General features: G+C 41.3%; 1 protein-coding gene across 1 annotated transcript; it reads right to left on the reverse strand.

Annotated features, from left to right (window-relative positions):
- Positions 1 to 14,731: 14,731 nt before the first annotated feature.
- Golga5 (golgin A5) lies at positions 14,732 to 49,237 on the reverse strand. The gene is made up of 13 exons (XM_076848007.2): positions 48,968 to 49,237; positions 46,090 to 46,663; positions 38,989 to 39,216; positions 37,188 to 37,407; positions 36,606 to 36,729; positions 33,877 to 34,080; positions 31,026 to 31,196; positions 28,664 to 28,792; positions 24,699 to 24,797; positions 20,746 to 20,956; positions 18,720 to 18,825; positions 17,011 to 17,074; positions 14,732 to 15,181 (listed from the first exon to the last, which is right to left on the reverse strand). The coding sequence occupies exons 2-13, from the start codon at positions 46,631 to 46,633 to the stop codon at positions 15,101 to 15,103; spliced, it is 2,181 nt and encodes a 726-aa protein (XP_076704122.1). The 5' UTR covers positions 46,634 to 46,663; positions 48,968 to 49,237; the 3' UTR covers positions 14,732 to 15,100.
- Positions 49,238 to 65,182: the final 15,945 nt, after the last annotated feature.

Consider the following 65,182-nt stretch of genomic DNA (forward strand, 5'->3'; position numbering starts at 1 on the left):
CTGGCACATTCCCAGAACAGGACACTATGTAACCCTTAGATGAGATTGTGAAGCAATGTTTCCTCACATGGGAAAGGGTTGGGAATACATTAAGTCGGAAAAAAACGGTTTCCAAGACATTATGTTCTGTACCAGTCAAGAAACCAGACTCTAAGAGGGAGACGGGAAGACAGAGGGAACACAGGTGCGCATGCGTGTGCCTTGGAGCCAGTGAGCCTGCGACCGTGAATCCAGTTTTAAGCTTCTTGAGGTCAGGAACTCAGACTTAGTATCATTATGTTCCCAGTGCCTAGAACAGTGCCTGACACACAGTGAGCACTGGTAAAGCTTTGTTTCACAAACACATGAAAAGATACAGAAAAAAGAACCAGTGTTCAAGTTCAAAATGCCCACATCTGTATTTTTGACTGGTGTGAATGCATGTATCTTAATTTTCTTATATATATATATATTATTTCTTTTGGTCTAAATGTTCTACATGCAACATTGATTAACTTTGCAGTAACATATATAAAACAATGGAGGTGATTATTTAAATGATGGTAAGTTAAAAGTAATATGTGGGGGTGGGGTGGGGCTGGGGGTGGTGGCTCAGTGGGAGAGGGCTTGCCTTGTTCAATCCTCAACACCACATAAAAATAAATAAATAGATAAAGGTATTGTGTCCATCTACAACTAAAAGTTTTTTTAAAAAGTAAAATGTGCAATTGCTTAAAACCACGGTAAATTATTTAAGACAATAAATACAAAGCAGTAAAAGAAAAAACAAACAAGCAAGCTCAATCTTAGGGCCCTTTGGTACAGGATCTTTCTGGAATAGAGGTCAAGGTTACCTTAAGCCATCTGGAAATTTCTCCAGCCAATCTTTGAATTGCATCAGACTCAAGAAGGTGGGAGGGGCCATGACCTTGAGCAAGTCACCGGCGCTTTCCCTGGCCTCTGCTTTCCCAATGGATGCAGATAGCATCCTGGACAGAGCCTGTGCTTGTCCACCCTCCCCTCCAAGCATGCCCTGGACGCAGGAGGATGTGGCAGGGGTGGGAAAGAAAGGATTAGTGTCTCCAATTGACAGACAGCTGAGGTCAGGGGGTTGGAGCTAGTGGGCTGCCAATGGGTGGGAGTGGGGGCTGTGGAAGCCTTCCTTGATTCTGTGCCCACCTGGTCTGATACCCAGGAGCCTGCCCCCAGCCCTGGCACCGCTGCCTCCAACCAGCTGGGACCTTATGGCCCAGAGAGGTGACACTCACGGCGTGCGCACTCCTGGGAGCCTAGAGAGCTCTGCTTTCAGCCAGGATGATAAACGCCTGCTCTCCAGTTCTGGCAGGGACCTGTCACTTCTGTGACCCAGGGGATGATTCATATTGACCCCTCTCACAGCACAAGAGCCTGCCCAGGTCCCTCGGGAAGACACGCAGCCTGCGGTTTGCTCATCACAAGATGGTTTTTGACACAACCCAGGCTTTGGGAAACTAAAAGACTTTATTTTTTGGGAACGATTTTGCGTTGACACAAAAATTGAGCAGAAAGTACAGAGAGTTCCAGATGCACACTGCCCACCCCCCGCCCATGATTCCCCGCGAACACCTTGCCCTGGTCTTGCCCCTAGGTCACACTCGACGGGCCAGTGTCCTTACGTGACCAGGGCCTGAAGTCTATGGTTTACAGAGTTCTCTCTTTCTCTCTCTCTCTCTCTCTCTCCTCTCTCTCTCTCTTAAACATATTTTTTTAGGGTATTTTTAAAATCTTTATTTTGTTTATTTATTTTTATGTGGTTCTGAAGCTTGAACCCAGTGCCTCGCACGTGCTAGGCGAGTGCTCTACCGCTGAGCCCCAGCTCCAGCCCCTCTCTCTTTTCTAAATTGTAAATAGGCGCCACATAAATTCTACTGTGTCACTGTTCTTAGTGAGCATCCCTGTGGCATTGAGGACACTCATGCTCTGCACCCATCGCCACCATCCACCTTCCACACTGGAACTCCCAGACCTTTGACAGCAACAGCCCATGGGGTTCACTCCTGGGATCTGGACAAAGTGGAATGACACGTGTCCATCATGTAACGACAGAGCAGCTTCACCAACCTGAAACCCCCTGCACCCCACCACCATCTCTTCCCGAACCTCTGGCAACCGCTGATCCTTCCACCATCTCCGTAGCTTTGCCTGTTCCAGCACGTCATATAGAATGGTCCATTGGGATCATTGGACCTACAAGGACCTACAGTCAATGGACTCACAAGGGCACCACTGTCACCCCCAGGGTGCACCCTTGCTGTGTGCGCTCTGTGGGCCTGGACAGATGTACATGATACCCACCACCAGCGTAGTATCACATAGAGCAGTCACCTGCCCTAGAGGAAACTTTTTGTGATAAATAAATAAATAAACAATGTATTTAATAACATTTGTGTTTTTTAGAAAAGTGGGGGAGAGGCTGGGTGTGGGGTGCAGGCCTATAATCCCAGCGGCTTAGGAGGCTGAGGCAGGAGGATCGCAGGTTCAGAGGCAGACTCTGCAACTTAGTGAGGTCCTAGGCAACCCAGAGAGAACTTGTCTCTAAATAAAACACAAAAATGGCTGAGGTTGTGGCTTAGTCATTAAGCACTCCTAAGTTCAATCAAAAAAAAAAAAAAAAAAGTGGGGTAGAGAACATACATTGGATTTGCTCCAATAACAATGGGGGTCAGCGTGGAAGGGAAGATTTTCACAATTTCAATGTTAGAACCAAGGGAATGTATTACCTATTCAGAAGGTAAATAAATGAATGCAATGTAAAGTTTAAATAATTCATTTTTCCATTTTCTTTTAACTCAGACTTCAAATATCCCCCTCTAGGACGCTGATGTTGATAGCAGAGTTGTCCCCGTGGCCTCCGTGCACAGCGGGTGGCTGGGCCACCACCTCCTCCCAGAACTCCTGTCCTGTCTGGCCTGAGTCTTCCTGGATGCCCAGGAAGGCCCAGCCCTCCATCTGCCGCCCCAGACCTGCAAGCTGCTCACTCCCCTCCTGCCAACTGAGCATCGTAATTACACGATAAAGACTAATTGCCCATGACTAGGCTCTTGCACCGTCACAGACATTAACCAAAGTCACGCCTAACAAGCCTCACCATTAATTATCTGTGCTCGCTGCTCTCAGATTAATTATGCTCCGGCAGGAAGGAGCAATCCATGTATGATGACTAAGGAGACGGAGCTTGCCCCCTTCTTATCAGGTGGCTGGAAAGCTCGGGGAGGGAGCCTGCATTTATCCTGCACCTATGTGTGTGGCTGGACCCTAATCCTTGCAAATGATGGGTCCCCCATTTTGCAGATGGGAAAACAAAGACTCAGAGAGATCAGCCATTTGCCAAGCAACTGGCAGAGCCAGTTCTGGGTGAGTTTCAGGCTCACACTTATTCACTAGTCGGTATGGGGGGAGGGTCTTTCTCCAAAGCATTAACAAACATGATTTACCTTAGGCCCACATTTGTTCATTAGTACCTGAAGCCCAGAGGGGTTTGATGTCACATGGCACACGCCCAGGTAACTGTCCCAGGGGGGCCGAGAAGGCAATGGAGTGGGCAGGTGAGAGGCTGGCTCTCACGTCCATGGCCTCTTGACTGTGCAACCTTGGTCAAGTCACTTTCTCTCCCTACCAGTGGCATAAAACTGGGTAGATGAAATATGTACGTGAAAGATCCTTAGCCTAAGGCATGGCATTCCTCTGGAAGGAAGAAGGCTTGTTCCTTCTTCCACAGTAGCTTGTGCTTTTCTTTCAGTCACTTTGATAGACTGATGAGAAAAACTGGCCCCAACGATGCATGATTTCCCTCTCTGCCTTGTAATTGTGATTCTTAGCTTCTCCACGAGGGGGTGGAGTCTATTTCCCTAGCTCTGGGGGCTTGGGCTAGGGAGTGACACTGTGCCATTTCTGTGCCTGGTCTTGCATGCTGCTGCTCTTCCCGTGGATCCCTGCCCCTTCCTGTGACCAGCTCAGGCTAGCCTTTTGGATGGTGAAAGACAGAGCCCAGGCACCCCCATCACACCAGCTGATAGCCAGCCAACTCAGGCATAGGGCAGAGCCATGTAGACCAGCAGGCAGGCAGCCGACTTGCTAGCTAACTGCAGACCAGGAGCAAGCCCCGATGAGATCAGCTGACCCTGATGCAGGTCAGCAGGTCAGCCGGCTGACTCATGAGCAATGATATTGTTTCAAGGAACTGAGTTTTTAGTAAGATTCTTGTTACCTGGCGATAGCTAACAGTTACACTCATTTGTGTAACTTATTCTCAGGTAGGAACAGTGTTTGGACCCATTAAGGTCCCCATTTCCCATTTCCTGTTGCTTGGGCTTGAGCAAAAGTAGATAGCTCAGAGCAGCCTGGGACCAACCCATCAGCAGGTCCTAGGATTTATCCTTCTTCAACTTTTCCCAGAAACTGTTACAACTCAATTCAACAGTCCAATTTTCTTTTGTCTGAAAATGTCTTTATTTTATCCTTATTCTGAACAGATGCTTTTGCTGAATGTAGAATTCAAGGATGACAGTTATGTTTTCTAGAATATGAAAAGTAAACATGCCCTGCCTTCTGGATCCTGTTATTGCTTATGAGAAGTCAGCTATCAATCTTCCTGTTGCTGCTTGGAAAGCAGTCTCTGTTCTTCCTCTTCTGCTCTGAAGATGTTCTCATTGTCTTTGTGTTTAAGCAATGTTTTTATGATTTGTCTATGTGAAGTAAATTTATTGGGTTTTTTTTAAAATCCTTCTGCAGTTTGTTGGACTTCTTGAATCCAAGGCTTGATTTCTGCATTAGTTAGAATAAGTGATGCTAGTTGGGTGCCCTGTTTTTGGATGATGCATGGATGAATGAACCAAGGAAAGAAGAGCGGCTGGCTCTTGAGCCAGAGTGGTGAGGGCGGAGGTGGGCGGAGGTGGGTGCAGTGGGTGCTGTGTAGTCAGGAAGGGCTCAGGGGTGGCCATGGTGGTGACTGGACCAGGACAGGGGACAAAACAGAGTAAGGAGGGAGTTGGTGGGTGCGAAATGCTGAGTGGAGATGCCGTGAGCACCTGGTGCCCCTTTCTCTGTGTAGCACACCTTCATCTGCATTGCGACCCATCTGATTGAAATCTTTCTCTTTAACCCCCAGACCCAGGGCTGCTGCTCCTGAGAGCCATCCTCACCTTCAGGATGAAGTGCTCAGCTTGGGGTGGGCTCCAATGGGGTCCCACCAGCTGTGGCTGATGCTGTGTGTCCTGAGGGCTGAGTGTGACCTGGTCCAGCTCTCTGCAGGGCTGTCTTTCCCCTGGTGAGTGGCTGTGCATGTCATGGTGAGGGCTACGTGTTCCCCTGGGAGTCCTCTGGTCCATGGGAAGGGGCTGCAGTGGGCAGTGACTACAGGCTTGGGGGATTAGGGCCTCGGAGCCTCACCTGCAGGTGACACACCAGCAGTGTCGGCCTTGGGAGGGCCCACGCTGGGGGAGACCTGTCTCAATCCCCTTCCCGCTCATTATCCATCTTGAGGACACAGCTGTCATTCAGCTCCTCTTTTGCTGAGTCTTCTGGTTAAAATGACCTGATTTTATAAAACATGTTCGAAGAATAAACATAAAAAAATTCTGCCTGACTGGTTATCAAAGACTCGAATGTTGACCCCAGGAATGCCGCGAGGCTGCTGGATTTGCTAAGCTGTCCTTTTTCAAATTCCTGTAGAGCTCATTAAGAATCGGCTCCTGGAGGGTGGGTAGGGTCACACACTCTTTCTGGAGGGCAATTAGGTGGTTTGGAAACAGTCTGGAAAGCATCTCTACCTTTTAACCCAGAGACCCTGCTCCAGGACGCATCCTGGAGCAATTCAAAACAAAGACTTTCACTCACAGCTTTTCATCCGAGTATTGTTTTGAATAGTGAAAGATTCTCTCCAAAGTGCCCAGTACTACAGGCCTGCGACATAGCTCAATGGTGGAGCTCTTGCCTAGCGTGGGCCAGGCCCTGGGTTCCTTCCGCAGAGCCACGAAACTCAGCACTAATGGTAGAGTGAAATTGCAGTGTCCCACTACTTAATGGGAATATCCTGAAACGATTAAAATGGTGGTTAGCAACTTTAAAAATTGTATGGAAGGTCCCGGGGTTGAGCTCTTGGATTCTAAACATCATTTTCCACTAAAAGGAACCAGGTGGATTGTTGTAGATATGGCTGGTTTCAGGTCCAGGGCAAGAAAGTATCAGATTAGACTGAACATTTCAGTGTTCCAGGAAGCAAAGAAATGCTCAAAACTCATGAAGGCGAAATCAAACCAGCTGAATCTGGGACAATTTAAGTATCAATAATAGTAATGAGGGGGCTGGGGTGGTGGCTCAGTGGTAGAGTGCTCGCCTAGCATGTGTGAGGCACTGGGTTCTATTTTCAGCACCACATAGAAATAAATTAATTAATTTAAGGCCCATTGACAACTAAAAAAATATTTTAAGATTTTTTTTCAAAAAAAAAATAATGAGGTTGATGCATCTCAACAAATTGAATTTTAAAAGAATCTGTAAGTACTCAGAGATAGTGCTTTGAAGAGGGGGAGTAGAGGGAAAGAAAAAGACTAGCCAACAAGACAGAAGGAAGATGGCAGAGTTAGAAAATCACCATTTCAGCTACCAGTGTAATAATTTCCCTAAGGATCATCAAAGCGCTCCCCAAACCACGAACGTTCATCGGAGAATAGGAAGTTTGCAAGTTTTCAAGGTGTCACCCTGCCTGCGAGGACATTCACTCACAGCCAAGGGAAGAAGACACTGTTGGGAGGGGGAGTGATCTAATCCTCTGAACCAAGAGGCCTGCGCCTCTTGCATTGATGGAGTGATCCGGGGTCACCTCTGTAACATTCTTCCCCCAAATGTCAAATCCACACCATGGTCCTTCTAAGGGCATGAGATAATCAGCTCACGCTCTTCAGGATGCCAACCTGAAGGACCAAAAGAAGGTGGGCAGGGTGGGGGAAGACCGAGACTCCAGACGGGGCAAATGTTAACAATGAAGGAGTCTCAGCGAAGGGCTTGTGGGTGTTCATTGTATTATTTTTTCAACTCTGTGCATTTTTCCTGTCTATATCTTTAACTGTAGTGGAGAGCCTATGGGAGGTGCTTACTATAATACTGGCCCCCGTTATGTCAACAGAATACTCATGGAGTTGTTTCTGCAGTTGGACGAGCATTCACAGCAGATGGCTGTGGTTTTTATCCTTTGGCTTCCATTCCTGTTTTGGGGTTGGGGGTTGAGGACGGAACCCAGGGCCTCAAGCATTCTAGGCAGGCGCTGTCCTGCTGGGCGGACCTCAGCCCCCACCCCCCTCTCCCACGGCAGCCTGTCATTTCCTTTGGGCCCCCATCTGTCCCTCTTTCCGTTCACAACTCGTGGCTCAAGTTCTAAGTCAGTGCATCCTGAGCCGATGGACTCCGGCCCCAGGGTGCGTGCTGGGCTGCTGGGAGAGAGCTGGGATGTGACAGGAGCAGTGTGGTCACCTCTGGGGAGCTGCCACCTGTGAATCAAGCTGGCACAGAAGGAAGGGGAGCTGAGAAGGAAGGAGAGCAGTGCCGGGGCTGGTTCAGACACAACAGAAGCAGGTGAACCCACAGGTTTCCTTTCTGCCCACACTGGTCAGAGCTGGTGTCCGTGGCCTGGGCCCAGGAGTCCCCCACAGTGTGGGAATGCGCAGACCAGTGTGCTCACTGCCTACACAGGCCTCAGTCCAGCAGTGGACTTGGGACACCTCACGTGTCCTTGGGGTCAGGAGTCTGGCAGTGTGGCCGGGGCCTCTGTACGGGTTCTCTCGGGTTCCAGCCCAGAGGTCAGCCGGGCCTGTGGTATCAGCTGGTGGCTCGACGGGGGCAGGCTCTGCTTCCAGCTCCTCTGTTGTTGGCAGCATTTGTCTCTTTGCAAGTGGCTTGCAGGGGACCCCGGCTCTGACTGGAGGCCACCAGCCCACAGTCGCTTGCCACATGGGTTCTCTCATCACGGCCACTCCCTTCCAGCCAGCCGGCAAGACACACTCCTACATAACGTAACACAATCACCAGTCTGATGTCCCCTCACCTTTGCCATGTGAGGTGACCAAAACATTGGAGTGACCTTGCCTCCCTTTGTCACATTCAGTTGGTTGGAAGCAGGTCACAGGCTCCACCTACCTCAGAAAGACCAAATGGCACCAAGGCCTGGCACCAAGGCCTGGCACCCGGAGACAGGAGCTCCTGGAGGCTGGCTTGGGCCTGTTCCTCACAGAGGCATGGGAAGAATCTGTCAAGAACCACCATGGCTCCCCCCACACCACTGAACACTTCATTTACAACTGAGCACTAAAGCCGTGCTTGGCTGCATCCGGTGGCTTCCTAATTCAACCCGAGTCACCACTGGGAAGTGGGGAGGGGGGCTGGTGTCGAGGGCACCAGGGCTTTCTGCTCTGCACTTGGTGTTGCTTGGAATTTTTATGATGAGCATGTATTGGTGTCGTGTGTGATTTAAAAACACAATCAAAAATGAAAATGGTGGGCTGTGGACAGTAGTAAAGCATGTGTGAGGCCCTGGGTTCCATCCCTAGCACTGGAGAAAGAATGGAAGGAAGGAAGGAAGGAAGGGAGGGAGGGAGGGGGAAAGAGAGAGAAGAAGAAAAAAAGAATCCTAATTAGAATAAGTTATACTTCATTATGCATGTCAAAACACGCTCTACTGTCATGCATACCTAAAATAAATTAATTAATTAATTAAAAGACAAAAGAAAAAAGGAAAAAAAGAGGGAGGAAGGAAGGAAAGGAAACGGTATGCAGTATGACTTCAGCCAAGGCCGCTCGCTGCTCGCCTGGACCCTCCTATACACATATACACATACAATTGGGAAGAAAAGGCAGGACTTTATTTTCCATGATTAGGGACTCTTGCTCTAATAATCAGAGAAACTAAAGTGATGTGAAATGTTATGGCTAAAATTAAAGCGAACACTCTTGTTCACCTCCTGCAGAAAGGCGAGTTTCTGCCTGGGTGGCTGGTGGAGCGTCGGCTCCCAGGGCCCAGACCTCAGGCAGATGTAAGCGGGGACACACACCTGTGTCCTCTCCGGCTGGCGGAGAGCAATTGCCTCCCATCAGCACATCTGGCCTCGCCCCAGGACTGGGCGTTATTTGAAAAAAACATAGCAGGTTTTCTCCAGCGACTAAAAGCTCCGGGGAGGGTTAGCCAAGATGTGAAATTGGAGACCACAGGCGTCAGACAGGTTTGAGAAACTGCCTTGTTTTGAAACCAAAGAGTCCAAACCCATGGCGACGTGCAAACAAACAAAAGATACGTGTGATCCCACTGGTAAGTCGTTGAAGGACCCGGGGTGCATCGCAGAACCTGTTTGCAAAATTATCAAATTGACCAGGTGGCGCCTCGATGAGTCAGCTGGCCAAGGAGCGGCCTTGACCTGTGGTCACAACAAACAGTAAACAGAACACAGGCTCCCGAGGTCAGGTGTGCGGAGCTGGAGGCAGCGCTCAGAGACGGGCCTCCGGGGCTGTGTCTGGTGATGGTGAAGGAAAAGGAGCCAGCCTGGGTGGACACTGTCCAACAGGGGCAGTGAGTTACTGAGGACCTCCATAATGTTACTTAGGAAGAGGGTAAATGGGGGTAATTCTCTTCCTGGGGGAGCAGCAGTTACCCAGAAAGGAGCCTGGGCCTGGAGGGGTGATTAGTGGTTTCTGTGCCTAGAGAGTGGCCTTGTCAATGTCGTGTTCTGTCTGAGTACTGCTTATGTTCTGCAGGGAACAGGGCCGACGGGTTGTCAGGGGGGCTGTCTTCACTTTCTCAGTCTCATTCCACTTTAAAATAAGACCAACATGGGGGGCTGGGGATGTGGCTCAAGCGGTAGCGCACTCGCCTGACATGCGTGCAGCCCGGGTTCAATCCTCAGCACCACGTACAAAGATGTTGGGTCCAACGATAACTAAAGAATAAATATTAAAAAATTCTCTCTCTTAAAAAAAAAAAAAAAAAGACCAGCACGGAGTGCACTTTGCAGCTTAGAAAAATGCCCTTTTCCCGATGGTGGCCTTTTCTCCAACTTTACAGAGGAAGCGAGGGTGGGAGATGTCAGGTCTCCTGCCTCGCACCACAGCTAAAAAACCAGCCGGCCAGAGGACAGCAGCAGCCAGCTTCAAGGTTCTTTTTGATATCACATTGCTGTTTCTTATTTGTCCTGGTTTTGTAAAGTGATGGTTCATTCCACAAATCCGCCTTGAGTTTTTACTAAGTGCCTTCTACCTATACGTTCTAGATAGAATTGTAGTAATAATAATAACACTACAAGCCTAGAGTCCAGCAAGAGTGACAGAGACTGAAGAGGCAACTCACGAAGCCCAGGTTTTATGATTGGGGGCTCCTGTGTGCTGAGGGCACTTAGACCTGAGAGGGACAGTATTAGTATCCTACTGCTGCTGTAACAAGTTACCACCCATTGTGGCTTGAAAAACACAGAGTTCTGGAGGTCAGTTCTGAAGCCTCACTGGGCTAAGATCAAGGTTTGGGCGAGCTGCATTTCTTCTGGAGGCTCTGGGAGAACCCCTTTCCTTGGCTTTCCAGCTTCTAGAGTCTGCTTGCATTCTTTGGCTCCTGGCTCCTGCTTCCCTGTTATAGTTTGGGTATGAGGTGTCCCCCAAAGCTCCTGGATTAATGCAGGAATGTTCTGGGTGAGATGATGGGCTTGTGAGAGCTGTCAGCTTGACCATCCTACTGGAATGGACTGTAGGTGGTGTGGGGAGTCTGGCTGGAGGAGGCCCCTGGGGTCGGGCCCTCGCAGGGTGCCTCCTCCACGAGGACCCTTCCCTACTCTCCCTGCTTCCCAGCCTCCATGAGCAGATTCCCTTGGCCACACCCTTCTGTCCCAATGTGCTGGCTCAACTGGGTCCAGAGCCATGGACTTGGCTGACCATGGACTGAGCCTCTGAAATGGGAGCCAAAATGAACTTTCCCTTGTCTAAGTTGTGTCAGGGTTTGGTCACGGGGTGAAATCTGCCTGACACACTCCGCCTCTAGGCCAGCTACATGGCTCTGACCTCCACTTCCCCAGCCACGTCTTCTCTGGCTCTTCTGCTGCCCTCTTCGACGTGTTCCCAAGACGCAGGGGACAGCACTTCTGCTAGGGAAGGACACACGTGGCTGGCTTATGCCATGGCAACATGGTCCTCCAGGCTCAGGGGTCACCACGGGTGAAGACTTACTTTTCATCAAGCTGTCTGTCCACTGTAGACATGCCTCAGGACTTCCTCACTCAGGATCTGGGCAGAGGAAACGGCCCCTCTCTGGGACATGCTGGACTCATGGAGAAGGGACAAGTTGGGTGGTAAGACCTGAGAGGACCAAGCCTCGGCTTAGGAACAGCACCCGTCCCCTCTGCTGGCATTACGCTGGTGACAGCAACTCACTTCTTGGAGTGTAGATCAAAACCTGGTGAATGGCCTACACCAAGCTGCACTCGGTAAGGCCAGAAACCAGGTCTCTGCCTTATCATTCCAGCTTTTCTTTCTTTCTTTTTTTATTTTTCAGTTATAGGTGGATGTAATGTCTTTGTTTATTCATTTTTATGTGGTGCTGAGGATGGAACCCAGTGCCTCATATGTGGAAGGCAAGCGCTGTACCACTGAGCCCCAGCACAGCCCCAGCCTGTGTTTCTTGACCATTTTTCCATCACTATTCTCCATAAAACCTTAAACCACAGGTGTACTATACCTCTGCACGCTTCCTGCACTTTACATACCATAGCAATAAGATATTTTTGCCCTCCTAAAAACCAATGTTCCTCCACGCGGGGTGGGCCCTGTTCTAGACCTGATCATATTTAAAGTTTTAATTATGTCTTGGAGTCCATTGACTTAAACCATGTTTGTGAATTAAAGAAAATTCTACCAGTTGCTAAGTTTGTATGCATAAATGTCACCACAGAGTCAAACTCAGTGTGACTAGTGCTACAAGGCAAAAAGTAAAGACGGGAACATTGCAGTGGGGTCCAGAGGGAACGTAATGTCACGTTAGGAAATAACTGCTTTGTATCCATGTGTTGCTTAGCTTCTCCCTGTTTCAAGGCAGTGGTTCAGAGGCAGAGGGGGTTACCACGCAGAAATGAGAAGGGAAGAGTCCAGAGTCCTTACACTGGTGGACAGGTCCTCATAAGACCAGCTACACACCCCCTCCCCGCTCAGTCATTCCCTTCTGACCACACTGGCCTTGCTGTCCCAGGCCCCGAGCATAGCAAGCACACTCCCATCGAGAGGACTGTGTCTCTTACTAGAAAGCCCATCCCTTTACTCAGGCCCTGCCCAAGTGCCACCTCCACAGACAGGACCTTCCTTGTCACCCTGCTATCTCACTCCACATCCTTGCACATTTTATTTTTCTTCATAGGATTTTACACTGAGTGATAGGCTGTGTGCATTAGCCTGCCCTTCCTACCTAATTGCAAGCTCCACAAGGAAAGGGACTTCTGTCCACCACTAGCAGTGGCCAGTGCTCAGGGCCCTCAGAATTTAGCTCACTTTGTAGTTTTACTGTGGCTTAAAATCATTTTACCACACATTCTTTTTCCTTTCAGTATCTTCATAAATATGGCTCCTCTATGACACAGTTGATGTTCAAGTGCTCTTACGTAAGTTCTGCTCATTTGGAGGGATAATTTGAGTCTGTCAGGGAAGCCCATCATGGATCAGAAGTGTGGAAGTTCAGGATCATTTAATCCACATTCTCTCTCAGGAACCAACAGGAATAGTATTCTCAACGTGTGCTGACGAGCGACTGGAGCAGCATCTCAGCTCTTCCTTCTGGCCAATCATAGCTCAAAGTCCTTTAGTCCTTGACTAGCTCTCTCCTCCTTCCATCCAGACCAAGAGGCTGACCCTGGTCAGCCCCAGCACTCAGCAGGCCTCTTGCAATAGGGAGCTGGAGCCTGTTGAGGCCCAGTTAAGCAGTTTCCCTGCCCAGCCCACAGCAAGAGCTGAATGTCAGGCTTCTTAAAATACAGCTGGACTCCTGGCCCCACATTCTCCTTCCTCATCTGCCCAACTAACAGGGTGAGCCTGGTCCCACCACACTTTAACAAAATCCTTGCTTTTCCTGAGGTTTTTGTCCTGTGGTAATAGAAATTGTGGTTTTCACAAAGCATAATTTCAAGAGAAAGGAAATTTTATTTGGTTCGCTAGGCAAGCGCTCTACTACTGAGCTACATTCCCAGCCCACGAAAGGAAAATTTAAAATAATCTCACTTTCCAACTGACACCTGAATATACAGAGCTGTGCAGGAACTCTGCTACCACGTGTGTGTGCATATACACACATCTATTTATTTTACATACCTTTAAATGAATACACCGGATTGAGAAGAATACCTATTTGATTCTTGTACAAGCCCTTTAATTAGGTCAAGGTTTCATGTGCTCTGAGGATAAGTGAATGGTAACACTTGAAAATTCTCCAGTTTGTTAGTGGTCAAGAATAATGAAACCAAAATTCATTTAGATATAAGTAACTACAGAAAAATAATCCTGGAAACAGTTAGTCCAACTATTTCCAGTGTCAAGAATGTGTAAAGACTGAACAAGATTCACAGACACCCCACAAAAGCCAGGAGGACACACACAGAGATGGACCACATGGCAGTGCACAGTGCTGAGGCATGGTCTGTGTTCCATTTTAAGTACATCACATTCCATTTTTAAGGAATGTTTCCAAATTAGAAGAGATAGCAAGAGAGAAACCCTTCAAAATATCAGCAGGACTAAACTCTTATTTTAGTGTTTGAGATCACACCTGACTTCACAGACTGCTGTCATTCCCAACCAAGAACCCTGCACAAATTCTATGGAGATTTAGGAATGTTCTACACCAACCCCTAGTATTTATTTTACATGATGTGGAACCTTTTCATTCATGACAAGTTGAAGAAAAAGCCCCCACACACCTACCCTGACCTTTAAAACTTGGACTTATAGGCTTCCGTGGGGATTAGTGTCATGGTCGTGATATGGTTAGGAATAAAACTGGTCAGGTTGTCAGGTTGTCAGTTAGGTACCCTGGGACTGCATCAAAGACGTTTCCCTGATAGGGAGGAATACTCCTTGACAGCCAAGAGCCGCATGTATTAGTCACATGTGAAGAGGCCACCAAACCTCAACTGACAAAATAACTTAAGAAAAGCAAAGTCAAACAGGTATTATAGCAGACTTAAGGAAAATGACTCTCCTCAGAGGACAACTCTGGTTATCTCTGCACTGAAATGAAAGTGCATAGTTGCTAGAACAGATCTGTTCCTGCATTCGACAAGCAGGGGCTGTGGATGCCATAAATTAACCCAAGGTATAGGCTGGAGAAACGGAAAAGAGGAGGAAGTCAATGGAGTGTAGACAAGAGTTTAAGGAGGACGGCATGGGATGGAGGGGCCTCCTGCTCCGGATGGAAGAAGGGAGAGCAAGGTCCTCAGGCAAGAGCTTCCTCTGGGGAGCAGCAGCAATTCTCTAAGGTCACTTAGGAGTGATTTCAGCTGTGATTTCAGGCTCCACTCAACTGAAATCCATCTGCAAAGGTCTTATTTATTTAATGGGGATGAAAAACCATTATTTAAAAAAGAAAAAATGCACAGTAAATTTTATTTATATATTTACAAAAAGATTTACACCAGTCAGGTCGTTAACATGTAAAAAGTAAATCTCTATCTGCAAAGTTAAATATATGAAAATACAAAGGCAGACTGAATTACCAAAAAGAAAACTTTTTATTTTTATCACTAAATACAATTTCCCTGATTATAACCCATAATCAGTGTCACCTAAAATACAGGGAGGTCTGTACAAAGGTGAGCAACCCCAGTATCTACATATATTAAGACCATTGGACTCAAAAAGCAGAGCTGAGCTTGTTGAATTATGTCTGTTTTAGAAATTCTTACCATTTGAAGGAAACAAGAGGGAGATTTAGGTAGCAGAGTAGTTATATAATAACTTAAAAAGTTAAAAGCTGTAGTGATAAAACCATCTTGTGCATCCTCCTCAGCAGTTTAGGCAACTGGCCTTCCTGCAAACTCCAGGTTTAGTCAAAGACAATCAGCAAAACAACTGGACTCTTTCATTTGCCATACGGTTGGTCATGGTGCATTTCTGGTGTGTAAGTCAACAGGACAATCATGACCCAGAGGTGAAGCAAAGCCTAAAAATGGGGGAAAAAACAACAAACAATGTATAAATAAGTCAAGTCTTTCCCTCAGGCCCGCTGAGTAGTGCACTGAGGGAAGGGCAGTGCCTCCTGTCTCAGCACCCTTGTGGAGGCACCAGATCTCAAACAGCAGGGCTCTATACATGTTTACTGGATGAATAATGAAGGAACAAATGAACAACTACAGGAGCTCAGTGCAGGAGGGTCATCAAGACCTAGTTACTGTACTAGTAACAGTGTACTAGTAACTACGCCCACAGACTTCTCAGCGGAGAGCAGTCAAGCCCTGAGCTTCAACACCTTCCCAACACGCACACACCGGAGCGCAGACAGCCAATCAGGGGATCATGCAGAGTAGAAGGCAGGATTAAAATCATTAGATATACAGGGAGTTGACTGAAAGACTTAGTGAAGAGGAGATGGGGAAATATTCTTTTATTTTTGGTACCAGGGATTAAACCCAGGGTCGCTTAACTACTGAGCCACATCCCCAGCCCTTTTTGTATTTGATTCTGAAACATGGTCTCACTGAGTTGCTTAGGGCCCAAGTTGCTGAGGCTGGCTGGCTTTGAACTAGCGATCCTCCTGCCTCAGCCTCCCAAACTGTTGGGATTACAGACATGCACCACTGTGCCTGGCTGGGAAAATGTTTTTTTTTTTTTTTTTGTAGATGGACATAAAACTTTATTTGTTTATGGGTGCTGGTGAACCCAGTGCCTCACATGTTAGGCAAGTGCTCTACCACTTTCCCCAGCCTTGGGAAAATATTCTTGACAGGAGTAATGTGTCAGTGTCACAGGCTGATTTAGGGCATATATGCAATCCAGTGACAAATCTCTTCTAATTCCCCCAGGGTAATGCTGAAATGATGTGAGAGGCTTCCTTAATGCCTCATCACCTTGGAGTGTTTGACATGCGGCATCACATGCTGGCAGATGGTATCTGTGTCTCTGAAAAACTCTAACACGTGGGAACTGGTCCCAGTGGGGTGTGTTCTGAATCCTTTCTGATGCCATTCTTTTTTTTGGTTCTCCCCATCCTCCCTCCTTAAAAACTTTTTATTTAGAGGAAGAATTCTTCCCTCTAGTGGTTCACATGGAAATTTCTTTTTAAGTAGATTTTTATTTCTTTTCAAGAAATCAGCCCATCTTAATTCAACCCAATCATTATGAGACACACCCAGCCAGCATTGTGAGCGGGCTTTTGAGGCACACAAGACATATGCAATGGCATTCTGACCCACTTGACCATCTTATTAAAGCTTAGAAATTTGGCTCAGTGTGGAGTGCTTGCCAAGTATGTGTGGGACCTCACGTTCCATCCCTAGCACCACAAATAAGTAAATGAATAAACAAACTTAAAAAAAAAAAAAAAGAAAAAGAAAAATCTGGAAGGAAATATATGAGCTTTGACATCTGTTTAGAAAACAAAGCAAAACACATGAAAATAATTTAAGCAACTTTATAACATCAAGATAAAAAGGCATCTAATAATTTTTACTGTACTTTTATCAGTATAGGGGCTTAAAATGGAGGTAACTATTAAACTGCACTTAAATTTTATTTGTTGGAAAAGCCTTTGAACAATTTATGTTCTAGACATAATGAACTGTTTATTTAAGAAATAAAGTATTTTTTCTTTTCTTTCTTTTTTTTTTTGGTATAGTGCTGGAGCAGAACCCAGGGCCTCAGGGATGCTAGGCAAGTGCTCTACCAGAGCTACACTACAGCCCTAAGGAAAGAAAACTTATTACCAAAAATAAGAGTTATTCTCTTTCAAAAGTGACTGCTAAAATATCAACAAGACCGGCAGCTGTTACTTACCATATAGATGATTACAAACACTCGAGCTATGGGGTATCTTCGGAGAAAAATTCCCAGACGAATACTGTGCAAACAGGGGAGAGAGAGAAGAGAATTACATATAAAGACAAATCTTTCTGTGTTATTATTATTTAATTTGGCAAATCAAAACTATTTATATAGTCATCACAGAACAATGATTTTTACAGTAGATTGTTAAATGGTTACTTCAGATAACCACACAGAAATGTCATAGTTATTATTTGGGTTTTGGCTGTTAAACTTTAGCATAAGGTATTTCTATTAATTCTATAACCACAAATACAGAAGGTAAACTTGGTCCCTCTCTAAATAATTTTTCTATTAGGAACAAAAGAAGTTACAAAAGATGAGGCAAGCCACACGGAAAAGGAGAGTCTGGTTGGTATTAACTGGTAAACAGCTAATCTGGAAGCTTTTGCGTGGATATGTGCTTTCAAAGGATGAGGCTGTAGACACTCAGCGAACACCTCAGTAGAGAAGCCTGTGACGTCCTGACCATGTTACCCACACCCTGCTCTGTTCAACATTCTTCCATATTAAGATGGATGCATGTATAAACAACTTTCTCCTTTTTTTATTGGCACCAGCATAACACATTGCACTACATATGCTAAATAGAGAGTTGAAATTCATGCACTTAGTTTGGAGAGAATTACTATGGCATCCTACTCTAAGAATCTTAGTATATCATTATTGTTATTTTTAATAATATAGCTCTAGTCTGACAAGAAAGGTCAGAAAAGACTACTATATTATATAAAATTTATTAACTTATTATTTTTAATAATATAGCTCTATTCTGGCATTCTGAACCACTTGACCATCTTATTAAAGCTTAGAAATCTGGAGGGAAGGACTGAGATTTGGCTCAGTGTGGAGTGCTTGCCAAGTATGTGTGGGACCTCACGTTCCATCCCTAGCACCACAAATAAGTAAATGAATAAACAAACTTAAAATTATTATATTATATAATAATTTATAAACATCAAGAAGCAAAAGTACATAGGTTATTTAGATATGAACTTTATCAAGGCTATATACAAACTGCTAAAACATTTCTCAATTAGGTGGATGTTTGCTAGTGCAAAAAATTTATATGTAAATATAATACTATATACATTTTATGTATTCTTTATGTGCTTTGAATAAAAATATCCTGTTCAGTTAGATACAGCAACATATTTTCTTCTAGCCATACATAAAGTAGTGGGATAAGACATTCAAATGGATAATTTTACATGAAGGAGAGGCTTTCTCAATGAGATTCAATGAGAACTAGTTGTATCAAGAAGAGAAATGGCCAGGGTTAGAAATTTCCAATAAAGTGTAGGCACTGGCAGATCTCTTTAAGTAACTTCATGGCATTGAAATATCACAAAAGAAGTCCGGTTAATGTCACTTGAAATTTCAGCTCTGCTGGATGGGACTCAACTGTGACTGTACCCACTAGAAGGCATTTTTTTTTTTTTTTTTTTTAAAGAGAGAGGGGGGGGGGAATCTTTTTTGTTGTTGTTGTTTGTTTTGTAGATGGACACAATACAATGCCTTTATTTATTTATTTTTTATACTGAGAATCGAACCCAGGTCTTGCCCATGCTAGGTGAGCTCTCTACTGCTGAGCCACAATCCCAGCCCATAGAAGGCATTTTAAAAACAGTTGATCATTCATCCTGACAGGTACTGCTTACCTAAACTGGTCAATGGAACTAGCCGCTTTGCGAACTTTTCCATACATTCCTGCTAGGTTAGTTTCTGCATCATTAAAAAGAACAGGAACATTTCGCAAACGTGTGCCTATTTAAATAAAAAAAAAATAGATTAATGTACTGACACCAAAAGCAACATCCTAAGAAAATTACAGTTGGAAATATATTATACGTGGATGGAATTCTCCAGGCCAGCCTTCTAAGCATCATACGCAAAGTAGATGAGACCATGAAGACAAGACAGATAAATTCAATTACAGAAAATGTTTAAACTTCCACATACACAAAAATAAAACAAATAAAAATGAAGAAAATAATTTTAGCAAAAATCAAAGTTTATGAATATCCAGTGTGGTGAGTCAGCCCGAATGGCCTTTGCTCCTGTGCCACAGTTTCTGTAGGATACTGAGGACTCTGACTCCCAAGTTCTTACCTCTAGTCCTGACTCCCCCTCTCAACCTACCCTCTGCTGCGTACCTCCTTCAGGATGTCTGAGGGACACCTCAAATGCTTCAGGCCCAACACTTCGGACGTGACGTCCCCTGCTGACCTTCCCCTCCTGGCATTTTCCGTGACCTAGTATGTGACATCTGCTCATGCCAAAACCCTTCACTCCTTTCTCTCCAACTTCATAACCAATCCGGCAAATTCTGTCAGCTCAACTGACCCCCACAATCCAAGTTTGGTTGAAATCACCATTTCTCATATGAACTGATACAATGGCTTCCCTAATCCCCCTGCCCCAGGCCTTAGCCCTCTGCAGTCCATTCTTAGCATTTACTTCTTATAATGCAGAGCTGGGGATCACCTCCAAGGCCCTGTGCATACTGGGCAAGTGCTCTACCACTGAAGCACACCCCCAGCCTGAGTCACTTGCAGCCATAGGCATCCTGATAAAACGTAACTCAGATCAGAGGCGCTCAAGAGCCTCAATGGCTTCCTACTTTGTTCATAGAAAGAGTCCTTATGCAGGCCTACAAAGCCTCCTGAAAGTTTTCTGGATTCATCAAACACTTCTTTTGCCCTCACCCAGCTGCACTGGATTCCTTTTTGTTCCGGAAATATCCAGGAACACACCTGCCTCAGGACCTTTGGATCTGTTCTTTTCTCTGCTTACTTTTCTCTATAGGCTCCTTAGAGTTCACTTCTTTTCCTCCTCTGGGACTTACGTGCCGCTTTTCAATGAGACCTTCTTTGACCACTCTACTTAAACTATGATTTCCTCCCTACACTGTTTCTCTTTAAAAATTGTTTTTTGTTAAAGAGTTTTTAAGTCATAGAACTGAAAGATTTGCTGAATGACTGCATGTACAATTTCTAAGATTAAAAATCTGATTTGCTGCCAGGTGTGGTGGCACACACCTGTAATCCCAGTGGCTCAGGAGGCTAAGATATGAGGATCGCTAGTTCAAAGCCAGCCTCAGTAATGGTGAGGTGCAAGCAATTTACTGAGACTCTGTGTCTAAATAAAATACAAAATAGGGCTGGGGAGGTGGCTCTGTGGTTGAATGTCCTTGGGTTCAATCCCTAGTACCAAAAAAAAAGAGAAAAATCTGATCTGCAGATGCTTATACTGGCACATTATCTTTGAATATGTATTCTGGAAAATTATAGATTCCTCTTTTAAAACCATAAGCATGGATGAATTTCTGTGAATTGCATATCACCTTTAATACTCATAATTATTTATTAAAACAAATTGTGCTTTAAGTTCCCCAAAAGCCCTTCTCTACGAGTTATCTACTTCATCAGCAGCATCTTGTTAACTATCTTATGTGTCTCAGCATGATGACCAGTCTTCAGGCCTTCTTTCTCCTCGCCCAACACCTGTGAGGACATTCCTTAGTCCACTACCCATCTTACTATGCTCACACTGCAGCACATGGCACAGGTCTCACTTCAGAAAGTGCTGGGTTCTTCATGGAATAAAGTTTCTTTTCAAACAAAAATCGCCTTTCTGTAGTTTTTCAAAACCATGTTTGCCTGCTGTGTTCTTTTTGTGGGTTACCTTCTCCATTCTCAATTCCAGACATGTTGACGGGACACGTGGAGGCAGAGCTCATCTGTTGCTCAAGGCGTTCCAGCTGAAAGACCAGGGAGTTCTTTTCTGTGCTGAGACTCTCCAGCATGGTCTGCTTTTGGATGAGGGTCTCTGTTAGCTGATGGAGTCGACTTTCTAACTCGGACTGACTGCTGTTACTTAAAGTTTTATTGGTAAGCTGAAAGACAAAGCGTTCGTAAAATTATCACACTAAATTGAAGTAAAACAATATACAAATCAGATTACTATATTTTCACATATATATTGTGGCATTAACTATTTTTCCAAAACTCTAAAATGATTCACTAATGTCTACAGAAGTAATTTTCAAATTGTATCGACTGATGAATTTGGTAGTTCAAAAATGAGCACTCAAAAAGTTAACAGAACAGAATGGGATGTTTGCTGACATTCACATATCATAGTATGTGAGGGTACTATGTTGTGAAATTCTTTTTGTGTGTGAAAGCACGTGATACTGGCACACATGCAAATGGTTTTTCCTACTGTGGTATAGGGCAAAGGGCATACTCCTAGATTCTCATCTCTATTCTGCAATTTTCTAGCTATTTGACTTGAGACAAAAAAGAGTATTTCCAACACCATAGATAACCACTGTTCTGATTTCTTTTTTTTAATTTTAATTTTTATTTTTTTTAGAGAGAGTAGGAGAGAGAGAGAGAGAGAGAGAGAGAGAGAGGATTTTAGTATTTATTTATTTTTTTTAGTTATCGGCGGACACAACATCTTTGTTTTGTATGTGGTGCTGAGGATCGAACCCGGGCCACACGCATGCCAGGCGAGTGCGCTACCACTTGAGCCACATCCCCAGCCCCACTGTTCTGATTTCTATCATCAGATTTTGGTTTTGCCTATTCTTGAATTTCCTATAAATGAGTCATACAGTATGAATGCTTCTGTGTGAATATTTTTTTAAAAAAGATTTGTCTAAATTGTTACAAAAGTAGTTTTCTTGTGTAACAACTACTGCTAAGTGTGTCACAACTTACTTATCCATTTTTCTGCTGATGGACATCTTGGATATGTCCAGTTTCTGGCTACTTAAAAACAAACACATTATGACAATTCACGTCTTTTTGTGGACATCCACCTTCAGTTACATTGAGTCAGTGTCTACGGTCATAGGGAGAAGCACGTTAACCCCAACAGAAATAGCCACCACTCCACAGTGGTCATGCTACTGAGTGTCCCCAGGGCATGTGAGAGTTCTAGTTGTATTATATCCTCACCAACAAGTGGCACCGCCAACCTTTAATTTTTACCATTCTAGAGGGTGTGGAGTGGTGCAGCTGATGATCTGGAGCACCCACTCTTGGGCTCCTCTGACCCTCCCTGCATCTTCCTTTGTGAAGCTCTCAATAGCCTTCCACCTGCTAAAAAAACGGTTGTGGGTTGTGTGTCTTTTTATTATTAGTAAGAACTTTTACCCCCATTACAAATCTTTTGTCAGACAGATATACTGCAAATCTCTTCCAGCCTGTGGCTTGCTTTCTTTCATTTTTGTACTCATATCTTTGATGAGCAATTTTAACTTTTTAAGAAATTCCTTTATTTTTTTAAAATGGGCCTTTATTTTGTTTATTTATCTATATGCGGAGCTTAGAATCCAACCCAGTGCCTCACACATGCCAGGCAAGCACTCTACCACTGAGCCACAACCCAGCTCAGCAATTTTAATTTTGATCAATTCCAGTTTATCTTTTTTTTTATTTTTGTTTTTTAGAGAGAGAGAATTTTTTAATATTTATTTATTTTAGTTTAGTTTTTGGTGGACACAACATCTTTATTTTACTTTTATGTGGTGCTGAGAATCGAACCCAGTGCCGCGCGCATGCCAGGCGAGCACGCTACCGCTTGAGCCACATCCCCAGCCCAAATATTTATTTTTAGTTTTAGGTGGACACAATGTCTTTATTTTATTTTTACGTGGTGCTGAGAATTGAACCCAGTGCCTCACGCATGCTAGGCGAGCGTGCTACCACTTGAGCCACAAACCCAGTCCAATCTCTTTTTCATCTACATTTAAATGCTTTTTGTGTCTTCTGAAGAAATTCACCTTTCTCTATATTGTAAAGTTTCTCTCACAGTTTCTTCTATGTGTTATAGCTCAGGTCTGGCTCTTTCAAATTAATTTTTGTTAATTTCACAAGTCTAGTTAGGGGATGAGAGCAGTAATTTTTAAAGAATAAAAAAATTCAAACTGGAACCTACTTGTTAAACAAACATATTGCTCTCCTAGGAGGCCCAAAGGCAGTAGGATAAGCAGAAATAACATTTTTTATTCACTTAAAATAAACCTCAACGTATGAGGTTTCTCTATAATATATTACCATGCTAATTTCTTTTTAAATTATACAAATCAACTTCCTTCTATGAGACAAAAATTTTTCTGTGTTCTTAATTAGGTGAAAAAAAATCTTTTTTTTAAGTCTTTTAACTTTATTTCATTTAGTTATTTTTTAATATTTGGTGCTGAGAATCAAACCCAGTGCTTCATACGTGCTAGGCAAGTACTCTACTACTGAGCCACAACCCACCCCAAAGTAAAAAATCTTTAAAGAGAAATTCTTCTATGGTTAATTTTTTTGGGGGGAAGGGTAAACAGGGATTGAACTCCAGGGTACTTGACCACTGAGCCATGTCCCTAGCGCTCTTTTGTATTTTATGTAGAGACAGGGTCTCACTGAGTTGCTTATCATCTTGCTTTTGCGGAGGCTGGCTTTGAACTTCTGCCCCAGCCTCCTGAGCTGCTGGGATTATAAGTGTGTGCCACTGTGCGCCCAGCTATGGTTAATTTTTTTAAAATACTTTTTTTTTTTAGCTATAGATGGACACAATACCTTTATTTTATTTATTTATCTTTATGTGGTGCTGAAGATCAAACCCAGTGCCTCACACATGCTAGGCAGGCACTCTACCACTGAGCCACAACCATAGACTTATGGTTAATTTTTGATTGGCTAAAGTAGCCCAAATCAGAGGGTGTAGCTCAGGGGTTGAGCACATGCTTAGCTTGTTACTTGGTTAGGGTTCAATCTCTAACCAAAAACAGAACAAAACCAACTAACAACTAAAGTAAAAAATATCATGATCATATTTTAGATGTAGTAAGCACTCAATATATATTTAGTATACACAGAAACACTTATTTAAGGTTTAAGCCATGCAGTCTTTTTGCTCCTTCTTTTTTCATGTCTTTGACCTTTTACTGGCAAGATCCTTTATATTCAGATAGACTTAATATATAATGGACACACTGGTTATGAGTCTTCATTATTTAGTTAGCTAATGACCTAATTTGAACCCTGAAAAGTAAATAATTTTAGTTTTAAGTTCTCAGACTTGAAAAGCAGTCCATAACTTAAAATGTTATAAAATATTTTTTTCTCAATTTTTATAAGATTTTGGAAAAGCTGATGTAAGTGTTCCCTCTTCCCTTGCCTACATTTGAGAAGTGTGTAAAGGAGAAAAGGACGACTACAGTCACAACGATAAAGGCTTCGGTAGATCTGGGTGGAAGGCACATGGGTTTCAATTTCTCTAAGTTTATAGTTTTAGAGTTTCAGAAAGGCTTGGTGACTTTTTTATGGACATCCTAGCAATTATTAATAGGAGACCTATCACTTTTTTTAAGGAAAAATAATACATAATTAGAAAACTGATAATCAGTACAATCACACTGAAATCAGAAGGTATGAAAATATGCAGGTAATTCTAACATTGGGTGAATCTCAAAAAAGCAAATCTTGGCATATAACAAATGTAGACTTCAACGCCAAGAGATAAATATTCGTCAGAACTCAGATGAAAACATGGGAAGAGAAGATCTTGCTGCATCCTTTTAAAAAAATGTAGCTTTATTATGACATTTCCCACAAGTTGTGAATGCTGATTCCTACCTGATTCCTGAGTTTTTGAATTTCTTCCTCACGATCTTTAATTCTGCTTTGCAAAGTGTTCTTCGTTCGATACAGATCTTCCTCTATGTAGTGGAATTCCTACAAAGTGAAGCATGAATGGAATAAATCTAAATCAGTGTCCTTATATCATCCCCAGAACCTAAAGTGAGCACCTTTAGTGGGCACCTCAATACCGTGCTGATTATATACTGAATGAAAACCAGAGACTTGGATGGCTCAGATGAATAGCTAATACTTCAACTTGACATAAATACAGGCCCCAATATATCTGTTAATAGGATAAATCATCAAAAAACAGAAAATACTTTTATCTTGCAACAATGTATGCAGGCATGTAGTAATACAAATAATGATAACAAACTGGAGAAAATAATTCAATACATATATGACAAAAAAAATAAAAGACCCATGTAAACTAAAAGGAAGTTGATAAATGAAAACACTTTTTACAATTCATATCTTAGAAAAAAAGGCTAATCTCCCCAATATACACAGAAATTTCATGATTGCTTAGAAAGATCAATAAACAATAACAAAATAATTATTTAAAAAATAAATAATATTCTCTTCTCCAGCAATATCATTTCTAGTACCAAACACAGGGAAAATGATTCATTCTCCCTAATAATCAAAGAAATGTAAATTAAGCAATAAGTTAATTAAACAAATGTTTAATTATATCTAACGTTATCTAATGTTATATTATATCTAATATACACAAGAATGCAAGGAGAAATTTTTATCATTATTAACAAATTGACACAAACCCCTTCTGAAAAGCAGAAATATATTATTATATGCCTTAGAAGATTTATAGCTTTTGATCTAGTAATTCCCTTCTCAGATATCTAATTTAAAGAAGCAAAGATTTAAAGTTAAAGATATTCATACCAGGACAATCATACGAAAAAATTTAGAAAAATAACAAAAAGAGTTCATTGTTTAAGTAAACAAATGATAGTTCATCCCTATTGTGGAATATTATATAGCCATTAATATTATGCTTTTGAAAAATGTGTAATAGTAATTATAGAAAATTAAAAATGAAGATGGATTTTGAGTTTTTACATTTTGTATATAAGCATAAAAAATGGAAAAACTTAACCAAATTTTGCTATCACACTAAAGTGGCAGGGGATATATTTCTGGGAAGTAGGAGGGAAAAAAGTCACCTTATTAAAGAAAATTTAAAAAAAAAACATACACAATCAACAGGCCATGACCTCTTAATTTTTTATTCTTATTCTATCAGACTATGTAAAAATCAGCCTTAGAGGTTTAATTCACCAATTTTAAGTATAAAATTAGATGCACTTTGACAATTGTGATCTATTATCACATCCACAATGTACAATATTCCCATCACCTCAAAAAGTAACTCTTTTTCAATCCCCTTCCTATCCCTTGGCAGCTGACAACTACTGGCCTATTTTCTATCACCACAGTTTTGTCTTTTCTAGAATGGAAACATACAGTATATTATGTTTTGTGTCTTGCTTCTTTCACTTAGCATAATGTTTCTGAGTATAGCTTATATCAATAGTTCATTCCTTTTAACTGCCGAGTACTATTTCATTGCATGGGTATACCACAATTTGTTATTCATTCTGATGGATAATTAGGTTCTTTCTAGTTTTCGGCTTTTCTGAATAAAGCTTTTATGAACACTCAAGCACAAGTCTTTATGTGATCATGTTTTAATTTTTCTGTGGTAAATAGATAACATAAAGAATAAAATTTCTGGATCTTAAGTATGTGTAACTTAAAGGAAAAAACCCTACCACACTGTCTTCTGCAATAAGAGATCCAGATTTCCACACCTTTGTCAAAACTTTGTATTTTCATTCTTAACGAGCAGCTGTTCTAGTGGGTGTGTAATGGTATCACTGTGGTTTCAATTCATATTTCCCTAATGATTAATCATGTAGAGCAGCTTTTCATGTGCTTGGATGTATTAGGTAATATTTTCCACCTGTTTTGCTCAGCACTGAGAGTGAGATGGGAAAAAATAAAAACCTCTGGATTCACTTACACCTGCACTAATGCATTATTTGTACCATGGACACAGTCAGGTTGGAATCTAAGAGCAAAGTATATGCCAATCCAAAAATATGCCCAAATCACTAACGTACAACATAGGAGGGAGAAGAAAGAATAATAAAAGATGTTAAGAACTTTCAAAAGCACTATACTTGTATATGGCAGTGATAAAGTAGCAGGAAGAAAGCTGTAGGAAGAAGCCATGGCAATAAGACTCAAATTGCAGGAGACTACTTCATACTCTCAGCTGGACCTGCTCCTTTCAGATTGAAAAACTTGAGATAAAAAAAGAGACAGGTCGATGGGGGAATTAGAGCAGGAGAATCACAACAGACAAAGTGTGCTTTTTTACCCCTCAAAGCACAAAAATTCAAGGCTAAATTGATTACTAAATAAACAGCCAACAGCTAAATTTAGTTCATTTTCCTACTTGACTCCCTCATTTTAAACAGGGACCTGGGGAGAGGAGCAGTAAAACCACTTGCACTAACAGGAAGAAAATGATCCCAGGAACCACTGAGCACATCACGTTATTGTCTTAATATATAACAGCTCCTTGAATAAAGTGCAATTTCTGAAAGGACAGCTAATCTTATGATTAAATGATCTAAAATAGCCTATGACACACCCTGAAGGTTGCTGCTGGGTGACTTATTCTCTTACTACTCAGGAAACAGATTTTAAGTGCTACTTTCATAATAAATTATCATGAAAAAAATAAGAATCCACAGAATCAGAATCTAAGAGCAAAGCATGAAAAAGTAAAAACACATTTAAATACAAAGCAGAAATGTCATATAGGATACACTGAGAATTATAAGAATATTTTTCTATAAAATGAAGAGAACCATAATGATTTTATTTCTATCAAGTGTCTATAACAATGTAGCTACTTAGTGCATTAGAAATATTAACATTAAATATAGAATCTCATTCTGAAAATATAGCTATAAATGTGGTTTTTAAAATTTTTTTTTAGTTGTAGATAGACATAGCTTTATTTTTATGTAGCTCTGAGGATCAAACCCAGTGCCTCACATGTACTAGGTAAGTGTCCTTCCACTGAGCCACATCCTCTACCCTATAAATGTGTTTAGTATTAACTATCTTAATATAAAAACTTTTACATAAATACATGTACAATAATTTGGCTTGGAGAATAAATTACTAAGTGAAAAATGAAACACAATCTTAAACATGATTTGTAAGAATGGTCTGTATAAGGATGTTTTCTCAAACAGATGAATAGTTCTCACAGCACTAACATTGTATTTCTATTAAATAATATTTACCATAGTTCCTAGGAAGTACCAACATAGTCAACTATGAAAATCAACAAACTAATATCAGTTTTCTATCCATACATACCCAACAAGGAGATACAACAAAATAGAGACAAAGATTTCTGGGCTCTGAGGTAGGAATCCCGGGTTCTAGTCTACTCTCTAATTAGTTTTAAATCTTAGGCAAGTCATATTTACCATTTTGTGCTTCTACTTTTCATCTGATAAAACAAAAAACAAGGAAGGTGGTATGTAAGATCGGGAAAGCTATAAGATCCCATCTACTTGGGGCTGGGGATGTGGCTCAAGCGGTAGCGCGCTCGCCTGGCATGCGTGCGGCCCGGGTTCGATCCTCAGCACCACATACAAACAAAGATGTTGTGTCCGCCAATAACTAAAAAAAATAAATAATAAAAAAAACTTCTCTCTCTCTCTCTCTCTCTCTCTCTCTCTCTCTCTCCCTCTATCACTCTCTCTTTAAAAAAAAAAAAAAAAAAAAAAAGATCCCATCTACCATTCACGTTTCCAAAGCCCACACTCTAGCTTTCCTGAAGGGAGTCCTCTCATCTGACCACTAGAGGACAGAGGCTTCCTTAATAACTGTCCATCTCAGAATCTTACCTGCTTTAGTCGCTCCAATTCTGTTTCTAGCTCCTGTTTAGATGTTTTCTGCCCAGCTATCTGGTCTTGCAAATCTTGTAACTGTTCTCTTGCTGATTCTGCTTCACTAACCTGCTGAGTTTCCATGTCCTAAAAAGAAGAACCTTACATGTAGAAAGCAATAATTAACCATTCAGTTCAACATCTACGGAGCAACCATCACGAGTCATGAACTGGGCTCAGCGGGCACTGGAGGGATAAAGATGAATGAGACGTGGCTTCAGCCCACAAGAAGCACCCCCAACACCTTCCCTGTGCATCACGGCTAACAGTGAGCAGAATGAACAGGGTGCTGCCACTGCAACAGCATGTAAACCATGGGGTCTCCTAAGGGTGGATGGGCAGTGGCTTGCTGAGAGATGCAAGTCTCTACTATAAAGCTGAAACAATCTCAAAAAGAACAGAAGTGTAAGACCAAGAAGGACTTCACTGCATTCGTTCTCATTACTGCAGGTTACAATTTGTGGGTGTCTGTGTGTATGCACCAGGAATTAAAATAAGCAACAAAACTTTTACATCACCTGAAGTTAGCATATTATTTTCTTCTTTTAGCTTTATTACTACTATCTGATTTCACATTTTTCCTTCTTACTGTGATTTCTTCAAACTTAAAACCACTCTCTGGATTTCCTGCTAAATCTACTAATGCAAAGCACATAGCTCTAGGTTTCTATATTTTTCCCACATAGGTTAAGCCAAACTCCATTCATAGGGTTCTAAGGAGATTGAAAGCATCTTAATTTTCTTTTACCTTTTGGTACATTCTTTTTTAAACTCGTCTGTTATCTCCACACACTCTTGAACTTCAGATATTATTTCAAAGTCCCAAGACCAACCTTCCAGGTAATCAAAGTGCAATCCCTTAAGCTCATACAACTTTGTGAATGTAGAAGAAAAACATTAATTCTGATTATTTTTTTTCCCTGAACTTTTGGGGCTATCAGAAAGTAGTTCAATCTTTGTCAGGCAATTCTTGAGGCAGGCAGAATGTCCAGTGGTTAGGAATACACGTTCTGGAGTTAGACTAGGTTCTAATCATGGTTCTGCCACTTTACTGTCTGGTGGCAAGTTAATTTCCTTCTGGTTATCTAAATTTCCTTGAGTATAAAATGAGAATATCATAATTAGCCTCACAGGATTATGGTTAAGGAATAAATATATGGACATATGTCAAGTGTTTGGTGAAACATCTGTAAGTGACAGCTGTTATAATTACTTACACCTCATCCATTTTACTAGGCATAATACTTTTTATTGTAGATTTCATAAACAACTTTAGAAGGGGTAGGAAACTGGGTCAATGACATTTATGATTGGTAAGAGTTTTTTTTTTTTTACCATATGAAATAGTTGTTATAAATAAAATTTATTATCTACCCAATTTCTAAGTTCATAGGATTGAATTCTTTAGAATTTAAAATTATTTACACATTAAGAAAAAAAATCATATTTTAAGGAATGTAAAAAAATCCAGAAACACCAGCAGTTATTGTTTATTAAGGGTCTGTTACAAGTCAAAAACAATGCTAGACCCTTTATGCATTATCCTTACTTTCAAGAGAACTTTTCTTTAGCTTCATTTACACATGAGGAAACTGAGGGTCAGTGAGGTGAAGCACCTTATGCAAGTTAACATCTATTACACACCAGAAAGCCTCTGCTCTAGACAGAGGTCCTGCTGACACAACCTCCACACTTCCTTTGGAGTTCACAAGTTTTGCAAGTCAACAACTTGCAAGATTTTTTTTTTTAAGGGAAAGAAAGATCACTACCCTGTACTTCATCTTCTATTCTCAGAGGCTCGCTCCTATGATATTTATGTTAAAGATCCCATGTTTAAGTGAAAGAGATGGCCAAATTTTACATTTAAATTAAATATAGTAACTATGTACTGTAAGATTAGACATAACACCATAATTACAAGAGCATCCCTGAGCCCATGCTAATATTAGAAAACATCCCAGTTTTACTAACAAGCCCAAAATCTGTTTTTAACAATTAAAATGTAAGATTTGTAAACTTAAGGCTTCTGTCTTGTTCCCTGTATTAACTCCAAGTCTAGCTACATTGGCAGTACTTGCTAAGCATTTATTGAATGAATAAATCTAGTTACTTGTTTGTTATTCCCTTAAAGTTATAGTCATTTAGTGGACAAGAGCACTAATGCTTTAGATTCACTTCTATGTGGTAAGTAATATTCCCAAAGAAGTTTCACATATTTTTTTCAATAATGCCCTTTCCTCCAAAATACAGAATCCACCATCTCTCAAACTGATAATATCTGAGGCAAATGGTTCTCTGGGAGGCTGACAGTCCATCTTACCTGTAGCTCAGACCTGAGCTGATGTATCTGGCACATCAACTTCTGTATTTCCTCCCTCTGCATCTCCTTTTCATGCCGAAGTTCTTCTAGCTCCATGCTATTAGCAGTACTGCTATCTAGACCTTCAAAACCAGAGCCTTCCTTTAAGCTGTTAATCAATTTTTCTTTAGACTGTTACAAAAAAAAAAAAAAAAAGAAAGAAAGAAAGAAAGAAAGAAACATGTTTAAGCAAGGCAGACATTAGAGTGCATACAGATTTTTATTTATCTATTTATATTTTGGTGGTATAGGAGATAGAACCCAGGGCCTCATAATTGCTAAGCACACACTCTACCACTGAGTTATATTACCTATGTTTATTATGTTCTACTTACATTCTGAGTATCATCCCACCACACAGAAACTAACCAGCTATGGAAACATTCCAACATTATATCCATCAAAGAAAGTCCACAAATCTGTGAGAATAAAAATGCAATAGAGCCTTGTAATGTCCTTGGATTTTAGTTTCCGCAATCATGTTATAGTTGAAAACTTCTCATCCACAAGATTTTTCTTGCCGGGCATGAGGGTGCATGCCTATAATCCCAGCTACTCAGACAGTTAAGGGAGGAGGACACTAAGTTTGAGGCCAGTATTGGCAACTTAGACCCTGTTTCAAAATAAAAAATAAAAAGGGCCATGGATATGACTAAGTGGTAGAGCATCCCTGGGTTCAATCCCCAGGACCACAAACAAAACCCCAGTTTTTCTTACCTTTTTCTCATTTTTTCCCCCATCACATTCCATTCAACAAATATTTATGGAATACTTAACACAACTTTAGTACTGTGCCAAGTGTCCTGTGTATTGAAGATAACGTTTCTTGCCCCAGATAGTACCCTCTCAGGACACATACTGTTCTTTAAATTAAAAAATAATAATAATAATTGCTGATGGACACAATAACTTTATTTATTTTTCTGTGGTGCTGAGGATTGAACCCAGTGCCTCATGCTTACTAGGCAAGCACTCAGCCTCAGCCCTACATAGTGTTCTTGATTAATTTTACCGATGCTCACAACTTACAGGTTATATTCCCATGGCTAAAATGCTCACATCTCTCTCCTAGGCTTCATGTTTGTGTTTCTAATTCCTTCTTGATACTTGTAGCCCAATGTCACATCAATTTTGCAAATTCACCATAATTTGTCTAATTTCCTTCAACTCTAACTTGCTGCCATTCCCATTTTTCTCTGTTACAGTACAGGGGACAACATTCACACATGCAAACCAGAAATCTGCAGCCATTCTTCCTCTAATTAAATTCCCAAGTCTCATGTTTTCTACCGTCTATGGATCAGTTGTCCTGTTTGCTATCCCTGCTGCCACAAACTTTAGATCAGGTCCTCATTCTTTCTTATAATCACCTCTTCACCATCTACCTGCTTCTGATCTAACCAACCCACCCTTTGTTCCCTCAGTGTATTCAGTAATTTCCTGTGAACCAGGCACTGTGCTGGGATATATAATGGTGAACAGATGGAGGTCCACCTCTCACCTAACCTCTTCACTGCTGCCACTCAAATCCGACCACACTACTCAAATTCTTTAACATCCCTCCCCCTGTTCCCTACAGGAAAAAAAGATCTAGTCTTTGTTCTTCCACTAAGTAACCATGTGCTCTTTCTTTGGGTCTTATCTCTCATCTTTTAATCTCGAATACTTTATGCTCCAATAACAGGGAACTAGCTCCTCTAGTATGCCATGTGCTCTCAGGTCCCCTGGCTCTGGCACAGGCAGTTCTGCCTGAAATCTCTTCCTCAGCTTGAGTCTTCCTACTCATCCTTCATGTTTTTCTTTACACAGTATCTCCTTGATCCCCAGGTACACTGTAAGGGTCTCTTCTCTCCAGTGCCCATTGAATTGCATCAGTAACTTTATTCTATCCCTTAGTCTAGACTTTGGTTTCTTCCCACTGAGCTTTGTTTCCTTAGCACCCATCAGATGCCTAGTGAATGGTCACTCGTAAGTCCCTTCTCAATGAATGTGGAGGAGAATATGATCTTTCATGGAGGTAGAATCAAAAAGTCATTCTGAAGATGGGGCTAAAGGAAAAGGGTAGAGATATAATTCTGATACACCTGACCCTGAAAGGAAGGAGGATGACAGGTAAGTATTTCAAAGTAGTAAAAAAGTTAAAAAAGATTATTGTTTTCTTAAACAAATACCCAAGATCTAGCTTTTGTTCTTCCACTAAGTAACCATGTGCTCTTTCTTCAGCTAAGCAGAAGCAGCAGCAGAGGGAGACAAGTAGGAAGAAGAGAGACAGACTCATGGAGGAAGGGCTTGAATGAAGTAGGAGGAGATGGAATCAACGTATGGGGAGGAAAGTCTTAGGAAAAAAAGGAAAACACATATGAGAGGCAAAGGAAAAAGAAATTGAATATATATTAGGTAACTATGGTCTTTTTTGGCAAAACAGAAGGTAAGGTCATTTCAGAGCTAAGGGAGGGGCAAAAAGGCTGGGTGAGGTGATTCTGAAAGCTGGATGAGATGAGATCAGTTGCTTTGAAAAAATTCAATAAGGAATCAGTGAGGAAGAATAAAGTGGCCACTCAATAAGACATTAATACCATCACATCGGTCGAGGTAATAAGTTGAAGATCTGAACTAGGTAGTGGCAGAATAACTTTTTTTTTTTAAAAAAAGCAGTAGAAACAAGAGATATTTTATCTTTTTTATAAAATTTCTAAGTCAAACAAGACAATCCAGCCAAACATGAACAAACACTCATAGTTGCTATGAAATGTCAGTGTCTCTCAGGTAACTGGCACATCTTAACATTCAAAAGTGCACATTTCAAGCTTACTTGGAGTATTCTAGTAGCTTTCTGCTTGTAATCGATTAATTCCTGCTTGGAAGACTCCAAATTTGACTTGCACAGCTTGACTTGCTGCTGTAGTTCATCAACTCTCTTCTTCTCGTCAGAGTACTTTCTTTCTGCCAGAGTAACTGCTTCTGCCAAATTCTGACGTTCCACCTCCATTTTATTAAGTCGTGCTGCAAACTCACTCTGTGATAAATTTTTACATCATGCTTATCACATCATTTCATTTTGAAGTATATTTTACAACTATTTGTTCTGAAATCTTATGAGATTTATTAGCTCACCTCACCAACATAATAAAGGGGGAATTTGCTGAAGAACAGAAAACCTAGTTATGTGGCTCCCAAACATGGCAATGCATCCAAATCTACTGGGAGTTTAAGTACTGACAAAGGCCACTGCAGGCCTTTGTCAGGCTTCACAAACAGCAGTTTCCAAGACTGCGCTTGGGAATCTATTTTTAAAGAAATTTTCCAGGTGAATCTGGTTGCTTAAATATGAGGCTTAGTCTGATGGTTTATCAATGGCTAACAGGTCTGTAGAAAACTAGAGAGCCTATTAGAAAATAAATGGAAGAATGACGTAAATAGCTAAATCTTTTCTAATATCATGGCTATGCCCCCTGGTAATATTTTTTAGTTTAAGAAATTTTTAAAAATATTTTTTAGTTGTTAATGGACCTTTATTTTATTTATTTGTATGTGGTGCTGAGAATCAAACCTAGTGCCTCACACATGCTAGGCAAGCACACTACCACTGAGCCCCAGTTTAAGAAATTTTTAAAACATGTTCTAAAAACACACTGCCTATCATTTATTAGGCTACATAGAAACAAACCCCCCCAGAGTTATGGAGATACAATACACACACAATAAAGTCCCTCCCCACTTTTTAAAATATTTATTTTTTAGTTGTAGTTGACACAATACCTTTATTTATTTATTTATCTATTTATTTATATAAATTTGGTGATGAAGATCAAACCCAGGGTTTTGCACTTGCTAGGTTTTGCACTTTGCTCTACCACTGAGCTACAGCCTGGCCCCTAAAGTTCCCCTTTTTAAGGTTTATAATTCACTGGTTCAGTGTCTTCATTGAGGTGTACAACCATTACTACTATTTAAGTCCAGAACATTTTCATCAACCAAAAAAGACATCCCATACCCATCCTCCTTCCCCATAGCCCCTGGCAACTATTAATCTACTTGATTTCTCTATGGATTTACCTAAACATTTTACATAAATGGACTCACACACCCTAAGGCTTTTTGTGTCTGTCTTAATTTTTAATATTTTCAAGGTTCACCCAAGTACTGACACATTATAGCATATATCAATGCTTCATTATTTTTTATGGCCACGTTATGAGTTCCCAGTAAGACTATCTTACAGTTTGTATCCCATGAGGCAATTGATAAATATTTGTATTACTTCCAGCTCTGGGCTATTATAAACAATACTGCTATAAACATTCCCATGCAAGTTTTTATGTGGACATATATTTTCAATTCCCTTGAGTATACACCTAGGAGTAGAACTGTTAGGTCATGTGATAACCTATGTCTTTCATTTTTGAGAAGCTATTTGTTATTAGAAAATTTCCTAATGTACTTAGGTACTTAGGTATATGAATCTACTTGTTCATCTGTAAATTTTATAAAATCTAAGTACAGGTTCCTGAAAAAAATTTAGTGAATAAATTGAAATATAACATGTTTCAAGGAATCAGTATACAAAATAGAATATAAAATATCTCATTAATAATTTTTAATATTGACTACATGTTGAGACGACAATACATGTTGAATAGCCCTTATCTAAAGTGCCTGAGACCAGAGTGCTTCAAATTTTGGTTATTTTTCAAATTCTGTACTATCTGCACCTACATAATGAACTACCCTGGGGGTGGGACCCAAATCTAAACATGAAATTCATTTATGTTTCACCTTAAACACATAGCCTGAAGATAATTTTATATAAATTACCTAAGGTAACTTTATATAATATTTTAAATAATTTTGCACATAAAACAGTTTTACTGTGTGCATTTTCTACTGTGGTATCATGGTGCTCAAAAAGTTTCAGATTTTGGAGAATTTCAGATTTTGGAGAATTTCAGATTTGGGGCTTTCAGATTAGGGGTGCTCAAATTGTGGATATACTATGTTAAGTAAAATATTATTAAAATTAAAAACAAAAACAAAAAAACATACTACCTGATATTTACTTTCAGGGCTGGTCTATTTTCACCTGTTAAAAAGAAGGTTCAGACCAGTGGTTCAAAACCCAGCTGCCTAATAGATATACCTGTGAATCTTGTAAAAACAAATTTCCTAGGCTCTGCCTCACACAGAGGCAGGCTCTACAGAAGGAGGAAGTATTACACAGGTGACAAGTGCAGACGGGGCCAAGATTGAACTAGAAATAAAAGTTCATTTAACATTAAAACTCTTATGACATACATACACATGTGAATTGAGTGAAAGATGCCTATCTCTAATGAATATTAACTATTTTAATCATATCTTACACATAAAATAAAATTTAACAAGGATCAAGCTAATTGTTTAATTATCTATTTTTTGTTATAAAAAGTGACTTTTCTGAAATGTACCACAGAATTTTATTGAGGAATAAATGTGTTATGAAACAGTGAGAAGTCACTCCTCCTGTCCAAATATTAGCAGAATTCTGTCAATCTCCTTTCTCACCTGCATCTGTTTATAGCTCTCTTGCTCTCTCTTCAGAGTGGCATCTGCTTCGTGCAGTCTCTCCTGAAGAGTTTGCAGAGCTTGATTCTGCAGGCTACTGCCTTCATTGTGATCCTGCATTATTCTACAAAAAAATATATCACGTGAAATAGCACATTTTCCACAGGGTACAAATCAGAAGGTAGAATAATTTTTATAGCACCTATGGGTTAGTCAAGCACAAAAAAGATGGCTTGTCTAAAACATTCTTTGAGATATCTTTTTCCTTTTTAGTGGCAAGTAACTTATATTTTTAGGGTTCCAAATATAATTAGCACATACCATAAATCAAAAGATTAATGATACCATGTCTTCAAATATTTTAAAATTCAAATCGACTAACAGTGCATGCCAAGATTCAAACAATGAATCCATTTTAATCACAGGTTTCCAACATTATTAAAATAATTTTTTCCTTTTGCAAATTTCCAAAAAGCTAAATTTTCACAAGCCATTATTCATAAGCTAGGTAATACTTACCATTATGAGTCCTATAAAGAGTCATTCTAGCATATGTTTTTCATCACTGATAAAATTACCTACCGTGACTTTTCACTCTGTAAGGCTTCCAATGCCTCTGTGCGAGAACTGAGTAGTTGATCAGCCTCCTGGAGTCTCACTTTAAGTACGGCCAGCTGGGAATCCTTTGCAGCCACTGCTTCGGTCAGGTCATCTACTTGGGCTCGGAGTTCTCGAGTTATTCTATCACTTTTTGAATGGTCAACATTCCATTTTTCAACTCTTGCTCTTGCTTTGTTTAATTCTATACAAAATGAAATTTCTCCATATAAGCAAAACTACATACACCTTTTTCATGGCAAAAATCCCTGTGTTCCTTTAGCACATATTGTCAAAATTAGAAGCTTAAGTAACTTCAATTTTTTTTTTTTTTTTTTTTTTGGCCTCATATGGGACAACCACTTTTCAAGGCCAATATTTACACCTATATTACATTTAGAAGGGTACAAAGGGGCAAGAAATTAGCTGTTCCTTTAAAATGTTTTTTTTTTTTTTTTTTTTGGAGATATAAAGTATTTGGAAGCCCAAACTAGCAGTGTTAACAATGGCAAAATGGTCAATAAATTTGTGGAATTCTGCTAGAGGCAGTCAGAAGAATGGAAATTCAAATTGAAGGTACAGTCTAAAAAGAACAAGATAGGGAGGAACTGGGGACATAGTGCAGCTCAGTGATAGCATAACTGTTTAGCACGCTCAAGGCCTTGGGTGCAATCCCAAGGAACCATCCTCACAGAAGTAAATAAAAACTTTAAGATAAACAAAGGAAAGAATCTGTTTCTTTCAATAATTATTACAAAAAGATGCTCTTAACCTAGTACAATGGTGCAGAAAAGAGCAACGTAGAGCTGGGCATGGTGGCACATGCCTGTAATTCCAGCAATTTATGATGCTGAGGCAGGATAATTACGAGTTTGAGGATAGCTTCAGCAATTTAGTGAGATCCTGTTTCAAATTTTTGAAAAGGGGGAGGGGTTGAAGATGCCCTGGTTTCAATCCCTAGTACTGGTGAGGGAAAAAAGGCCATTATAATATTTCATTTCAGAATACAAGAACATTTCTATACCTGGATATACCATCTGCAATTTGTCACCAAGAAAAGTGATTTTTTTGGTTGTTGTTTTTAATTGAAACAAACTTTACAGTGTTACAGAAGAAACTCCATTTCTGTATCTACATTAATCTGGGCAAAGTGAAGCTTTTTCTAAAATCAGTCTGACTAGTTTTAAACAATCTTCGTATTCTGCTATCCTGCTATCCTTCATGCCTGGACAAAACTTCTCCCAGTCTTTTCACTCCTCTCACCAGGGACCATGGTGGCCATTTCCTCTCTTTTATTTTAACCTCAGTCACACTTAAAATAATACATCTTCCCCTGTCACTACCTAGGTCTTGAGATTATTTCCTTTTAAATTAGTCATTTCTGAGAAATTTGAGGGCTTCCTATTTCAGGGCAACCTCACCATAAAATTTCTCAGGACACTATTTGAATTGAATTCCATGCACATTTATGACCCTTGGAGAGGCAATACTGTGACCCTGTACTAGTGTCCACTTCTGTACTTAATCCCCAAATTTGGTCATGAACAGTCCCCCTGAAAAATGAATTAGATGATTACTTCTGTTTGATTAGACTTAGCGGTTCCTAAAAAATGCCCAAATAGCAATATTCTGTTTTGGGTTAGTCCCATTTCCAAACTTAGGCCCTCTATTTCTAGGCAGATACCATTTTACAAATCTCATCTAAACTACTTGTGGTTAGATGTAAAATTTTTAGTTTAATCTGGAAAGTTATACTCCTAATCCTGGACAATTTAAATAAAGTTACCTTCTTGAGTTTCTTTGGATCTCTGAAGTAATGAGGCCATTTCCTGATTTAAAGACTGAACTTCATTCCTTAGCAGTTGATTCTCCAGTCGAAGATTAGACAGTTCATGGGATTTGCCACCATCACTGGGTGCTGGATTAGGATCAGCACAGACAGCATCTGATGATGCATGTTCCTTTGAAGAATCCTCTTGGCCTTCAGGACCAGAATCTGAATTATTAGCAGCTTCTGTATAAAAAGAACACATTTGTTACACTGGCATGGACACCATGTGTATATTAGTAACTTACTTTGATGGGATGCCTTTTGGCTCAAGTTGACTGCTACAGCTAAATACCATCAAAATACCACAAATTCTCAATAGACATCCCTTCCTTCTGCTGAAAATTCATTCCCACAAATGGAGCCTACAGACCTCTGAGGACACTGAAAGTCTGGGCACACTGAATAAATCATGATACAGAAAGTAAGAATATAGTCCTGGAAAGAAAAATGCCGACACAATTTGAATGGTTGTGTTTTAGTTTCTGAAATGTTTCTGGAGGAAAAAAGGGAGAAGTCTCAACATTAAAATATTGGGAAGGTACACCAGAACAGCTGTGGGTTTCAAGAAGAGTAATAACTGCTCATACTAATATGTTATATATCAAATTGAAATCTAAAATGCCTTATCAGACATATAGCCTCATGAATTCAGATTCATCTTGTTATCAATTTGTTACTAAGTTAACTAATTTAGCAAGTACACTCTGATTTATTTAAAAAATTATATGATAAAATGAACCATGTCTAAGTGATATGGGCAAAAGAATCTTTACAGGGTTAGATAAGCAAATGATCATGAAAAAGAGTTCAACATCTTTAGTGACTAAAGAATATAAATTAAAATCACAATGAGAACCAATACACATCAGCTAGAATGATTAATGCTGGTGAGGACATGGAGGAATGGGCACTCATATACACTGCTGGTGGGAGTACAAAGTGGCACACCCACCATGGAAAAAAGTTTCTCAATTTCTCCTGAAATTAAAGCTGCACCTATGATTTGACCCAGCAATTCCACTCCCAGGTGTTTATCCAAGAGTAATAAAAACATTTGCCCCCAAAAGGCAAGCTCAAATATGTCCATAGTTTTTCATACTAAGAACTGAAAAAAATCTCAATGTCAATAAGGAGACTAGATAAACTGTGGTGTATCCACATAAAATACCATATAATAAAAAAGAACAAAAAGGACCAACAACATGGATGAAAGTCACAAATACAGTTAATTAAAAGAGGTCACACTGGAAAGTGTATAAATGGTCTAATTCCATGTATACAAAATTGTAGAACAAGCAAAAAATAAGGTAAAAAATCCTAATAGTGGGCATTTTCAGGGATGGTGTAGGGAGATTAACTGAAAAGGTACATAAGAAACTTCATGGTGCAAATAAAATCTTTATCATGATAAAGGTGTGGGTTATATTAGTGTATCATTTGTATAGCTAAGATTTTTACATATTTCAAGATATAAATTTTCCTAAAAGAAAAAAAACCCACAAAAGTTAATAATCAAGGGTAATAGGGAATGGATAGAAATGATGATTTAAATATGGGAATGCTTCTCAGTACTGAGCCTGGACGGTAGGTGAAGAGGGTTCATAATACTATTCTGTTTATTTAATATAGGCTTTAAATATTCCACATAAAATTATTTTGTGGTGCATGCCTATAATTCCAGCAGCTCCAGAGGCTGAGGTAAGAGGATCACAAGTTCAAAGCCAGCTTCAGCAACTAAGCGAGGCCATAAGTAACTCAGTGAGATCCGGTCTCTAAATAAAATATAAAAAAGGGATGGGGATGTGGCTTAGTGGTTAAGCGCTCCTGGGTTCAATTCCCAGTTTAAAAAAAAAACTTGGGCTGGGGTTGTGGCTCAGTGGTAGAGTGCTTGCTTGACATGTGTGAGGCACTGGGTTCAATTCTTATCACCGCATATAAATAAATAAGACAAAAGTCCATCTACTGCTAAAAAGAAAAAAAAAAAACTAAAAATTGACTGCAAAATGGCATTGATCAAGCTAGTGAAGAGTGTGAGTTAAAGGAGATCTAAAAGCATAACTTAAAAATTCAATACAGGGACATCTATATTTCTGTATCTATTGCATAGGATTTAACATATACAGAACAAGTACAAGATACACAGAACACATAAAAAGTCACTGGCACATAAAACAAATATCAAATTTCAAAGAATTAGTATCATGCAAACTATGCAACCTGACCTCAATGCAATTAAGCTAGAAAGCATCATTTAAAATTAGGGGGAAAAAAGTCTCATGTTTGAAATTAAGGAGAAAATTTTTAAAAAATAATAATATAGTTTAAAATATATACATTCATTTACTTGATAGATAAATTTAAATAAAAAATGGCATTGGGGTACTCTATATGTTAAAAAAAATCTTCATAACCACAAGCAGTTCGATAGTAGATATAAACAATACTGGGCAGATAAGTTTTGAAATGTACATGGTGTTGAAAGTCATTAAACTGTATGCTTTAAATATGCACATTTTGGGGCTGGGGTTGTGGCTCAGTGGCAAAGTGCTTGCCTCATTAAAACTAAAAACTAAATATTAAAAAATAAATAAATAAATATTATTATCTGATAAAGGTGTTCAGCCATTTAGTACAGTTCAAGGCCCATTCTACGGTATGTCAGATACTGATATTCCTCAGGCAGTAGGTGTGATCACATTTTGGTTTCTGCAAAATTAGAATAGATTAATTTCACAGTTTCAGCTGTGACAACTTCATTATTTTTCTGAAATTAAGTAATCTTTCCAAAATGAACATGAAATAGAAAAATTCTTAAGAAATGAAAAACCAATTAAATTAATAGTTTAAAATTGTCACTAAGAATATCTCAAGGTCTGATGGTCTTACCAATGAATTGCAGCAAATATTCAGGGAGTAAATAATCTCAGTCTTACACCAATTTATTAAGATGAAAAAAAAGAAAAATAATTTCCAATTCATTTTATAAGGCAAACATAACTATAATACTAAAACTGCAAAATTACAAGTCAATTTCACTGAAAAAAAAGATACAAAAATCCTAAACTGAACATCAGCCACCTGAAAGTTAAGTTTGATTTTATGTTTAAAAAAAAAAATCAATTGTATACTATAGTAATATTATAGAATTAAAATCATTGTCATCTTAAAAGGTAGATGAAAAAACTACTAAAATTCAACATGATAAACTCTAACTAATTAGATATAGCAACCTTCTTACCCTGATTAAAAAGTATCTGTGAAACACCTAACATGAAATTTAGGAACCCTTTAAGATAAGGAACAAAAAACAAAATTGGTCGTCAAATCCTAGCCAAAGAAGTAAGGTAGACGGTTTTACTAATAGACAAAAGAGTTAATAAGAAACAAACTGCCATTATCTATAGATGATACGATTATGTTGTTGAAAACCTAAATGTATGTTCAGAAAAGTATGAAGATTAGGAACTTTCTAGGTTGCTTGAAATGTATATATAAAAACCAACATACCAGCAATGACAGAATAAAAATTCTTAAGAAATATCATTGATATAGTTTCAAAATATAAATAAGTATGACAAATTATGCAAGATCTCCATGGAGAAAACAATAAAATCTTGATGAAAGACATTAAAACTGAAATTACACCACATTAATGGACTAGAAAACTCAATACAGTAAGAATGCTGATTCTTACCAAACTAGTTAAAAAAAAAAACTCCTCCCTAAAAAAGACCAACAAAATTTTTGTTAAACTTGAAAAGCAAATCTAAAATATATATGACAGAGTAAAAGTCCATTATTGAATAATGACAAGGTAGAAGATGCCTTATCAGATAACAAAATGTAGTTAAAAACTACATTAAGACAATGTGGCACTGGCCCAAGGATATACAAATAAAGCAATGAAACAGAATTAAGTGCCCAGAACCACACTAAGGAATGGATGGATAGTTTTGATATATGACAGAGATAGGAATGAAAATTGGTAGGGAAAGGACAGTCTTTTCAATAAATATTGCTGGGATAGCTAATTTTCACATGGAGAAAAATTGAATTTGGATGGCTATCTCATAATGAACACAAAAATCAATTTTTGGTAAATCTAAAGATGAAAGGCAAAAACATAAACCTTTAGAAGATAATGTAGGTAAATAAAGAAAGATTTAAGCCATTAAGAAATCTGAGGGGCTGGGGTTGTAACTCAGTGGCAAAAAGCTTGCCTGGCATGTATGAGGCACTGGGTTCGATTCTCAGCACCATATATAAATAAATAAAAGTCCATCAACAACTAAAAATTTAAAAAATATATATTAAAAAAAAGAAGTCTGAGAAATTCATCTACATTAAAATTTCTTTTTGAGACCCCAGAGACTAGGGTGGGGGACCAAGGTAAAACTGAGAAGGAATTGGCATTTAAAATATAAAAAGAATGGGCTGCAGCTGTGGTTTAGTGGTGTTAGGGTTTGCCTAGCATTTGTGAGGCACTGTGTTTGATTCTCAGCACCACATATAAATAAAATAAAGATCCGTTCTTGACAACTAAAAAATATTTAAAATACACATGTATACACATATACATATATGTACACACACACACACACAGAGCTGGGGCTATAACTCAGTGGTAGAGCAATTGCTTAGCATGTGTGAAGTGCTGGGTTCAATCCCCAGTACCACAAAAAATTGAAACACACTTCCCAGAAAAGGAATAGTTAAATATTTGGGAAAAAATGCTCAATCACACTAGCAATGAGGCAAATAAAATAACAATTCAAACAAGAAATGTCACTGAAAGCATCAAATATTGGAAATTCCTAACCACAGCTGACCAGGGTACAAATAGGTACAACCTTTTCAGAAAACCACTGGTTTACTAGTGCAGTTGAGCACTGTCATACCCTACAATTCAACGTCTTCAATTCTGAGCATCCTAAAGCATTGAGTCTCACCTATTCTGATTTTGCCCAGCATGGCACATCTGGCAATACGAGGAAACATTTCTGGTTTTCACAACTGGGAGGCCTATTGGCATTTAATGGGTTATGAGGCCAGGGATGTAGCTAAATACCCTGCAAAGGACAGCACAGCAACCCACAGCTATATATTATTTGGCCCCAAATGTGAATAGTCCTGAGGTTGAGACCCTACCTTAGAGAAACAAACTTATTACAACTGATGTACCATTATAATTGGTTCTATTTCATTTCCCTGCCAACCAGGTTCCCTTTGGTTTGTTCTTACAATTAAATTCAAGTTGTTTTCCTGAAAAGTGTTAAAATTACTCATGTCAACTCTTGGCCTAAAGACCTCTGTCAGCATTACACTGCCTATGGTGGTCATGCTCAGCTTTTAATGACCTAACAATCACCTAGGAGACAAAATTCAGATGGCCTGGCGCCATCCTCAGAAAGTCTGATTAAGTCTGAGAGGGACCCAAAATTCATTTTTTACTAGTCAACACAAGCGATCCTAATGCAGGTTACTCAGGGATCAATTTTTATTAATGATCTATAGGAACCTATTTAAACAGGTAAAACAGTGCTTTACAGCGGCCTTCAGAATAACTCCCACCATTCTCTGTTGGTCTCACTTTCTTCATGGCCATACATCTCACACTCGGTGTTACCAGAAGTTTTGTGTACTTTTATTTACTCTACTAACCCTTTAAGGACCTGTTATCTCTTCGTGGAATGTTATCTCCAACTTCTTTTCTAGCACTCTCCAATTCATCCCTTAAGACCCAGTTCAAACTACAGACAGGTTGAAAAATAATCTAAAACTTAAATGTTATTATAATTATGTTCTTTTATCATTATATAATCATATATTATGCAATCATATATCATATACAAAAATTAAGTTTTTATAGGTGTTCCACATTTGGGACAATGGGACAAAACGGGTAAATAATCTAGGTGGCTTCCACAACACTCATAAATACTTTACTTCATTTATTTTAATTTTTTAATATTTATTTTTTAGTTGTAGTTGTCAATACCTTTAGTTTTTTATTTATTTTTTTATGTGGTGCTGAGGATCAAACCCAGGGCCTCTCACTCACTAGGCAAGCGCTCTACTACTGAGCCACAACCCTAGCCCTACTTCATTATAATTATCTACTTACATGTCTACTTTACCTACTAGACACTTCTTTATCCTTGCACTCAATATGTTCTTGATAAATGTATAATTAACCAAAAAATAGATGAGAAGAAATTTAGCAGTGTAAAAACACAATTCATCAACTGCTACTGCATGCTCCTGTTTTAAAAGCTCCAAACCCATGATTCTACACAACTTTTTAATCTGAAGATACAGATTTTTATCCCCTATAGCCAAAATAGGGAGGGAAGCTTTAACATTTAAGAACATTTCCATCAATCATGAACTCTATAAAAGAATTTCTGCCAAAACGTTTCATGTTGACTGCTATTTTAAAATGCATAGTAGGTACTTCAATTAGCCACATTACCATGTTTACCTTACTTTACAGGTGACATGTACTTGTAAAGGTAATTCACAACTCACAAAACCACTGGAAACCAAAATTCTAACCTCTTACTTCACTAGTTAGTCAATGCCTTCAATTCTTCAATTTGAATCAAAATTCAGTCTCTCAGTTTTACATCTGAAGAATGTGGAGAAAACCCCCCAACTAGAATATATGTGAAGTACAATTCCTGTCATGTTTTATAATCCCCATTACAAATATAGTTTGAGACAGTCTCAAATCTAAAACTACATTTTCTTTCAGATTTCAAAATTTTCTTTTGATCATAAAATATCTTAGGAATCAAATATGACATAATTTCCTAGATGCTGGGTTTGGTAGTTACTCAACAGACAACATTGCAAAGTCCCTCTTTATAGGGAATATTGACTACCAACATTAGATGTTGCTTCCCTTGTCTATACCACACATGGGCAGAAAGCCTGCTCTTACACAGTGGGGACAGACTGTAGAACAGCAGGTGAGAAATACTATGACAACATCTTAAGCTTTGATGACATATTCAATTTGCTTAATTCTGAAAGAATGGAGGACTGATGAACTACCATGGCTTTGGCTCCCAGGAATTTCTTCAGAGGTTTTGACAGTTGTTACACCTGTGTTCACAGAACTGGCACTTGAAGTCCGAGACCTTGATAAGACAGGTGCCTTGCCCTTTTCTTTCTTGATTTCTACCCTCCCGGTGGGCTCCTTCTGTGAACTATTTAGAAAATCAAATAAGAGCTCATCATCAGGTTCTGACTTTTTCCTTCGAACAAACTGGGATGAAGGCCTAGGAAGAGATGCATTTTCAACAGGTTGAGAGGCCTCCCCAGATGTCCTGGATCCTACTTTCACATTTGCGGTGCCAGCTAAAATGGTGGCTTTTTGATTTCGAATGTTATCAGCTGCTGAGGAAATATAAGTTGCTTTAGGTTCAGTCTCATAAGTCAAATCTGTGTTTTGCTGATGAAGTTCCGGATAGTCACTATTCTTGCTGTATATGTTGCTGCTGGTGTTCTCCTTCCTATTGAGAGCTGTTGCAGCTCCTTGATCAACTCGGTTTAAAAGATCTTCAGCCTTTCCAGCAAGATCAACAAACCAAGACATGATGGTAGCAGAATAATCCTATTGGTGAACCTGAAAAAAGGACATGAAATGATCAGTATGGCATAAAAGCAGAAGGTAATGGCTGAGACTGGGTTCTGAGTCAGACAGTCCTGGATTGAAATCCTAACCCTACTTCTTACTAGTTAGGTAAGCATGAGCAAACTAACTAAAGCTGAGAAACCTTATCTAGAAAATAGTGAAAACAAGTGCACTTACTGTATAAAATAGAGAAAATTTGGACAGAAACAGACATAACGAAGACCAAGTGAAGAAGGAAGCCACCGGCAAGCCAGAGAGAAGTCCCAAAAGAAACCAACCCTGACAATACCTTGATGTTGGATTTCAAAATTGTGAGAAAATAAATTTCTATTGTCCAAGCCACCCATTCTTTGGTACTTCGTTACAGCAGTCAGTCCTAGCAAATTAATTTGGCATCCAAATAGCAAATGACACATTTGGCCAAATTCCAGCCAAACCAAATAAAAACAATATCTGAAGTTTGTTTCAAAGTGCTAAAACTTAGGTGTAGTGGCACACACCTGTAATCCCAGCGACTCAAGAGACTAAAGCAAGAAGTGAGCAAATTTGAGGCCAGCCTCAGGTCCTCAGGAATTTAATTTCTGAGTTTTATGAGACAGTTTAGTTTTATGAGATAGTTCTAATAAAAACAAAACACCACTGGGATGGAGCTCAGTAGTAAAATACCCCTGCATTTAATTCCAAGTTTAGCGGGGAGAGGGTGGTGCTAAAACTTGAAATAACTACCTCTGATTAATACAAAAGTTATCAATGTTAAACTGAAGCACTATTTTGGATAATTTAGGTGTATACATACATAATATGTCTAAAGTACATTTTTGATAACTCAAAAACTGAGTACCTGCCGTGGGCACATGAAGTTCAGAATATGCTTACATCTTATATCCATTCCACACATAGATTTGAGTACTTACAGTATGCTACAGTAGATCAAGGTGATGATGAAGTCATTATGGAAGAGAACAAAGAGGACTGTAAAAAAGTCTACAACCAGTTCTTGAATGTGGGGATCAAACCTTTTGCCTGGACTCTTACAGTTAACTCTTTCTTACTCTTTGTTCACTTGAATGTTCTCTGCTTCAGAGTTCTCCTTTCCATCTCAATTAGGTCCTATTATTCTCTGTTCACCCTTTGTTTTGCCTCACAGCCCTTCATGCTTTATAACTTTTGGTTGCTTTTTCACATGTCTCTCCCTGTCTGGGAAGAGGGGAGTGGCTGGATAAACACCACATCTATTTTGCTCACCAATGACTTTCCAGCATGTAGCCACAGGGTACTGAACAAAATTCATAAAGTGCCAGATGCTGTGCAAACATTATCATATTTAATTTTCACAACCATAATGTCATATACATATATATACACACACACTTTAAAATGTAGCAAAGGTTGAGAGTTTTGATGGCAGCCAAAGTACTGAAATCTAAGTCAACCTAGAGCCGTGCCCACCTTTTAACCCTTTCCTTCCCATATCAGCCTCTCAAAGTCTAAATAAATCTCAGGAACAAACTTACTCCTTTAAAGTTTTCTTTATAAAATGTGACTACCAGTGACTCTTTCAGAGTTTATGTAAAACTAAGTGAAAACGAAGGCGAAATACTTTGTGACACATAAAGCTCCAAACAGGAGTCATGGATCAATCTCAGGTAAACACTGGTGGTGACTGGGGCCAATGACCACTCCTAGTGCAACAGTCGAAACACTCTAATTCCTTCTATCTGCCTCCATTTTCGTGAACAGGGCTTTAAAACACCAGCCTGTGTCTCACCGTTGGCCACCTAAATGAAAGGACAGAAGATGGCCCCGGGCACTGGCCCCAGTGACAAACACAGCCCGCGGCCTTCGCGGGTACAAAGCCTTCGGTAACCTGGGCGCTGCAGGGACGCCGAGAGCCGGGCTGGGGAAGGGTCTGCACCCTGGACCGCTGGGCCCACCTCGAAGTCAGGTGTCATCGAGGAGGGGAGGGGAGGGGAGGGGAGGGGAGGCCAGGCCCAGGGAGCCTGTCAGCCGGCCGACCCCGGGTGGGCGGGCGAGGATGGACCTCCACGGCGCACGCCACCTCGCCCCTGCCTCGGGAGCGGGCAGCGCGGCCAGCCCACCCGGGAGCGCAGCAATCCACGCTGGCTGCAGCGCAGGGGACTCCGCTGCCTCGACGCTGTCCCAATCCCGGCAAAGACCAGCGCGGTCCGAAGGAGCCGGAGGGACACGTCCCGGCTGAGGCCGGCGCCGCGCTCCTGGGGCCGTCAATGCCCCGAGCAGACCCGTCGCGTCCGCTGGCCCCTGCCGCCGCCTCACCTGAGGATTCCGGAGCGGCGGCACCGCGGCCTCGTCGCCCTCCCCGGCCGGGCCTCCTCAGCAGCCGGCCCGGAGAGAGCCCAGGATCAGCAAACCTCCTCCCGGACCTGCCGTGGCCCGGCTACCTCTTCCGGGAGACGTGGAAGGACGGCGAGGACCCCAAAACAGAGTGACTTTCAAGCTGCCTGAGCGACGGGGAGCCGAGGGCCGCTAGCACCTGCAGGCTACTCAGGCGGCGGCGCCGGCGGCTGTGGGGGCCTCGCGCCTGGACACGCCCCTCTTCCGCCCACGGGGAGATCGGGCGAGAGAAGGGCCGGCGTGCGTGTGACGTAGCCCGCTTCCAGCGGGCGGCGCGTGCACGCGGCCAGCACAACATTGGAGACCACGCCCCCGAGAGGGCGTGGTCTGGCGGCAGCAGCGGATCCTTAGAGGATCTTCCAGGCTTCACCTTGCTACCTTCTACCTTCTGGTCCCTAGTTTTGCTCGTGCAGTTGTTGAGGCTCACAGCGGACAGTGGGAATGCCCAAAACTTGATCCTTGATTTCATAGCGCTTACTTTTAAGTGACAGATATATATACATTATGTAAGCTGATGAATGAACTTGACAATTTCTGAAAATTACTAGAGCAGTTAAAAACAGGAAGTGACTGGAGGCGGGAAGTGCTTTAAATCAGGTGGTCAGCGAAGTTCTTCCTATAGAGGAGGCAGCAGAGGTGAGCTATAAAGGGTTGAAAAGACCAGGAAAGGAATTCCCAGACACCACTATTGTAGTGTGTTCTGCACACAGTTCATAGAATCTATGCAATTAATCTAAAATCCACGCTCATCAATTCACCAAATACTCAGTTCCTATTGTGTAAACAGGTTTAGGTTAATTTGACCCTAAATACAAGACTAAAATGTAGTTCTAGGTATCCCAAAACTACTACGTTAAATAGTTTGTCTAAGATCATCTGGTGTAATAAAGGCATCCACCTTCTTCCAAAACCTGTGCACTTTAGACTCAATACTTTATTGTCTCCAAACTAAAATGAGGAAACTCCTTTTCTTTCTCTCAGGGAAAGTTTAGCCCTGTCTAGTAAAAGAATAACAATTATAATAATGACATTGAATATTTATATTTAGCCCTTATTAACTGTAGAACGCTCTGTTAAGCTTTGGATGTGCTTCGCTTCACTGAATTCTCACAACCTTAAGGAAGGTACTGACTATCCTGTAGTAAGTGGTGATGTTGTTCTCAACTATTAGGTTGTTCTTCCTGTTAAGGATTATACATTATCACTGGTTGCCTGACAGCTCCGCATCCTGGAGGATGTGTGTCCTTTCCAGCTTGACTGTATGACCCACTTTGACCAATGAATGTGAGCGGAAGTGTCTTGCCACATCTAAGCAGAATTATTAAGAGTCATGATATATTTTCACCAGCAATCTTTCTTTGGGGTGGGTACTGGGGATTGAACTTGGGGACTCGGCTACTGAGCCATATCCTCAGCCCTATTTTGTATTTTATTTAGAGACAGGGTCTCACTGAGTTGCTTTGTGCCTTGCTTTTGCTGAGGTTGGCTTTGAACTTGTGGTCCTCCTGCCTCAGCCTCCTGAGCTGCTGGGATTACAGGTGTGCACAGCTGCATTTGGCTCTACCAGCAATCTTGGTCTTTTCCCTCTCTCTTAAGGATATATATGTATCCCAGATGGGGTTGTTTCCTTAGCCTGGGTCCTAAAAAGGAAGAGAGAAATGAAGTAGCCCACATCTAGAATGTCACATCAGTGAGAAATAAATCTTTACTGTTAGGAGCCAGAATTTAAGATTTATTATTACACAGCCTTATCTGATGAAATCTGACTAATGCATTCTGACAGTTTATAGATGAAGAGAATCCAGTGAGTTTTAGATACTTGTTCATAGTCACATAGGGAGTAAGTTCAACGGTGGGATTCAAACCTAGATCAGAGTGACTCCAGAAATTCTTTTCTCAGCCACTGAAAGGCTGAGAATGAAAGGAGCTGAGGCAGGGCCAGTTCTTCCACATCAAAAACATCGGCAGTGGTCAGTCTTAAAAAGGGAGCATTGAAGAATTCCCACATACACCCCCCTAGAGAATCAATATAGACACCTGCCTACCCAGAAGCCATCAGGGCAGGATTAGCTAGAGAGATGGCACAACCAATGGAGAGAAGAAACTCTGCCACTTTCTCCCACCTTCCTTGCCCCGGTGCCACCAGTGGCACTAATTCCTGAAAAAGGAAAGGGAAGAAGGAACCTCCTAGAGCAGCCAAGCTCCTCTGCTCCAGGGGGAGGGAGGGGAAGAACTCTGAATAGAGCTTAGGGATACATTTTTAAACTAATGAGCTGTACCATGACTTTTGCAATGGCAGAGTGGGGAGCTTGGCAAATCATTTTTTTTTATTGGTTATTCAAAACATTACAAAGATTGCAGAATCACATAGGTTACACATCCACATTTTTACATAATACCATAATAGTAACTGTTGTATTCTGCTACCTTTCCTATCCTCTACTATCCCCCCTCCCCTCCCCTCCCATTTTCTCTCTCTACCCCATCTACTGTAATTCATTTCTCTCCTTATTTTTTCCCATTCCCCTCACAACCTCTTATATGTAATTTTGTATAACAATGAGGGTCTCCTTCCATTTCCATGCAATTTCCCTTTTCTCTCCCTTTCCCTCCCACTTCATGACTCTGTTTAATGTTAATCTTTTCCTCCTGCTCTTCCTCCCTGCTCTGTTCTTAGTTGCTCTCATTATATCAAAGAAGACATTTGGCATTTGTTTTTTAGGGATTGGCTAGCTTCACTTAGCATAATCTGCTCTAATGCCATCCATTTCCCTGCAAATTCCATGATTTTGTCATTTCTTATTGCTGCGTAGTACTCCATTGTGTATAAATGCCACATTTTTTTTTATCCATTCATCTATTGAGGGGCATCGGGGTTGGTTCCACAGTCTAGCTATTGTGAATTGTGATGCTTGGCAAATCATTTCCCCCCAAAATAATGACAACATCCGACAAAATTATGAAAACCAACCATTTCAACTCCCTGGAAATTGACCACAGGCCTAATCCAAGTCAAGCAGCAGTTATTTAGGAAAAACTATTAAACCTTGCGTAATGATGAGAGTCTGGGACATTTAGCCTGGGATCCCTCTCCCCCAGCTCCAAGAGAGTAGGTCAATGGTCAGGGCTGGATTAGCTGCAAAGCCCAGCAGCTCTGCTGCTGGAGGAGCTGATTTGACTAGGAGTGGAGCCAGGAAAGCTCTGTGGCCCAGGGGAAGGCTCTGTGGCTCAGTTGGGAAGGGGACACCACAGCTGCCTGGGTTGCAATCTTGGTTGGATAAACAACTGAATGCCTGCAGGGAGCTTAGCAGGGAGAGCCAGGCAGAGATGGCACAGTGGGTTTGTGTAAGCTGCCTTGTGCACTGTTCTAGAAGATTCTGCAAGTTCAGTAGAGCCTGGCAGAAGCCCTAGCTGCCTCCTCATTCCTGACTGAACTTAAAGCCTTACACAGGTGCAGAGGAGACACAAGAAAGCCAGGAAATTAAAAACCAGGGTAGTGTTGTAAATTGTCTGGTTTTGAATGTATTCCCAACATGTTTTTGTTGTTTTGTTTCCCTGCTGGGGATGAAAACCAGGGCCTCAGGCGTTCTATCACCAGGCTACACCAGATTCCCCCCAACCCATCTGGAAGAGGGGAATGTCTTGAAGTGTGTTCAACATTCGTAGCCATCAGAGAAAAGCAAATGAAAATCTCTGTGTAACACCTTTTGGCATCCAAGCACAGTAGCTAAGATGTAAAAAGATGGAAAATACCACGTAATGATGGGGATGTGGAGCCCCCGGAACGCTATGCATTTTTGAGAGGCTAGTGATAGGACCATTTGGAAACCTTAGGCTCTATCTGCTAAAGTTAAACCTGGGCCTACTCTGACCAGTGTGGGTTCACCACCACCCCCCACACACCTCCCGCCACCTGAGTCAGCAGTTCAGTTCAGCTGCTTCCTCAAATCCCCGAAACCCTTCATTTAGGCGGTCTGCCCAGCTGCTGGAGGTGTCCCCTGGGGATTTTGTGACTCTCACTGAAAGATTCCTCCATCCATTTGGTTCCTCAGTTCTGTAATTCTACTTCCTTATTGCACAAATCTCAAGAATGAAATTATGAGCCTCTTAGTTCATTTTTACCTTTTGGCAGCAGAGGGCGCTCAGGACTTAAAAGTCTGTATGAACTGGTGTATCTTCTACCTGGGTGGACAGGTAACTTGAGGATTGCTGTTTCCTTTTGTTTATGGAGCACAGGGCACAATGTCTCCATGAACCCCCTGGATGTTCCAAGGGTATTTTACATTCCCTTGCCGTAGGAGAAGAGAGATCTCCAGAAGAGGATCCCAAGGGGTTGCCAGAGAGAGGGGAACTCAACTCAGGATGAGTGGGGTCCCTGACATCATGACTGAAAAGAATTTCAATACATGTCAGTAGAGGCTCAGATTTATTTAGGAAAACACGGGATAAAACGAGTGCTATCCTGAGAGTGGAGAGACGTGCTTTGGGGGTTCCCAGATGTTTTAGAGGAAACTTGGTGAGAGGGTAGGTATGGGAAGGTACATAGGGTAGGCTTGACATCAGTCTGGTAATTCCAATATTTATGGTGATCTGGTCCTTCCTAGGATCTTTAGACTGACTTGGTTTCCATTATCTGATTCATAGAGAATTCTGGAAAGTCTCCTTAATTTATACGTTTCTCAAAATAGCTTATCTTTCTTTACTTAATCTAGTGATCTGATTAACAATGCATAGGTAATTATCATAATTGGGTAAATTAAGGGTGACTTTAAGATTTACAGATTTCCCAGGAATTTAGAAGTGACAAGCCTGGGAAAGAGACTGGCTTGGGGCGGGGGGTGACAAGAAAAGTATGCAGAACTTCTGAACTAAAGTTTTAATTCCTTGTCCTCCTTCTATGGCTCCTTTCTCCCCATTTCTTCTTTCTTTTATCCTGCTTCACTCTTCCCTGTTTGAAATTTCCTCCAGATGTGGCCGCTCAATTCTGGTGTTTTTCATGTTACCTCGGGGGCTAAACTGCTCCCAGAGATGAGCCCCCTCAATCATGGAGCCCCTCACAAAAACTCCTAGGGCTCCATGGCTTTAGTTTGCCCACTTTCTCCTCCCCCTCCCCTCCCCTCCCCTCCTCTTCCCTTCCCTCCTCTCCTCTCCCCTCCCCCTCTCCTCTCCTCTCCTCTCCTTTCCTCTCCTCTCCTTTTCTCTTCTCTTTCCTCCTCCTCCTCCTTCTCCTACTCCTCTTCCTACTCCTCTATCCATTTTCTTTTTGTGTGTGCTGGGAATCACACCACGCCTTGCATACGCTAGGCAAGTGCTCTGTCACTGAGCTGTGTCTCTAAGCCCAGCTGTGGTTTGAATGTATCATTTGGGGTTCGTTTATTGGAAATTGAATCCCCAATGCAACATGTTTAGAGGTGGGGCCTTTAAGAGGTGATGACATATGAGGGCAGAGCTCATGGACTGATATCGTAAGTGTGTTATCACAGATGTGGTTAGTTATCACCGAGTGGGTTCCAGATAAAACGATGGGCTGGGCCCCTTTCTCTCTGGCATGCACACCCTCCTTCCCTTCTGTCCTCTGCCTTGGGATGATGTAGTAAGAAGGCCCTTGCTGGGAGGCAATTCCACCTTTAGAAAATTACCCTACAGATATATTGACACACATGCAAATGACATATAGAGTTATTATATGATGGCTTATAGTAGCAAATATTGCAAACATGTCATGTTCGGTGAATTAAAAATCTTGGCACAGGGCCTGGAGATGTGGCTCAAGCGGTAGCACGCTTGCCTGGCATGCGAGGGGCACTGGATTCGATCCTCAGCACCACATAAAAAATAAAATAAAGATATTGTGTCCACATAAAACTAAAAAATAAGTATTTAAAAAAAATCTTTGTACATTCATCAGCAAGGCCTCCCGTGGCCACTGTGACCCTATAGTTTTCCATATTCCATCATATCCCCCTACATTTGTAAGAATAAAATTTGATTTTTTTCCATAACTAGTGCAACTGTAGTTGTGCAGGTTTATCATTTGCATGATATGTTTGGATTGGTATGTGTTTGTTTATTAGTGTCCACCTGTCTTTTGAGAAGGCAAAATCACAGCTGTCTGTGTTTCCTGTTGTATTCCCAGCCTAGGACAGGGCCTGCTGCATGATGGGTGCTTATGTTAAGTGAATGAATGTCGTGGACCACTCCTGAGGGCTGGAGAAGTTAGTGTCACATAATGAGTAGATGCCTCAGAAAGAACCGATTGCCTATGAAAGCCTCCAGCACTATACTTGGAACAAAACAGATGCTTAACGAATGGTAGATGTGATTTTATATCTTCTTGAATTTTCTCTGTGCATTCTTCTTTATCCAAAGTCCACTCTGTCCCCAGCTTCATCTAAAATGAATAGTTGGGCCTTACCATGGCCTCCCTGGCCTGGCGCATACAGCCTGTCTATCTCACAAGTCTGATTTCCCTCTTTCCTCCCCCAAACTCATCTCAGGTAGCTTCTTCCCTATTTAGCTTCAAGGGCCCCAGGAATATGGAGGTAGAATATTTTGTGGAAATGCTGGAAGCTGCCTGAAGCACAGTGTAAAAACAGCCTGGCAGAACTCCTGTTCCAGAGAGGAGGGGTCTTCGCCGTCCCTCAGGGGGATGTCCGTCCCTGCAGTTGTGGGAAACTTTGGTGGACAGGAACAGGGGCTGAGGAGTAGGACCAGACCAGTCCCCTTCCCTTGGAGCTAGGAGCCTAGAGAAGGAGCTGAGGGTCTCAGGAAGCAGTGTTGGGTGCAGCTTCAGGATCCCAGAGGCAAAGGCATCTGAGTCGGGTGAGAGGCCCTGGAAGGCCAGGTCACCAATATTATTCCCCTGTAAATTAAGGATAAGATTTAAAGCTCTGCCATCTGAATAAAAGTGGGGCAGCGGTGTGGGGCCTGTACCCCTGTAGGAGGCAGCCAAGTGTACGTGGGCTCGTTTCAGCCTTTATGTCCCCAGTGGTCTGCTTCCCCTTAGGGAAGTTAGGGAATGGGAGCAATGGAGCAGAGACCTTAGTGCCCTGCTTTACCTGTCCCATGTTCTGTCCTTAACATGTCCCTTGCTCTCTCTCCCTATTCTGGAGACACACCTTGTAGATTACCCAGCTGCTGGCTCTTTCCCTGACTGTCTTCGTCCATCCATTCACTGTCCCTTACCGAGCTGCCTAGTCTCTGCCAGCTGCAGGGTTAGGTGTGAAGAGTACAGATGAGAGGTCTGCTCTCCAAGAGGTCAAACCTGCATGGCTGGGCAGACAGGCAAACTGACAGCTATGAGCAAGTGGTGAGTTCTGCAGGAGAAGTCTGAGGAATGAATGAGTTGGTGAATTAATTACTGAAGGAGCTAATCTGGCCGTTGGGCTGTATCTCAATCTCTTCAGTTTGGTAGTCCCACCTGGAGGGTGTGACCAGTCTTATTCCTGGGTGGTGGCAAAGACAGGCCTAGGACTGAGCCCATAAGATCACTTCATCTGTTCTTAGGATGCCTGAAGCCTCCTGAGTCAGGGGCTATCTTTCAGAAAATGTTTTCTTTCATTAATTCAACAAATATTTATTGAGCATTTACTATATATCAGGTACAAATCTGGGTTCGAGGATCTAGCAGTGAACAGAACAAAGACCCCTGGTCTCAGGAAGCTTACATTCTAGTAAGGAAGACAGATAAGTAAAATTCTTGGTGTCTGAGATGGCGGTAAATGCTGCAGAGAAATACAAAGCAGGGAAGGTCTGTGATGTTTGGGATTTTCAATTGGGAGGTTAGGAGGTCTGAGACCTGAAGGAGGGGAGTGAGTGAGCCTGCTGGGTGTGGGGTGTGTTCCATGTGAGAAGGTGCTAGACCCCTGAGCCGCTGCAGCCGAGGGGAGATGAGGATGGACAAGTAACTGTGGCTCAAGTAACGCAGGTCCTCGTAGGCCATGCTGAGGAGTCTGCATTTTATTCTAAACGTATTGGGAAGCCATTAGAAGGCTTTGAGTGAAGGACCCTTCACTTTGTGTTGTTACAGGGTGTCTCTGGCTAATGCACTGGGAGTGTGCTGCAGAGGCCCAAGGCCAGGAGCAGGGAGCAGTTGTGGGCTATGGCATTGTACACAGACTGTTGCAGTAACCCTGGCGAGAAGGGACGGTGGAAGCTGGGTAGGGGGTGAGACGTGTTCAGATTCTGGGTTTATTTTGAAGAAAACCAATAGGATTTGCCAACAGTTTGAATATAGGATATGAGAGAAAGAGGACCACCATGATTGAAAATGATAACACTCTCTGCTGAGCACTTGGAAAGGTGGACTTGGCAGGAATTAGGTGGGGAAGGCTGGGCAAGGCAGGCTTGGGTGGAGAGATCGGGTTGTCCAAGGTCCCCAGAATGGCAAAGGGGGGTGGGGGGAAGAGACTTTGTCTAACTTAACAATTTTTTTGCCAATTTGGTGGATGTTTAGTGTCCTCTCGTTGTGATTTTTAACATGTGGACATATCTTAAATGTACATCTAGAATATATGTGTATAAATATATATGTTAAATATATAAAATATATGCAACTGTATATACAAAATACATTTTAATATGTAAGCACTCTACCACTGCACCACAACCCCAGCCCCATTGCATCAATCCTTTTTAATTTTGTTTTTGAGACAGGATCTTGCTAAGTTGCCTAGGCTAGCCTCAAACTTGTAGTACCACAGGTGCACACCACCATGCCCAGCCTCTGACTGTTCTTCTAAAGCATTTTGTAGGAATGGAATAGGGGAAAAAAATGGGCAGTATCTGGAGGAGACGGTGCAGTCAAGAGGTGTTTTTTTGTTTGTTTTTGTATTATTTTTCTTTTGGAAAATAAGTCCTTAGAGAAAGGTACAAAAGAGAGAGAAAATTGTTGATGATGGTGGTGGAGATGGTGATGACGGTGACGATGGTGGAGGAAAGAGAAGTGGTTGAAGTGGAAGGGAGAGGACGGTGCATACTGGGCACAGGGCATGCTCAGAGGGGACGGGACAGCCTGAGCTAGAAACACCAGCTCACCCTTCCTCACACAAAGGAGACTAGATGGGCACAGTTGCAGGTGGGGCTGGAGGTGCTCATAGGAACTTACACAAGTTCTCTTCTGATCACTTCCTTTTTCTCAATGAAATAAGAACTGAGGTCACCAGGTGAAGGTGAGGGTCTGGGAGGGTGCCCTGGGGTTTGAGGAAGGAAGTGTGAAAGTGCCACTTAACAAAGCAGGACATGAATGGAGGAGGGAGAAAACAGATGACTTCTAGGCCACTTGAAGTCGTTGGAGGTCATGAGTGTGCAGTGAGATGAGTCAGTCAGGTCAGGTGATCTGCTCCAGCTGTACCAACTGCACAAGTCCCAGTGACAAGTGGGTGCCTATTGTTAGTTCTTAGATGAGGATGATTCTCTTTCCCGCCTTCTGAGTTATCTTTCCTGTTCCATGAAGCATAGCCTGTTTTTACTACTGTATAGTTTTCTTCGACTTCTTTCTGCCTATTGAATTTTGAGGGCCCAAAGATCTCTTAATTCTGTATTATCCTATTTCTACCAGTCCAGATTGGTGGTATTTTTAAAATTAAATTATTTATTTATTCTAATTTGTTATACAGATTGATGGTATTTCTGCTAATACAATTCTCTTTAAAATTTGTCTGGTTTCCTGTGAATCAAAATCACATTGTAGTTCACTAGATAAAACAACACTAACAAATCCCTTGGAGATAAGCTTCTCTACTTGGGCTTCACCTGTGATGCCTAAGAACAATGTTATTAAGATAGTTTGAGGGCTGGGGTTGTGGCTCAGTGGTAGAGCGCTTGCCTACCATGTGTGAGTCACTGAGTTCAAACCTCAGCACCACATAAAAATAAGTAAAGATTAAAAAAAAGATAGTTTGAGGTATTATTGTTTGAACAGTTATCTGAGGTACTGCCTTAGTTATTTTCAACATGTCAACAGAGGATTTACAGTTTACCCTGGATTTCATTTTCTAAAATATTTTTTTATTTGTAGATGGACACAGTACCTTTATTTTAGTTATTTATTTTTATGCAGCACTGAGGATCAAACCCAGTGCTTCACTTGTTCGAGGCGAGTGCTCCACCACTGAGCCTCAGCCCGGGCCCTACCCTGATTTCATTTTTAAACCATGTTTTCCTAATTGTGTTCTGATTTTTGCCTGGAAATCATTCTTAATTTTAGCGTTTTTTTTTCTTTTTTTTTTTTTTTTTCTTTCTGCGCTATACAGAGGCAGGGTAATTTCAAACCTGGTGAATCCTAGCAGCTTTGTGTTTCAAAGTCACTTTCTTAGCGTATCTCTTGTCTCTTGCATTTTAACATAAGGAGCAAGGTTTCCCTTTAACCCTTTCCTGTCAGCCTCCATGAAGGGCCATCATCAATGCACTCCCAGAGTTCCTCCAGTTCCACTCGTTGCCTGACCCCAAAGCTGCTCCCACAGTGTCAGTCTCTGCATTAGTTATTTTTTGCCACATAATTATCCCCAAATTAGTGGCTTAAACCTCATCATGTTTATGATTCTCTCGCACAGTTTTTGTGGGCAGGGACCTGGGGCAGACTTGGGTATGGCGGCCTCAGAATCTCTCATGAGTTGCTTCTGAGCTCTTGACTGGGCCTGAAGGACCTGCCCCTAAGGTGGCCGTCTTAGGTCGCTAGTAAGTTGGTGCTGTCTGCTGGTGGATGGCTGCTGTTCTTCCCCACCCGAGCCTTTCCACAGGGATCCTTAGTGTTCTCCTGGAATAGCAGCTGGCTGTTCCTGCTAGGGCGGTGACTTACAGGAGCAGAGGGAGACGGCAGGGTCAGCACCCGAGAATTAGTGTGCCACCTAGTGCTTCCTTGTGCTCACATTTTCTTAGTCCTAGCCCAATCTCTCACCGTGAGCAATCCAAGGGACCAATGAGGAGGCCCTACTGTCCTTGATGACCTAGGCTGTCTGCGACTCCATGTAGGGCATGAGTCCAGGTGAGGCTCCTGAGGGTCCATCTTGGGGGCCAACTACCACAGATAAGAAAAACTCATGCCTGTAATTTTCTAGAAAATAATTTGGACTGGGGGGACTTGGGGGGGCACAAAACAAATAAGATTGACCATCATTGGTAAATGTGGAGGCTGGTTGATCAGAACACCACGCTGTGTGAGATTTTCCATGATGAATTGTTAAGATAAAAAAGACAATGTGATATGAGGTGGGGGTTCTTGTATTCAGCCAGAGGGCTGCAATTGCTACTTCCAAACCCAAGTTTGCCTTTTCACTATGGCTCGCTTGCCCAGCTGGTCAGAACCACCCAGAGCCCAACATAGTTATTTTTATATTTAAGGAAAAAAAAAAAAAAAAGAATTGGCAAAAAGTTGCAGAAGGATATTTATGGCATAGGAATTTTATTTACAAATTTTAAATCTGTAAAAGAATACATGTGATTTTATAGATATGGAAATGCATTTTAAGAGTATAAAAATTTCTAGAATAGTAAATGCTAATTTATGATGCTAGTGATTTTTGAATGGAGGAAGCAGGGTAAGAGAGGTTCTTGTTATCCTATTCAATTTTAAGTATATAACTTTTTTGATTAATGGAAAAGTTTGTCTCTCAGGTGTATTCAATTAAAGTATTTGTCCTGGGATATTTCTAGTAAGACTGAGTAGAACCAAAAGTCAAAACGTCACATTCGTTAACTGGAAACTTTTTTGCTACGAGAAGTAAAAGGGAATTTAAAGCATTATTTCCAAATTGCTACACATAAATTTCACCTAATAAGAATGCAACATATTACAAGGAACGCTTCTCAAAGTCATGCTCTTGGCTTTGTATTTGTTCCAACAGGGCTTACTGGTTTGGGTATGCACTCCAAGAGGTGACATAAATGGAAGCAGGGGGTCATGATCTTTTTTTTTTTTTTTTAAGAATCAGAAGCAAATAGGGCATTATACTAGGACTTGGGAAAGCCGACGGTGGGTCCATGGGCGTTTGTGGCTCTATAGTGTTCGTGGTTGAAGAGCGTTTATTCAGGAGTAGGAGCAGTATAAAAACTCACCTCTTCCCTGAGTGACATCAGGGAAAGACAGAGGCCCTGGGGTTTTCTAGCATCAAGCCTCACTACCAGGGTGGGTGTTGAGCTCACCACACGTCTGCATGACTTTTTCACTCATTCAGGGTCTGCCACTCATTGATGAGAACTTGACGTCCTTTAGGAGTCTTCTGTTGAACTAGTGCTTCGCTAGCCATTTATTGCTTCCTGTTTTGACTTGTTAGTTTCCTCAGTCTGAGTCTTAACCAAATGTATTGTCATAGAGAAAGAAGAACTTTGTTCTCATGCCAGCTATTTTTATTTTTGAACTAATGTTAATTATTGTGTTGTTGAATATGAAAGCCACTCACAATTTCTACACTTGAGCCCTGGTTTGGAAAATCAGGTGTTCCAGGGTTCCAACCAGAAATTGTAGGGGATTTCGCCAATGTCCTTGCAGTTAAGGGCTGAAGGTAGATTTGATGAGAGATGATATTGTATTGATTTAGTGAAGTCTGAATGTTAAAAAGATGTTTTGTTTGAGAGAGAAAGCACAAGAAAACTAGACAAGGGGAGGACAGGAGCTTGGTTTAACCAGGAACTCTCCGGGTGTGTCTGGAGGTCAGCTGGAGGCTGGAGTGGAGTTTCCAGATTCATCCATAGAGAGGCGGCTGAGCTGGAAACCTGAAGAGGGCCCCTGCTTCATGTGCTGCCTGGCCTTAGGCACCGTGTATCTGTCAGTGTCTCAGTTACTTTACTTGCAGAATCGGGGACCTAGGCTGTATCATTGCCAGAGTTATTTCAGTTCTAAAATTCTAAAGCTGGAAGTCAGAAAAGGGCTTCCTTCATTCTAGAAAGTCACAAGGAGTTGGAGCAAGAGGACATTTCTGGTCAACTCACTCGTTTGGTATTCAGCCTGTATTTGCTGAGAGCTTACGATGTTTTGAGGAACTGGATAAAGCACACATCAGCCCCGGGCTCCTGGGCCAAAACAGTGGTTTGTGAGTAACATGCGGTTGTGGGAACCAGAAAACTGGTTAAGGGATTTTGGCAGAGCCCCTCTGACTTTCTCAGTCAGGAGCCTGGGGAACGTGTTCCTGCAGTAACCCCCCAGGGAGGGGACTTCCTTGAAACCCTTAGCTTGAGATCGAGGGGAAGCCTGTTCTTGAGAACTTTGATAGTTGAATGGGGTTGATGGAAAGAAGAAAATGTCTTTTGAAAGATTCCAGCAGATTTCTTATGTCATCTCTGGTGCCGGCGATTAGTGTGACTTTCTGGGAAGACCATGTGAATCAATGATTAAGAGCAAATGAGGGGCTGGGGCTGGGGCTCAGCGGTGGAGCGCTTGCCAAGCATGTGTGAGGCACTGGGTTTGATACTCGGCACCACATAAAAATAAATAAAATGAAGGTGTTGTGTCCATCTACGACTAAAAAAAAATATTTTAAAAAGAGCAAATGATTCTCTATCCATTTGTCAGGCCTTGTTCTGAGCCTCGTTCAATGCACAGCAACTCATTTCATCCTCAGAGCCAAGTGTGAGAGAGGTGGTCTTATTAGCCCCGTTTTATAGATAGGGAAACCGAGGCACACAAAAGTTGAACAGTCTACCCAACATCTCACGCAGTCCGTAGTTGAGCTGGCATACACATGGCAGATGGTGCTCCTTGTCCCAATCAGGGAAGCCTTCTTCAGTGGGTCTGTTAGTGATGCAGAAATGAAACTGAGGTCACCCAAAGACCCAGCATAATAGCATCTTATAGCTGTGTAGCAAACTTTCACTAGCTCGATGGCTTAGAACAACACACATGCTCTCTTACAGTCCTGGAGGTCTGAAGTCTGAAAACTGGGCTAAAATCAAGGTCTGAACAGGACTGTGTTCCTTCCAGAAGCTCCTTGGGACTGTTTCCTTGCCTTTTCCAGCTTCTACAGGTGCCCATGTCCTTTGGCTCTGGCCTCCTTCCATCTTCATAGCCAGCAGTGTCCAGATGAGTCTCTTTCACGCTGCTTCCCTCTGAAGATTACCCTGCTCTGCCCCCTTTCCATTAGAATGATCTGGTGGCTCCACTGGCCTACCTCCACCCTCTAAGAGCTTCCCCATCTGCAAAATCACTTCTGTTCATAAGGTGACATATTCACTCGTTCCAAGGATTAGGATTTATCCTTGGAGACCGTTGTTCTGCTGGCCACACCCAGCAGTACTACCCACAGATCTGTGGCCATGTTGTTTAATGATGGGAAGACATTAGGCAATTTCATGGTTGGTGGACATCGTAGAGTGTATCACACAAATTAAGACAGCCACACTGTCAGTAGGCCACAGAATCTTACGGGAATACCATCGTACACACTATCTATCATTGACTGAAACAACATTATGTGGCACGTGACTGTATGTCATTGAAAACATATGGTCTATACCAAAACCTGTACACAGATATTCATAGCAATCTTATCTATAATAACCAACAAATGGAAACAATCCAAATATCCACTGATGAATAAACAAGCATGTGTCCATCAGCAGGTGGATTAATAGACTGCAGTACATCTGTGCAATAATGGATTATTAAATCATAGAAAGGCATCATGTACTGTTGTGTGCTGCAACGAAGGTCCTGGAAAACATGATGCCAAAGGAAAGAAGTTAGATGCAGAGGAGAGGCTGTAAGGCATGGTTTTATCACATGAAATGTCCAGAACAGGCAAATCTATAGAGACAAAAAGCAGGCTAGTGTTTCCCCGACCTGGCAGGCAGGAATAGGGAGTGACAGCAAATGGCCTGAGGTGTCTTTAGGGATGATGGAATGTTCTACAATTAGACTGTAAGTGTGATTTCACAACCATGTAAATTCACTGTAAATTGTTAGGCTGTACACTTCAACTGAGCAAAGTGTATGGTATGCAGATTCTTAAAAGCAGTTATTTAAGTGTTGTTGCCGAACCCCGTTTTCCTAGCAAGGACTATCTTTTATTCTGAGATTATGTCCTCTGACTTCTTTTTTTTTTAAGTTAATAAGTCCCTTATTTCTGGAAATGGTGTGATAGAAAATAGTAGTAGTAGTTGGTTTTTTTTATTGTCCTTCCTTGGAAAGTAAACACCCCATATCAGTTCCTGAAAAGTGATGAAAACTGTGCTACCTGGTGAAATCCAAGTCCAGGAAGCTCTGCCTAGCTTTTCTGTTAAGGCTGGAAGAGGTCTTATGGATCGCTGAGTTCCACCTTCTCATTTCCAAGAGGAGCTGAGTTGGAAGCCTGTGGAGGGGAGATGCCCATCCGAAGCTACCCAGCCAGACTGGGGGTGGCCCACACTGTTTTCTTTGTTATGAACTGAGTCCCCAAGGTGCCTTTTGATTCTAAGATTTGAGAACTCTTTATCAACCTGCCTATCAGATCCCCCTAAGGAATGACATTTCCAGCAGGTCAAAATGTTGAAGAGGCTAATTCATCCAGGACCCAGCTCTAGGGGAAATGCTTGGCTCAACTGAATTGAACTAATCTGGATGAATCACCTGACCCGGACCAGCCACACCATCACATGACAGCCAAAGTCCATGAAATGCAACTTCCAGTGACCAAAAAGTGCTTATTAGCCCAAAGGAGCAGATTTCCACGTGTGTGTTGGTAACTAAGGGCCCTTCTCCAAGACTCAGCAGAATGGACATGTGAGTTGCAACCCCTGGGGTTGGACCCTGGTGCCACAATCCCTGTTTCACTCTCACTGTTCCAAATATGCTGCAGAGGCTCCTGTGGAACCTCCTGGACATTCAAGGATCAAGGTCCTTGGGAACTGCACAGACGGATCAGCCATCCATGTCCGTACTACCCAATCTTGTTCCAGAAAGGATTGAAGGGCACTTCCAAGGATGCATTAAATAAAGAGCCTAAGTTAAAAGGGAGAGTGATATTGAGGTCCTGTAAATACAGACCAAGAGTCCAAGATGTTTTCTTGACTCATACCCTGATTTTTTAGTAAAAATATCTATGGAAATTATTTGACTAAAGTATTTATAGTTATAAAGTGTGTATACAATTTGTAGTTCTATAATACACTTTTTTAAAAAAAAACAATCTTATCAAGATAGGATTCACAAATGGAACAGAAACTTCT

The sequence above is a fragment of the Callospermophilus lateralis genome, chromosome 3 (genome assembly GCF_048772815.1).
Source record: "Callospermophilus lateralis isolate mCalLat2 chromosome 3, mCalLat2.hap1, whole genome shotgun sequence".
Lineage (NCBI taxonomy): Eukaryota > Metazoa > Chordata > Mammalia > Rodentia > Sciuridae > Callospermophilus > Callospermophilus lateralis.

Coding starts and splice junctions, on each gene's coding strand:
- Golga5 (XM_076848007.2), bottom strand. CDS start 46,633: ATGTCTTGGTTTGTTGATCTTGCTGGAAAGGCTGAAGATCTTTTAAAC. Junction 20,957..24,698: donor TTCAAAAACTCAGGAATCAG/GTAGGAATCAGC, acceptor TTTGTCTTTCAG/CTTACCAATAAAACTTTAAG. Junction 18,826..20,745: donor TGGAATTGAGAATGGAGAAG/GTAACCCACAAA, acceptor TTATTTAAATAG/GCACACGTTTGCGAAATGTT.